The following is a 72,089-nucleotide window of genomic DNA, read 5'->3' as shown; positions in this document are numbered from 1 at the left end:
ATTTTGGTCTAGAACGACCTTTCGTTCATATCCTAAGGCTTCCGATCTCATTTCGAGTCTCTTTATGGAAATGACAAAAATTATGCTTGAGTGAGGTACCCACATTTTGTCGAGATGACCTCGAATGAAAATTTTGACAGCACCATTGATTGCTGAACATTGAAGTTAATGGGGTATCATAGTATGTTTGTGTGCATAGAATGACGAACGAAATCCAAGCACCCTGTCGGAGTATTTTTCCAACTCCAATTTCAACTAATGCAGCCTTCGCTAGTGCATCATGGATTATTCTTCACGTTCACAAACCTGGTCCTCGCAATCATGAGGAATGGTCCAGGAGACTTTCATATTCACGAACCTGGTTCTCGCGATCGCAAACCTGGTCCTAGCGTTCATGATAGTTATTTGGCTAGTCCTTTTCATTAAGGATCAACCCTTTTTTTAGCCGAACCCCTCTATTTGTTTTTATGATTTTGGGAGCTATAGAGTTCTAAATTGATCGATTCCATATGCTACGGGTTTGTATTGATCATGGTATCATGTTAGTATATTTAGGGGAGCGTGCAAGGCGATGATTTGAGGTAAATTCTACCCTAAAAGGTCTACCCTAGATTGGTTTAAGCTTTAATGGTGTTTTGAAATGTTGGGCTCATTTGGATTGTTTTGAGCATCGATTTATTCTCTATTTTGGGGTATAATCTCAATAATACATTTAGAACATTTTCATGGAGTTTTTTCTGGGATTCTCAATGCAGGCCCCATAATTCCATTTTAGACCCAATTTTGGGTCCGTCTTTGAAAAATACATTTTTAGTGTTAAAATATTCGTATTGATGAGGTGATCAATACTTTGATAGCATGGAGGTATTTGGAGTTATTTTTTGAGAAACAAACTACCGAGAAGAGGACTTAGAGCGCGCGTGTTTGACTTCGAGGTAGGCTATGGTTTCTTATTCTTTGATTGAGTTTCAATAGGTATTGTTTAGTATAATTTGCTTGTGGTTGAGATTGTATGTGACAGGTTAGACTTGGCTCCTAAACTATTGTCTCGTAGTCCCGGTATGAGCCATAAGCTAGTTTGTCTTTATGAGATTTCCCGTCTAGTTGGTAAGCTTATTAATAATGCCTTAGTTTGGCCTTGTTTAGCCTATTTTAGGTGACTTAATTGATGTTATGATGGTTGTCGGAATTGTTCCTTAGACTGGAGATGTCATTTGATCCTTAGTTATTATAGTATTTATTGTCCGAAGGTTATGAGACTTAGTATCCTTCGCTATTATAGCACCTATCTTGTAGCCTTGGTGTAGTAATTCCACCCGATTGTGAATTATTATTGGATTCCATTTCTGAATTTAGAGCTAGAATCCACTATGCTTTCTTCTTTCCATTTAGCAGGGCTATCTATGGTTGTGAATCTCTGGGTGATATTCCCTAAAGGATTTGGAGGTATTGATTGACTAGTTGATCACCTATTTTCTCATTTCCTCCTCCTTTTACTAGTTAGGATTAAATTCCCTTTTGGGCCTTGTGATTGAGTTAAAAGAGTAGAGTTGAGATTTTAGCCTTCATTTGAGGTCGGTTGTATTTGCTAGTCTTGTTTCCATACCCTAGGGGGTAAGGTGCTTATGAAGTCATTATTGTATATGATTGTGCGTGTTGTTTGGGTGCTAGTGATGGCATGCATTGCATTGGATCATTGTTTTCTCATGGATGTAGTCGACTCCGGTGGCTGCATTGGTTCTAGCATTGATTTAAGAAAGCTAGGTTGTAACCTAAACTAATTTATGCTAATTTTTGAATGAGGGTCGCACTACCTTTATTACTACTATTTTAATAGACTGGAGGCATTGAGGATGCACTTATTTTACTATACTAATTCGAGGCATTGAGGATGTGCTCATATTACTATACTAATTCGAGGCATTGATGATGCACTCATTTTATGATATTGATTCGAGGCATCAAGGATACGTGCATGTTATAGATTTATATAAGACCTAAATTAGGACCAGGAAGTATATAAGGGCATTCCCGAGCCTCATATTGCGATCCTATAGAGGTGTATGGGTCCTACTTCCTGGCTGAGACTGGAAGTAGGTGTATATATCTTGATACAAGGTGCTTATCATAAATGGTACTACTTGTTTTACTGCATTACTTTCATGCATAGATGCATTGTCTATCACCATCTAGTTGTTTATACCTATTGGTAGTATGGGATGCCGTGAGGGTTTACCTATTCTTGAGTGAACTTCCTGGGCACACAGGGGCTAGGGAGGTATTGACTTACTATTTGCAAACTTGTGGCAGTATAAAGGGTGGTCTCTTATTTGAAGGTAGTTACTGCCCTTGTTCTTATTTATCTAACTTTTGCATAGGTTTTTAGCTGATACGGTCCTTTGGGCCTTTATGTGATATCTGTGATTTGTTATTCTAGTAGGTTGTCACTTAGTTGTCCTCCTTCGTAGTGTGCCATCACATTTAGGTCTTGGGCTGGCACCACCAGGTACGTCATTGGTTTCCTTGCTTGTTTCTTATCTGCTCTCTCTTTCTTATATATTTGATGCTTCTTATTACAGGCTTCCTTATTATCCTTATTAGTTACTTGTGATATATACTCCTTTCTTACATGTTCTTTATATTTGCTTTATCTTTAGATCTTAGTCGGCCTATGCCTACTGAGTGCCACTTGTTGGTACTCATACTACACTTCTGCATACTGCAGATCATAGTATGGGTTTTCACTATTGATTTGGATATCGTGCAGAGCAACTCTTAGATTTTGGAGAATTGGTGATCTCTTGGTGTTCAGAGTTTCCTATCTCCCTCTATTTTTGCTTGGACTGGCCTTTATTTTGCATTCGGACACAGTCGGTATTACCATTATTATTATTATATTTGTATAAGCCTTGTGTTCCTTTATATTAATTTAGTAGATCGACTAATGACTGATACCAGGTCTTTGGGGTTATCTTGTAGTATTGTTATTTTTCTCTGTTCTTATCATTATTATTACTATTATTCAATTCTTTCCTTCTACTTGTGATGGTATGTTGCCTATAGTTTTGGACTATGGGGTTAGGTTTACCTACTGGTAGACCGATAGTAGGTTCTATCATGACTCAAAAAATTAGGCCGTGATAGGTAGATGAGGATCCACAAGAGTTTGTTGAGATTATCTACAAGATTTTTGAGTTAATGGGTGTTAGCCAGGTTGAAAGGGAGGAGTTGGCTATATATCAATTGAAGGGTATTTCTAGGATTTGGTTTGACCAATGGAAGAGTGAGAGGCCTAGAAAGGCTGAAGTGACTTGGGAAGAATTCAAAAGAGTGTTTCTTGATCTCTTTTTCCCATTGGAGTTAAGGGAGGCCAAGATACAAGCGTTCATCAATCTTAAGCAAGGGAATATGAGTTTGAGGGAGTATGCACTCAAGTTCACTCAATTGTCAAAATATGCTCCATTCATGGTTGATGACCCAAGAGCTCATATGGGCAAGTTCTTGTCGGGTGTGTCGAATTTGGTTTCTAAGGAATGCAAGAAAACCATGTTGATTCAAGAAATGTACATCTTTAGGCTCATGACCCATGAGAAAAAATAGAGGATCAGAAACTAAGGGGGAAAACTAGGGAGTCCAAGAGGGCAAGGAATGATGGTGGTGATTCCTCTCATGCTAGGTCCAGAAGTAGTCGGCGTCCATATTTTTCCAAAGGTATTTTGGTTAAGGTTCTTTGAATGCTACTCCCCTAAGGTTTGGAAAGGAAAGGGTGCCCAACCCTAAGTATTAAGAAGGTTCTCCAATAGGCAAAGCTACCCCCGCATGCAAGAAATGTGGAAAGAATCACAAGGGAGACTGTTGTTACACCCCACATCTTTGAATTCGGAATGTCCCTTAAGTTACTTAGAAGCTAGCATGTGAGACACTTAAGTTACGACACTATCAAACGGCTCTAAGGAAGGGAGAATGTGATACCCCATACTAGAGAAGGTTGGAGATGAAATCATAAGAGTCCGGAAGGAATTGGAGGCCAAGTAATGAGTCGTAGGACTCGATTTACCTATGTAAGCTACTAAGTTAAAAGTCATATGCACTTGAGCTAGCATATATCAAACTTACGTAGCACGGATTACATAGGTACATAAAATAAGACGAGATTACGAGCCCACGAGGAAGGGAAAAAAAGACGACACGTGGTAGCCAATGAAGAAGCGACATGTGGCAGCACCTCAAGCAAGAAGGTGACCCACCTGCTTGGGGTCAAGTAGGTGACCCACCTGCTTGGGGGGGGGGGTGGACCCCACTGCCACGTGGCAGCCCATAGTTGGCAGCATGATACGGTGGCCCAATAGGGGCTGGACACGTGTCACCTCTTGGGGTTGACACGTGTCACACCCTAAAGCCACATATATATGTTGATATATATCATATACTTCAGTTATCCATCAAAACATCAGCCAACATAGAGAAAAAAAACATGAGGGAGAGAAATAGAGTGGCAGCCATGGTTCTTGAAGTTTAAAGGTTAGTTTTCCAATTTTCTTCCGTGAATTAATTATATACGGTATACCTTAAGTACGTGGATACGTATATATGTATTTTAAGACCTTCATGGAAGTAAAACTCCAGCTTTGCAATTGGAATTTGGAAGAGAAAATAAGAGAAAACGCTAATTAACAAACCCGTTTTTGGAAGGGACAGTGGTTAGTAATATTGGTATAACTTCTTGTGTACAGATTCGTTTCGAATGATTTAATATATTTTGGAAAGGTATTTCGTGGGTATATAACTTTCATTCAGACTCCAAAATCCAGTTTTACATGTATCAGCTTGAAAAATGGTGATGAAGCGTAGAGGAGGTACTGCTCAAATTTGGTTTTGGAAATTCTACACGGACAGCTGTAAGTATTTTGGTCATATCCTTTTGTACAAAATTGATGTAGGGATGATTCGAAATTTTTTGCGACCCTAAGACACATGTATATAACTTTCATGAAGGACGTAAATCCTGTTTCCCTCCATTACCCCTTCAAAACGAAGCGACAAGGTAAAACAGTAAGCTGTCCAGATTTCACATTTTGGATAGTTTTTGGAGTTTGACAAGTTTAATGTAAGGTAAGGCCTTTAATTTTAAATTGGAGTTTATGGTATTGTTATATGGTGTATTACACCCCTTGTATTCTGCTGGAAGTTTAAGAATGTCATAGAAATGCTCGACGTTTGAAATAAACTAAATTGGAGTCGCTAGAAGTGAATTGTCATCGAAATAAAGTGTCGTTCTTGTGAGTTGCTGCTGCAGGGGTGTGGCTTGTTGTTGCAGGGCCTAAATATGTCCTAATGTGGGTTAGGGTGCTTCTGGTAGAAGCCACATGACCCCTCGTTATGTATAATTAAAGGCGTCACAAAATAAAGGCTAGACGCCCTATTTTGATATCGTATTTTTGAATAAGTCGTTTGGAGTTTATGTTGTATATTGTTGGTATGAATTGCTGCAGGTTGTTGTTGTTGGTTGGCTGTAGGTCTTAGGGACCTGATTGGAAATTTGGATAGGGCACATTACAGGGGAGGTGCTGCCGAATTTTTGTCGACGCCTTAGCGAATAACAAAACTAGTCGGGGAAACGACTAAGGAAATAGATTCCATTGATACTAAGGTGTAACCTAAGATGCTGGAAAGTTAAGAGGGGTTGATATTAATATTACTTTCATGTTGAATAGGTTCAAAGGACGGCGAAGCAAGCAAGATAAGGAATAATTCAGACAAGGTATGTAAAGCTTTCTCTTGGCATGTTTTGGTATAGACTCGTACATCTATCCTTCTTTCCTTTTGGAAAGTTTTAGCCTTAAGTGAATTATGTGTGGAATGTGGGGATAATTCCATTCCCAAAACTCTAAGTACGCCTCATAACCCCTATCCACTGCTTAGTTTTGGAATTTCTATAAGGATTGAGTATTGCCTAGTAAGGCTTCTACGTGTTAAATAGTAGTGTGTGAAAAGCTATCTCTCATTTACCTTGATACGTATTTGGTACAAAAATGAGATTATGATGCCACAATGATTCACCGAGCCCCATGATGGGCCGGGTACGAACTATGTGTATGCAGATCCCCTGAAAGAAAGTACAGACTACATAAAGCTTATTCTCTTTCTTCTTTTGGGCATGCCTTTGTCTTAGTTGTAAGTTGAATATGATCTGAGCTCTAGGGTAACTCTATTCTCGAACATCTCTTATTTACTTCTGAATATTGAACTCCTACGGTAACCGAACTATTTCCCTGGAAACTGTTATATGCTAAAGAAATAACAAATATACAGGCTCCAAGTCTTACAGACTATATGTTAACAAATGTTTCTGGTTCCATAAGCGATTTGACTTTACTTTAGTACATGTCTAGGAGCCCCGAGATTATAATTGAGATAGCCCATAATGGTATTTAGAGGACACTCGAGATGACTACACCGTTACTCGGGTCCTCAAACAAAAGCTTAACTTTCTTATTCTGTCGAGTCTCTGATAATGATTTAAATTGCATATAGTTACTCACTACTCTACTCGTGTATATTGTAACACTTCTTTCCCTAAGTCCCAGGCCAGGATATGTTCTCATGCACAGTTCACTGCATTATTCCCTGAGTCCCTCAATAGAGGGCCAGGATACGTGTATAGATATATGATGATGTGTTGTAATAAGGTGGTGATGGCACTGGGGCCATGATGGTTTTACAGAGATGATTTTACAGAGATGATTCACCGGACCCCCGAAAGGGCCGGCTATATGATATGACTCGAACATGCATGTTTTTGTAATTCACAAAGTACAGGTACAGGTTTCTGAATTGATATCTTATCCCCTGGTTCTCTATCTCAGATATGCTTCCAGTTGTATTATATTATGTTTTACATACTCAGTACATATATCGTACTGACCCCCTTTCTCGGGGGGCTGCGTTCATGCCCTCATGTACAGATGCAGGTTTTGAGAGTCCGTCAGCTTAGGATTCTATGCAGCTCAGCTGGAAGAGGCTCCATTATATCGGGGCCTAGTTTTTGATACTGTCCACGGATGTATAGAAATTGTTTTATCCATTCAGGGGTACGGCGGGGGCCCTGTCCCGCCATATGTTGTCATTTATATGTTTAGAGGTTTGCAGACATGTATATGTGGGTTGTGTGTGTCAGTTTGATTAAGCTGGGTCTATATGATATATGATATATGTTATTATGTTATGGAAGCCTTGTCGGCTTGCGTGCCCTATCATATTGTGAAACAAACGAAAAGGGCTATAGTTTATGAAAATGTTATCGCCCAGTGGGGCTCTATTACATGATATTGTCTTATTTATGATTCAATATGACCTCAGCTAATAGATATATGTACGGGGGGTCCAGGTCGGACCCCAGTCGCGGCCTATGGGGTTGGTTCGTGACAACTGTCTAGCGGATTTGAATATGTGCTATTTATGTGGCAAGCAGGGTCATCATGCGAAAAAGTGTAGGGTTAAGGATGGTCTTCCTTAAGGCCAAGTTTCTCATGGAGGCCAAGTCCAACAAGGCACTTAAGCTCAACCAAAGGGTGGTCAACCTAATGACCAATTCTATGCTCTTCATGCTAGGCAAGAGGTGGAGAAAACTTTCGATATTGTTACCGGTATGTTACAGGTCTTTCACTATGATGTTTATGCCTTACTTGATCCGGCTGTAAATTTGTCTTTTGTTATTCTTTATGCGGTCATGAGATTTGATGTTAGCCCAAAATATTATTGGAGCCTTTTTCCGTTTATATTCCCATAGGTGAGTCAGTTGTGGCTAGGAGGGTCTATAGAAATTGTCCGGTTTTGGTTTTCCATAAAGTTATGTTATGTGATCTAGTTGAGCTTGATATGACCGATTTTGATGTTATCCTTTGTATGGATTGGCTATATGCATGTTATGCTTCTATTGATTGTAGAACCCGAGTGGTTAAGTTTCAATTCCCTAATAAGCCGATCCTAGAATGGAATGGTAGTAATTCCATATTTACGGTTTAATTCATGTTGTGCCTTAAAGATCGGAAAATAATTTCCAAGGATTGTATATACTATCTTGTGAGGGTTAGGGATACAAATTCCGAAGTCCCTACTCTAGAGTCGGTCCCTATTATTAATGAGTTTTCAGATGTATTTCCCAATGATCTACCTGGTGTTCCTCTCGAAAGGAAAATTGACTTTGGCATAAACCTTCTTTCTGATACCAACCTATCTCTATTCCTCGTTACCGAATGGATCCAGCAGAACTAAAAGAGTTAAAGGATCAATTGAAAGACTTGTTAGACAAAGGTTTTATTAGACCAAGTATGTCCCCATGGGGTGCTCCCATTTTTTTTGTTTGAAAGAAAGATGGGTTGCTTCGTATATGTATTGACTACTGGAAATTGAAAAAAGTAACCATCAAGAATAAATATCCAATTCCGAGGATAGATGATTTGTTTGACCAATTATAAGGGGGAAGTTAGTTCTCTAAGATTGATCTCCATTCTGGTTATCACCAAGTAAGGGTGAGGGAGTGTGATATTTCCAAGATGGAATTTCGAACAAGCTATGGCCATTATGAATTCTTAGTTATGTTGTACGGATTGACCAATTCCCACGCGACCTTCATGGACTTAATGAATAGGGTGTTCAAGGAATATTGGGACATATTTGTAATTGTATTTATTGATGACATTTTGGTTTACTCTTGTAACGAAGAGGAATAGGCAAATCATTTGAGGATTGTGTTACAAACTTTAATGGACAAGCAATTATTTTCCAAATTTAATAAGTGCGAGTTTTGGCTAAGGGAGGTTGCATTCCTCGGTCACGTGGTGTCCGATGATAGGATTAAGGTTGATCTAAGAAAAATAAAAGCGGTGAAGAATTGGTCTAGACCATTGTTCCCTTGGGATATTAGAAGTTTCTTAGGCCTAGCTGGATATTATAGAAGGTTTGTGGAAGGGTTTTCATCGATTTTGTCACCTTTGACTAAGTGACTCAAAAGAAAGTGAAGTTCCAATGGTCGAAAGCTTGTGAGAGGAGATTCCAAGAGTTGAAATATCATTTTACTACCGCTCCTATTTTGACCTTACCGGAAGGATCTGATGGTTTTGTTGTATATTGTGATGCCTCAAGGGTTGGTTTTGGTTGTGTTTTGATGCAACATGGTAAGGTGATAGCCTATGCTTCTAGACAACTTAAGGTGCATGAAATGAATTATCTGATTCATGACTTGGAGCTAGTGGCGTGTTATACCCCATACTTTTGTACCTTGGGATGTGTTCTTAAGGTTCTTGAAATTGTCATGTGATCCCTACTGGCTACAATGTGATAAAACAATACTAAGGAAGGGAGGATGAGGCCATCTCAAATGATTGGAAATAGATTTGGAAGGATGTGAAAGGAGTTGGAGGTTAAGTAAAAAGTCATGGAAATCGACTTACTCGCGTAAGCTACCAACTTGGATGGCTTACAAAATTAAGCTACTTGAGTATACGTCGAGCTTAAGTAGCAAAGAATATATAGATTCTTAAAGTGAGATGAGACTACAAACCTACGAAAAAGAGCAAAAACTAGATTCCGAACTTATGAAAAGAAGCAAGTAGGTGATGAAACTACTTGGAGTAAGTAGGTGACACACCTACTTGGGTGGACCCCACCATGCCACGTGGTAGCATGTGGGTGGATGTATGAGGTGAGGTAGTGCCCTAGGGGCTGGACACATGTCACCCCTAGGGGCTGCCACATGTCACTCTCCAAAGGAGGGTATATAACCCTAAGTTAATGACTAAGGATTCATTCTTTCATCCTTTACACTTAGCCAAAGTTGGAGAAAAATAGAGAGAAAATGGAGAAGAGCTACGACCATGGCTCCAAAAGGTAAGCCCTTCGATTTTGTTCCATGAATTAACTATCTAATATGTTTTTCGATCACTTGGAGGTGTATATATGTATCTTATGATGACTACGGAGTCACTTCTTCATCCTTACACTTGGAGAAAAATTGGAGAGAAACTAGAGAGGAAAAGAGGAGTAGCTACGGCTTGGAGGAGAACAAGGTGATCCCTTGATGTTTTCTCTGTGAATTCATTATCTGAGGTGTTCTTTGACTAATTAATGGAGTTTAACAACGTAAACATTGATAGTTGGGCAGCAACAAAGCTCAGCGTGAGCCTACAACTTTCGGCAAGTTTCAAAAGCTAAGTTGTTAAGGTATGGCTTGATTCTCTTGTCACGTGTTTGAGTGAGTATTTAAGCATGTTGGGGGTATGTGAATATAGGTTGGAAACATGAAAATATGTACGTTACTGCTGAAAGGTATGGCAGGTCATGTAGGGGCTGTTTTGACGTATTCTAGTCGGATTAAAGTTTAACTAGTGTTGTTGTTGTTGTGTTGTCGTCCTTGGAGGTAGTTTATCTATGTTGCAGGGATGTAAATTGTTTAAAAATGGCTATATATGCTGCTGGTTTCAGATACATAGTATCCCATTTCATGTGGTTAAAGGTTTTATGAAATAAAGACTAAAAACCTTATTTTGGTATCGTGATTTTGGGCGAGTCATTGGGAACTTGTATTGTATAATATTGTAGTGATTTGGTTGTACATATCTGCTGGTTGTTGTTGTTAATATGGATGATAAGGTTAGAGGTTAAGTCAGAAATTTGGATAGGGCAAGTCATAGAGGAGACGCTGCCCGATTTCTGTTAACTTCTTAACTAACTTAACAAGGAAATGGTTCCTATGGATACTTGAATACAAATGTAGGAAATGGAGAGTCGAAGGTTATTAATATGAGTATTATCTTCATGTTAAATAGGTTCAGAGGATGACGATGCGAACGTGGTTACGAGTAACCCATAAGAGGTATGTAAAGCATATCTCTCCTTTCTTTTGGCATGTCTTCAAGTTAAGTACGGAATGATATGAGCTTGAGGGTAAATCTACTCATAAATTCCAAGCATAATTCATGGTCCTTATTTACTTCTTGATGAAAGCACTTTTACAGTAATTGAACTAGGGCTTCTCAAACCTTCCATACGTTAGGAAGTGATGAGTATATGAAGCTACCCTTTCTTTTGTTTTGGCATGTCTTAAATGTAAGTATTATGTATGTGAAATTGGGAGTTATTCCATTCTTAAAGCTCTGAGTATGAGTTAAGACTCTTGTTCACTTCCTACTGATTAGAATTCCTGTAATAAGTTGAGTCATTACCTTTCAAGTCTTCCATGTGATAAAAAGTAGTACATGTAAAGCTTTTCCTTTCCTACTTCTAGAAAGACTGGACTATATGTAATACAAGACATGGATCTGGAGGTAACTCCATTTCTAAGTTCTGTGTATAACTCATGACTCGTATTTACTAGTGAATGTTAAAGTCTCTATAAGGGTAAAAGTCTCTGATTGCATAAACTATATGGCATCACCTTGATACATTCCTCTGATACCTGAGACTTCACTTGATATGATTTCTACTGACCGTTAGAGGGTACTTAAGATGATTACTACACTGATCTTCAAGTGATGGTTCACTTGGTTACTCTGTTGAGCCTCAGATGATACTTTAGTTGCATAGAGTTACACTCTACTTTGCTCACGCATACTGTAATACATCTTTCACCGAGTCTCGGGCCGGCTATAATATATGTATACGATTATATGATATATGGATTGGGCCGTCGTTTCTCGGTATTATTATCTGATATATTGATTGGGCTATCGTTCCTTGGCATTAATATATTATATGTATGTATACGGATCAGGCCTTCATACCTCGGCATTGTTATATAAGCTACGAATTGGGACGTTGTTCTTCGGTATTATTATACGATATGTGGGTTGGGCCATCATTTCTCAGCATGTACTTGCTATATACATGAATCAGGCTGTACGTTCCACAAATCTAATAGTATATATAGGCCTATGATAATAGAATGATGTATTTGTAACACCGAGTCCTCAAGCGGGCTAGATACGATGTATGATGAGGGTATACATGACTTTATTTTATAAGATGCAGGTACAATGATTTATTAAAGGTTACACTTGTTCCCTACATCTTTATTTCAGCTGTAATCTCATTTATGCTATGTTATGCTTTATATACTCAGTACATATATCAAACTGACCCCCCTTTCTTCCGGGGGCTACATTTCATGCTCGCAGGTACAAATATTCATTTTAGGGATTCGCTAGCTTAGGATTTCCACTTAGCTATGTTGGAAGTGCTCCACTATTCTAGAGCCTAGCTTTTGGTGCTGATCTTCTAATGTATATATTTATTTATTCAGGGATACGACAGGGGCCCTGTCCCGCCATATGTTACTGTTAATATTCTTAGAGGCCTATAGACATGTGTGTGGGTTATACGTATAAGTTCTGTTCAGTTATGTCAGCATGATATATAGTAAATGTTAAGATGCTATGGCAGCCTTTTCGGCTTGCATGCCCTTTCATGATAGAATACAAATAAAAGAGGCTATATATATATGAAAATTCTATGACCCACTGGGGTTCTTATGTATAGTTTTTATATCAATTATTACATCTGATAGTTATGTTTACGGGGGTCCAGATGAGACCTTAGTCATAGACTATGAGGTTGGGTCATGACATAGTAGTTGTATCTACTTTGATGATTTGGAGACACTATCTTTATGGTGTTTATGTGAATGTGTTCACCGATCAAAATAGTTCACAATATGTGTTTAAATAAAAGTATTTGAACCTTTGGCAAATGAGATGGTTTGAATTATTGAAGGACTATGATATGAGTGTATTGTACCATCTAGGCAAAGACAAAGTGGTTGAAGATGCACTTAGTAGATTGTCCATAAATAATGTTGCTCATATTGAAGAGGCTAAGAAAGAATTGGTTAAGGACGTGCATAGATTGGCTCATCTCGGTGTTCATTTGGTTGATTCCAATGATGGCGGTATCCTTGTTGTTGGAAATCATCTCTTGTGGTGGATGTATAGGTTAGGAAAGATAATGATCCGGTGTTGGTTGAATTGAAAAAGCCGGTTGCTGAAAAAGCCATTAAGACTTTCTCTGAAGGGAGAGATTGCGTGCTTTGTTATCAAGGTCGTTTGTGTGTACCGAATGTTGATAGTCTAATAGAGTTGATTGAGACCCATAGTTCTCGATATTTGATTCATCTGAGATCCACCAAGATGTATCGTGATTTGAGAGAGGTGTATTGGTGGAATGGAAAGAAAAAGAACATAGCGGAATATATGGCAAGGTGTCCTAAATATCAAAAAAGAAGGTTGAGCACCAAAAATTAGGAGGTTTATCTCACGACATTGAGATTTCTACTTGGAAGTGGAAAGATGTGAATATGGAGTTTTTGAAGGGTTTTTCTCATACTAAGAAACAACATGATTCTATTTGGATTATTATGGATCGAATGACTAAGTCGGCTCACTTTCTATAAGTTAATACTTCATAGTGCCGAAGATTATGCTAAGTTGTATATTCGTGAGTTTTTAAGACTGAATGGTGTTCCCTTTTCCATTATATAGGATCGAGTTACTCAATTCACTTCACATTTTTGGAGGTCATTTCTAAAGGGCATTGGTACAAAATTCAAGTCAAGTGCCACTTTTCACCCTAAAACTGATAGCCAAGCCAAAATAATGATTCAAACATTAGAGGATATGTTAAGGACATATGTTATTACTTACAAATAAAGTTAGGATGAGCATATACCGTTGATCGAGTTTGCCTATAGTAATAGTTATCACTCTAGCATCCAAATGGCTCTTTTCAAGGCGCTGTATAGGAGAAGGTGTAGGTCGCTGGTAGGATGGTTTGAAGTAGGTGAGATGGAGTTGATTGGTCCCGATTTAGTGATAGGTTCTATGGAAAAGGTAGGGCTCATAAGAGAGAGGTTGAAGGAGGCTCAAAGTCATCAAAAGTCCTATTCAGATATTAGGAAAAGAGACCATGAATTCGATATGGATGATTGCATTTGTTTGAAGTTTTCACCCATAAAAAGTGTCATGCATTTTGGTAAGAAGGGAAAATTGAGTCCTAGATATGTTGGACCTTTTAAGATATTGAGACATATTGGCAAGGTGGCTTATGAGTTACATTTTCCATCTGAGTTAGCTTTGGGGTTTTCGTGCGACTCGATGAGTGAAGGGATACCTATTAGTAAAATACCATATACCTTGATTAGACCTTAGATTGAATCTTGGAGGGAATGCTTCCATCTTTGATCCTTTGTTCTTGCCCTAAGAGAAAATGTAAGAGAGAAGATACTTGTTTTTGGAAAGCTAGGAGTGAATGAGAGGTTACAGACACTAGGAATCACTTAATTTCACTTAGAATAGTCTAAAATAACGTAGTATAGGGATTAGAAGAATGAGAAAAGATCAAAATGACCCTCACTAAAAATTGTCAAAGGCCATCTACGAACATCTTTTATAGATCATAAAACAGTATACGAACTGTGAAAGGGACTTTAGAAAACAAAGGAGATTTCTGAGTTTATGAACTTTGATTCTATGAGACTCATCTTCGGTCCGTTGAACATTCTATAAGCCATTAAAAGGAGTCTCTGGAAATCAAATATTTCCTGAGTTTCTAAAGTTTCCAGACTTGGGACTTAAAGAACCTGTTTACGACCCATAACAAGGCTTATCATGTCTAACTAATTTTCCAAGTTTTTGAAGATTGTGATCTTGATCTATGAACATTAAAGAGTTGTACAGACCGTAAACCCCTCGTAATCCTCAAACATAATTTTTGAATTTCTAAAGTCTCATATAAGAATTATTTTTACAAGCCATAGTTTCATTTACGACCCCTAAAGACCTCACATAATTATAAAAAATGTTGTAAATGTGAGATTCCTAAGATGCTCAATTACTGATCTAAGCTAGGGGACTTTAAGGTGTTACAACACAACCACACTATATTAGTAGGATCATAGACTAGTTCCAGTTATAAATATGAACAAGCAATCACAACTTAGTAAACTAGATAACATACAATTATAATAAAATTATGCACATAGCTCAGACTCCTAGTCCTCACCCTGAGTTGATATGCATAATAAATATGAACAACCACATCAAAACAAGCCAACCCGGTTCACTCATGGAACTTGCACACAAATAGTTAATGTACCAGGCGTGGTGCCCATGCCAACCGTTATACTGGTGTTGTACCCATGCCAACCATATATGGATATCCATGTACCTGGCGTGGTACCCGTTAGCCACTTTTGATTGAGGTGTGATTTTCTATGAAAATCTTATTTGGATGCTTTTGATTAGGTATATCTTATGACTTTATTATGTTAAGGTTCATGTTATGTTGAAAGGAGCTGTTCTTATTATTGAATTAAGAAAGATAAACTCGATATTACTAGATTCTTACCATTTTAGAGATTACAACTATAACTATGACTATGCATTTTTTTCGTTGGGAGTTTACTTAGCACCGAGTAGACTTTGGGATAAAGGCTCACCCGTGAGAATAGTATGAGACCTTTAGTAGCAATCCCCTTGACCTATAACTACGTGCCCCTGTAGTACTTTACCTTAAGTGTCCTTAGTTAGGGAATTCACCTTAGCTCAGAGAATGTATGGTGTCCTTACCATGACAAGTATGGACCCTCTCTTTTTCAATGTGAGAGGGTTACATTGGAATCTATGTTTAGATTCCATGGTTTATGTCAGTTGATGGTATCTCACACAAAGACTTATGATTTCCACTTATGATACATTATGATAATAATTTTTTTATGATTATTGCTTTGACCATGTATCATGTTTTAAAGGATGTTTTGAGGAATTTATTTCATATTTTAGGTTAGTCATTGCATTATCATATTTTATATCTTGCATTGCAAATTATCCACACTTAGTTTATTCCATAGTACTAACTACATACTTTTGCCTTTATTATTTCATAATATAGGTTTTGACGCTCATTATCCAACTCTCAGTTAGTGTTATTTAAGATGTGACTCAAGTACTTAGTTGGTGACTACTTATGGTTTTGGGACATACCATTTAAGATTTCTTATGTTTATTTCAGACTTCACTTCAATTTTCAAATTTTCGAGTTAGCTAGGGATATATCCTAGAAACTCACTTACGTTAGTAGAGGCTTATGTCAGACATTAGATTTCACGTTATGTCTCCTATTAAGACTTTCTATGTTATGTTGAGACCATCATTTGAGATTTATCTTCCACTTTTTGAATTACTTGCTTATGTTTCTTATCTTATAATCATGCTTATGTTAATTGGCTTGTTTAGGGTCTTTCGGGATCCTATTTGCCATGTAAAATTTAGGGGTATCTTGGGTCGTGAAAAAATTGGTATTAGAGTATCAGGTTTAAGTGTCCTAGGGTGTCTAACAAGCCGTGTTAAGTAGAGTCTTGTTCATTGGTGTGAAGTGTGCCACATCTATTTATTGGAGGCTTCTAGATGTTTAAGAAACTTCACTCCTTTCATACACTTTATCATGAGACAGAGTTGAAGCTTATAAGGTTTCCTTCTAACTCATGTTTTACATGTTTCAAAATATATCTTATTAAGAAGAGAGCTTCCAGAAAAATGATCAAGATTATAACCATTTCGCACCTATTAATATGCCTTCAAGTGTTGATATTTCTAGTGCAAAGCTTCGTGATACCATCCAGCCTTTGGATCGAGCAATAACTGCTCAATTGAATCAATAGTTGGTTGTCCCTTCAAATCATAATGGTAAGAAGAGAAGAATGGAGGGCAAGAGGATCATTTTACGAAATAATAACTCTATCCGTTAGAAGATTTCTATCACACCCTGATTACACACCATAGGTGTGGCTGACACTCAAAAATCATAGTTGGTTCCCAAACGAACCCTTTGTCTTGCTAACTACTAAGAAAATGACTTATCTCACAAAAATAGTATTAAACTAGTGAGAATTTAAAATACTTTGAAAGTAAATTCATGCATTTCAAGAATGTATATCAAAATGTTGTTCAAAACATAACTCTGTAAATTAACTCAATGAACTTAGAATTCTATCTGTGTCTAGTCTATGAAGCCTCTAAACTGACTCTGTAAGGGTATTGGGACAGGCCCGCAGCTACCTAAAAATACTAATAATTTAAATACAAAATGAAAATACTAAGAGATCCTCCAATGCAAGGAGGTCTCACCAAAAAAATAGATGGAAAATAGATCCACAACGATATGCCTATTGATGATCTCTGTCACCTGTGTCTGCATCATAAAATGATGCACCGCGAATTGGCGTTAGTACATGAAATGTACGGTATGTAAAATAACTGAAAAGAAACTTAGTCAAGAATATTCAACTCATTTCAATAAATACTCAACTCAATAAAGCATGCAATGTATATGTATATATAAAAGACAATGCTTTACAAATATAAGTAAATAATGCAACTTAGTATAAAAATAATATTTTACTCCTTGGGAAATTTCTCTAACCAATAACCATCACTATGAGCATCGTGATGATTCAGTAAAATGTTATCATTGCAACAACTATCCAATACCATGAAAGGGTAAAGGATGCAACTCATCTCATGGATCCAATAATGTCCATATCAGGAACTGAAGTGAGGAGTCACTCGAATCGGCAGTATAATCTTATCTTATGCTTGCTACGTAGTTTATGGGGTTTGAGGTTTCCTATAATCTTACAAAAATTGGTGCTCAATAATGCTCTCAAAAATATATTTATTATCCTTCTATTCCAAGTTAGTGTTTGTACTCAAAATATCTCGTTTAGTCTTGTTGGACTTTTCTCATCTAACTCAACTCTTCTGTTTAAGACAATTATAATTTATCAATCTCAATAAATGCATAAAATATAACTTTAAATTCCCAAATTAGTCTCAAGATAAATATTTATATACATTATAACTAAAACTTATTTGGACTCATAATGGTCATGCTCAAAATCTAGTGAACGAAAGACTCCTCAAACTCAAACTCATGATCAAACTCTTTCTCAATGAAAAGATGAAATATATCATTCTTTTATCTAAAGTTTAATTCACAATATATAATCCATATAGATATACTAAACTAGGGTTCATGTGAAGAAAAATATGAATGACAAATTCAAAAACCAAATCATGAAAATCATCACAATATACTTATATATATCAATAACTTAATTTAACGGGATTGAAACTCAAACTTGACTGAATGAAGATGTAGGGAACGAGGATGAACTCAATTCAATGTTGTGAATAGCCTTACATACCTGGAAGATCAATGATCTAAGCAAAACTCAAAACTGTTGGTTGAAATGCTTGAACTCAAAACTACATTGGGTACTGATAAGGGACTTATTCTAGTCCCAAAACGTCATAATTTTGGTTTGGGAAAAGTGGAAAAAGACCAAACTAACCCTCATTAAAAATTAACTCTAGGTCATTACGTGCCCTTCTACGTATAGTAGATTTTTCTACGGACCATGGAAGGCCGGTCATAGAAGAGAGGGTCTAAAATTAGACATTCTATAAATTTTCTCTATGGGTCTACGACCACCCTTCTATGGGATGTAGACCCTAAGACGGGTCATAAAAGACCTATTATTGGCTCCACTAATGAATTGGGACTTGGGGACTATGGGTCCTTCTCTACGATTCATTCAAATTTGTATAGGTCGTAAACCCGGTCAAGGACCTAGGTGCACATTCTAGTAGCTACTAGAATGTGTCTAATGACTTTATGATTGGCCCTATGGGTTGTAATATTTTGCGCGGGTCGTAGAGATAGATTATAGAAGGGGTTTTGGCCACTAAAAGTTTGGCTAAGTATGAAGGGGTTCTACGAGCCCCTCCTACAACTCATAGGTCATCATATAGGTTATAGGGCCTCTCATACCTCACTGAACTAGTGACTCTTCTCACTTTTCTCTGAGTTATCAAAGTTAAAATAATACTGGATATTAAAATATCTCCCCCTTAAGGATCATTTATCCATGAATGATAACCAAGATAAGAAATTACTCAAGGCATGAATACAATGTAAGAACTCAAACTCAACACAAGAATGACTACTCAAATAGTCAAGGAGGCACTAAATTCTGAGCTATAAATAGGAATATTACCTTCAACATTGACATTAGGGTGAACAAATAGATGCGGGTATTTGACTTTTATATCCTCCTCGGCTTCCAATGTAGCCTCCTCAATGAATTGATTTTAACATAAGACTTTGACTGAAGCAACTTCTTTGGTCCTTAATTTACGAACTTGAAAATCAAGAATTTGGACAAAAATCTCCTCCTCAAACAAGCTATTTTTTACACCAGTGTTATCTATGGATACAATGAGTGAATGATCTCATATACACTTCTTAAGCACCATAGTGTGAAGAACTGGGTAAACAGCAACTAACTCTGATAGTAGCTCTAACATATAAGGTGCATTGCCTACTCTCTTAACAATTTGGTAAGGACCAATATAATAGGGATTAGGCTTTCCTTTTTTTCCTAAATCTCATAACTCCTTTGATGCGCGAAACTTTCAAATATACTCAATCATTCAGCTCAAACTCTAGGTCTTTTCTCCTAACATCATTGTAGACTTTTGATGACTTTGCATGGTTTTCAACCACTCTTGGATGATTTTCACTTTCTCCATAGATTGGAGAACACCAAGTTTGGCTCTATCAACTCAGCTTCTCAAACTTCGAACCAACCAATAGGTGATCTACATCTTCTCCTATAAAAAGCCTCAAAAGGAGCCATCTGAATACTCGAATAAAAACTATTGTTGTAAGAAAACTCAATAGGAGGTAAGTGATCGTCCCAATTACCCTTAAAGTCAATGACACAACCTCTTAATAGGTTCTTAAGATTCTGAATTGTACGCTCTGCATAACCATCTGTTTGAGGATTGAAAGCGATAGTAATATTACCTTTGAACCCAAACCTCTCTAAAATGACTTCCAAAACTGAGTAGTAAATTGAATACATCTATCTGATATGATGGAAAAGGTACCTTCATGAAGTCAGACTATATATTGAATGTACAATCTTGTATAATACTAGGCTAAATCTATAGTCTTAACGGGCAAGAAGTAGGTAGATTTGGTCATACTATCCACAATCACCCAAATTGAGTCATGTTGTTTGCTAGATCACAGTAAACCTGTAATGAAATGCTTATTGAAAATCTCCCATTTCCACTCTGGAAACTTTATGTTCTGAGCTACACATCATGGGCTTTGATGTTCAGTCTTGATTTATTGGCAATTCAGGCATTTAGAAACAATCTGCTTTATCTCTCTTCATAATATTCCACCAATGGACTTCTCTCAAGTCGTGGGATATTTTTGTGGAACAAGGATGAATTGAATATCTGGAGCTATGACCTCTACCATTATTCTATCTTAGTACACAATCAGAACACACAACCTGCCTTGATACCTTAATACTCCATCTCCCCCTTTGGCGAAGCCATCATATTCTATTTATGAAAATCTTCCTTGACTTCCATAACTAGTGAAGACTCAGCCTCATTTTGAACACTAACACCTCCCTCATCACAGTCCACAAGATAAACTCCCAACTGCAAGTCTATCCACTTCCGTAGCAAAATCTTTCTTTTCTTTCTCAACGTGGGCTTTACTTCCAATTAATAACCTACTAAGACCGTCATCAACAATATTAACTTTATATGGTGGTAAAGAATTGTCACGACCCAGTTAGAATTTGGAAGGACCCCAACCAAGCCTCTAAGACCGTCATCAATAATATTAACTTTACATGGTGGTAAAGAATTGTCACGACCCAGTTAGAATTTGGAAGGACCCCAACCAAGCCTCTTAGCCCAAAATTCATAAGCATTCATAAGGTAAATGAAATAGAGATTGAATCATAATATGAAAGCAATATCTCAAATAGACCGTAAGTCGCAAAGGAGAATAAACAACAACATATACTTGTGCTGTCTAACATGCCTTTTAAACTATATAGAGGCATGACACAATCTCCCAGCTCACCTAATAGACAATCATAGAGTACTGAAGTAAAAATTGTCAAGAGTGAAATATATGTCTTTTCCTTGAACCTGTAGGACTCACTAACAAGAAGCTACTAGTAGACTCTAGCCAAAAGTGGGAAGAGGATGAACATGATTGCTGGCCCCTATATTATGATATAATATAGGCAGAAGTATGCGTTAGTACATGGAATGCACTAAGTATGTGAGAATATACATAAACAATAAACATAGGACATAATCAATGTGAATCATGGAATGCAAGACCAATATCTTTAAAACATGGCTAAAATCATAAAAACGTCAAACATTTATCTCATTAGTCAATACATCAAAAGAATTTCATAATCATCATAAGAACTCATACTTAATTAAATCTGTGTGGGATAGGATATTTAACCGATATAAAAGACCATGCGAGCGAATACATGGAATCTGATGATTCCTATATTGAAACAAGGGAGGCTACCTTGCCAGGCAGACTTCGTAAGTAACTTATTTACTTGGTCTATGTGGATCCACTAGCTTTGCCATATTGGCATATGTAAACCTACGTAGGCAACGTAGTTTGGGACTAAAGGTTGTTACTAGGATTCCCTTGGGTAACTAACTGCGTTACCGGACAAAACCCCACTTAAGAGTCCTCTTAGTGCTTAGTCAATATCCCAATGGAACTCATAGAACTTAATCATAGACATCATAGGGAAATATAGTAACTACCTATCAATCCATCTTTACAAAACATCATACAACAGCTTAATTAGCATTATCATAGTCAAATCATAGGATTAGCTCATCTATCATTTAACTCATGCAATGTGGGTGTAGGTCCTCCATCATTACATATATTTGATCATAAACATCTTTAGGGACTTAATTTACCCTATGTTTAATTTCACATGAAACATCATAGAGTTATTATTCATAAATTTCTCTACATAAAGCATCTTTAATTCATAGCATAAAGTTTTCATAGAATATAACTTGAAAATCATGATCATGTCTCATAAATGATACTTGAAACTAGGGCTGTTCACGGTTTTGGTTAAAACCAAAACCAAACCGAAAATTTAACCAAACCGAATAAAAAAACCGACATTCAGTTTAATTTGGTTTGGTTTGGTTTTAAATTTGAATAACCGATAATATTTGGTTTGGTTATGGTTATAGTAAAAAATAACCGATTAAATAACCGAACCAAACCGATAATTATATACATAAAAATTATAATTATTTATATATATAATATTAGTTTTTCATAAATAATTAAAAATATTTTATACCTTTTAATTATTAATTTAATTTTACTATACTTATTATATCCAACAATCCAAGCCCAATACAAGCCCAACTCTCTCAACTCTCAACTCTGAAGCCCAACTATGTGAATAGCCTAGAAAGTAAAAACCCTACTCTTTCTTTTCCTTTTACATTTTCACTTCCTCTTTTCAGTTTTGCAGAGTGCAGTGTGCAGACCCTCAAGTTGCAGCCGAAGAACAAGATTGAAAGAGAAGCAAAAGCTCCCGTTGGTTTCACAAAGTCACAAATCACAATCATAGACTCAAAGTGAAGGCTCAAGAGCAAGGTTTGTAAGAAATTTTTTGAATTTTAACTCCTTGGACCAGAGAGTTACAGAAATCTTAACTTGTGCTTGTTGATAGTCTCGTTTCTCTTATCTCTTCATGGTCCAATTGTTGTTATACTTATATACAAGTCCAGTTGTGTTGTTATGTTTATCTAACCCACCACCTCTCTTTCTTCAACTCTGAAGACTCTAAATTAAAAGGAGGAATCAATTTTGAAATTTTTCGTTTGATGCTACTTGATTTTAACTTAAGTTGTTTCCTTTTATGTTTTAATTTTTTTCCTTTATTTTTTCTTGTCCGAATGTCCTAAACTTCTAAGTTCTAATATTTTTCAGATGACAGACACAGAGGTAAAAGATTTGGAGGTCGAAGATTTGGAGGTCGAAGATTTGGAGGTTCCTAAAGATAGTTCAGTAACACCAACAACATCTGTTGTAACTCAAGCACATGGTAATGCTCCTACTACTTCTTCAGTGTGTAAACCCCCTAAAAAGCAGAAAAGAACTACTCATTGTAGTCGAAGCCCTAGCCCTGGGGATAATGGTAGAAGAACATCTGAAATTTGGGATCATTACACAAAGTTTACTAATAAAATGGGGGAATTGCGGGCAAAATGCAAGTACTGCCCCAAAGACTTGGGTTGCCCTTCTAATTATGGAACTTCTAATCTTTGGGGACATTTGCTTAACAAGTGTAAGAAATATCCTTTTAAGACCATTGATAGGAAGCAGACAACACTCCATATTAAACCTATTAAAGGAAAAGGAGAAGGAGTTTTTTGAAAAAGTTATTTATAATGTTGTCGAAGTTAGAAGGGCCATTGCCGAGTTTGTTATAATAGATGAACAACCGTTTAGAGTCGTTGAGGGGGAAGGCTTTAAGAGGCTAATGACGGTTATTTTACCTAATTTTGAGTTACCTTCTCGCATTACTGTTGCTAGACAGTGTTTTAAAATCTATGACGAAGAGAAACAAAAGCTTAAAAGGTTTATTAAAGATCAACGTGTTTGTCTTACTAGCGATACATGGACGTCAATCCAAAATTTGACTTATATGGTCATTACTGCTCATTGGATTGATGATCAGTGGAATTTGCAAAAAAAAATTCTTAACTTTTTTCAAACTCCAGATCATAAGGGTGCGACAATTGCAAAAGGAATTGAAGCTTGTTTGTTAGATTGGGAGATCGAGAACATATTCACGGTGACACTAGATAATGCATCAGCTAATGATGCTGCAATCAGGTACTTGAAAGGGAGAATTAATGATTGGAATGATGTCATCTTGGGAAATGATTTTTTACACGTTCGGTGTAATGCTCATATCTTGAATTTGATTGTAAAAGAAGGATTGAGTGAACAAAATGAGTCCATTTCTCGGGTAAGGCGTGCTGTGAAATATGTTAAGTCTTCTCCTGCAAGATCTGCTTCCTTTAAGTCATATGTTGAGAAGGTAAAACTAGACACCCATGGTTTATTGAGTTTAGATGTTGAGACGAGATGGAACTCTACATACTTGATGTTAAATACAGCTGTACAATTTGAAAAAGCCTTGTCAAGAATGTATATTGATGATCATAAGTACTTTAACTATTGTCTTGAATTGAGTGGAACAGCAGGGCATCCATCTTCGGAAGATTGGAAGAATGTGAAAGTCTTTCTTAAGTTTCTTGAGATTTTCTATAAAACCACTTTGAAGTTTTCGAGTACTTTGCATGTTACTTCAAATTGTTTCTTCCATGAGCTTTTTAATCTTCAAAGCATAATTGTCCAGTATTCGAATTGTAGCGATTCAATTTTGACTGATATGGCTAGGAAGATGAAAACTAAGTTTGATAAATATTGGGGTGATTTTGATGATATGAACATGTTGTTATTTGTTGCCGTTGTGTTGGATCCTCGCTACAAAATGAAGTATGTGCAGTTCCTTTTTAACAATTTTTATGATCCTGCGGAGGGAAATGAAAAGTCTACTAAAGTGGTGAATACTTTAACTCGCTTGTATAATCATTACAAGAATTCTATTTTAGGGCATTGTAGTGAAAATATTGGAGATCAAACTAGTGTGATGAGTCAAATTGGTGCAATCAATAGTTCTGATGTGTGGCAATCATAGTGGGAGAAATTTCTTGAAGATGAGAATGATGTTGATAATAAGTCTGATCTTGATAAGTATTTGATGGATGATATGGAGAAGATTAAGGATTTCAATATCTTGAGTTGGTGGAAATCTTCATCTGAAAGATATCCTATTGTTTCTAGGATTGCAAGAGATGTGCTTGCTATTCCTACATCTACTGTTGCCTCGGAATCAACTTTTAGCACCGGTGGTCGGATACTTGATTGTTATCGAAGTTCTCTATCGACAAAGACGGCTGAAGCTCTTGTTTGTTGTCAACAATGGTTGCGGTCAACTTCTAAAGAATGCAAGCTTGAAGACCTTTTGGAAGAAATTCAAAAACTTGAGATCGTTGAAAAAGGTAATTTTACGTAATTAACTATGTTGTTTGTTGCTACACTTTAAATTGAGAACTGGTTACTGGTTTTGAGCCCAAAAATATTAAATTGTATGTTGTTTGTTGCTGGAAACTGACCTGCTGCTGCAGTGCTGCTGAACTGTGGTACTGCTGCAGTGCTGCTGAACTGTGGTGCTGCTGCAGTGCTGCTGAACTGTGGTGCTGCTGCAGTTTCAAGCTATAATCTCCATATCCTAATTTCCTGTTCAGTCTGTTGTTTGTTGCTGGAAACTGACCTGCTGCTGCAGTGCTGCTGAACTGTGGTGCTGCTGTAGTTTCAAGCTATAATCTCCATGTCCTAATTTCCTGTTCAGTCTGTTTATCCTTATTTGGATAAGTTTTGCTTAGTTATGCCACAATGATGGAACATTCTAATTTGCTAAAACAAAGAAAAAAAATAGTTGGGTATATTTTGGATGAAGGCAGAGATGTGTGTTGGATTACTGTCTCTCCTGCAAAATTTTATGCATGTGATTATTTATAGAGTCTGTGAGAATAACTGTCCAGGTGTGCTTGTTGCTGATGTTGTGAATGAATAACAATCACTGTCCAGGTGTGCTTGTTGCGGATGTTGTGAATGAATAACAATCACTGTCCAGGTGTGCTTGTTGCTGATGTTGTGAATGAATAAAGAGTTCTTGCTGCAGACTTTTGCCTGTGTAAATTTGAATTACTCTAGAAGAATAGTCTGTGATCATATACATATGAATCTCAAGCATTTTGGTTCTGATGTTTGAAATGCAATTGATTGATCAGAGTATTAGCCAACTTATGAAATGAGAACGCAATCCAAGAGTGTGCAATATTTTTTCAGTTTCTTTGCTTTAGTTATTGTGTATTTGTGTTATTTGTTGTTGCTACTTGCTCTCTTCTTACTTATTTTCAGCATAACTTCTCCTGTACTGTATTTGTATGTCTTTAGACATTTAATGCCTAATATCCTGATTTCTTTTGCAGATTCTCCGGGCACTGTTTTGAGCATTGATTAGTTTGAAGCTTAAGCTAAGGAAGATGTACTTTTGATTATATTATGGTCTATGGATTCTCTAATATCTAGTTAGTTTAGTTTAAATATGTAATTTTTTTATTTATGGACAAAGTTGTTTGTATTTTGGAACCCCTATTTGACTTGCTCTTATAAATATAAACTACGTTGCAAGTTTGGTGGACCTAATTTGCCATCAACATGTCTTTCCGATAATAAACCGAACCAAACCGAACCAAACCAACAATAACCAAACCGTGGTTATTATTTTACTTGGTTTGGTTATGGTTTTAGACATTTAAAAACCGACTAAGTTGGTTTGGTTATGGTTTTAATCAATAACCGACCCAAACCGAACCATGAACACCCCTACTTGAAACTAGCATATATCATGGGTCATTAAAATTCAACTTAAAATCATGTAATAGGATGTGAATTATGCATAATTAGACTAATAACATTAAAATGTATCATAATTGAGAAAACCTAATGAAAATATGCAATTAGGGCTTTTTATTGAGGAATTCATATGGAGTTTTAGAAGAATTATTTTGGGATTCCATGGTTTAAAGGTACCCATGGATTAAGCCCTACATACCTTGAGTGAATTCAAGCTTGAAATTGAGAAAGGAGACTTGTTCTTGAAGAAACCCTAGCCAAAAACCTTGATGAAGAAGATGAACTTTGAAAGAACCTTGAGAAAAAAGTCTGAAAGTTGGTTGGGAGTTAACGAGGAAAAAGAAAAGACTTAGGAGTATTTAGGACAATTAAATAATGAATCTATATCCAAAAACATCCAAATACATTAACTAGGTATAGGAAAAACACTAAAATAACCCTCATTAAAACTGAGTTCGTAATCCAAAATGGGCCATCACCACAAACCATGAAGGGTAATACAGTACATGGTTCCCTCTGTGAAGTTGGACTTGAGATTTTCTAAAAAAGAATCTTGGGGAGCCTACTCACCATGAGACCCACCACGGCCCGCGAAGGGCACTATGGTCCGTGGTAGTTGCATTGAACTTCAAAGTTTTGGAGTTGCAGGGAGGTTTCAAGACTTTCTTTATGGAGACCATGATGGTACGTGAAGGTGAATATAGTTTGTGAAAGGCTATCATGGTTCAGGACCTCCAGAGTGGTCTACAGGGTCGACCACCATGGTCCGTGAAGGGCTACACGACCTATGGTTTTTCGATCGTGGTCCTAGCCTTGGAATAGTTCTAAGGGACTTGGGGAAGGGTCACCACAGAGGGCACCACTACTCGTGGTTCTCACCACGGACCTTGATGGCCCACGTGGTCATCACCTAGTGCCAAATTCTGTGATTTTTGAGGAATTCATCTTTTGATCCTCTTTTTTCCAACTTTATAAATTCCAGGGTCTTACAATATGTCCCCTTTGTGAACTTTCATCCTCGAATGGGACTCAAGCTAGCATGAATGGAATAGGAAAGGAACATAACAACACAACAGGAATGCAAAACATCTCAATAATGCATAAAACATGAAATCTTTAATCTCAAGCTAAAACATAACTTTAAAACTCATTTCATAAACATGAATGTATATGAACCCATGAAATAACTGAAATGTATGATTTGAGCTAGTCAGTTCATGAAGGATCTAAATAAATCAACTAGGCACAGTAGGAAAGATATGAGGATATTGAGACATCATATCACCTTTGGCCTCCCATGTAGCATCCTCAACCTTTTTATTCATCCATAACACTTTAACTGAAGTTATTTCTTTGTTTCTCAAATTTCTAACTTGTCGGTCCAAGATCTCAACTGGAACCTCTTCATAAGAAAGACTCTCTTTGACCTCAATGCTTCCCAATGGCACAATGGAGCTAGTATCACAACCAAACTTCATTAATAATGACACATGGAACACTGAGTAGGACTTTTGTCTACTTTGGGCCATTTTCAATATTTCTCTAATGAGTCTAACCTTACTCAAATGCCAACTCGGCTCCTATCAAAGCAATATCACATACCTCAAACCACTTGATAGGGGATCTACACCGCCTACCGTACAAAACTTCAAATGAAGCCATCTCAATGCTAGAGTGATAATTGTTATTATAAGCAAACTCTATTAACGACAAATGGTCATCCTAATTTCATTTAAAATCAATCACGAATTCTCTGAACATATCCTCTAATGTCTGAATGATACATTTTTCCTGACCATTAGTTTGGGGGTGAAAATTCATACGAAGTTTTACTTGGGTACCAAGACCCTTTTGAAAAGATCTCTAAAATTGAGATGTGAATTGAGTGCCTAGTTCAGAAATTATAGACAATGAAACACTATGAAGATTTACCAACTATCGAATATATAATATAGTATAGCCATCAGCTGAATATGAAGTCTTAACTAGGAGGAAATGAGCCAACTTAGTCATTCGATCAACAATCACCCAAATAGAGTCATGTCGCCTACGAGTACGGGGAAAACCTACAATAAAGTCCATATTCAAGGATTCCCACTTCCAAGTAGAAATCTCAATGTCTTGAGCCAAACCTCCCGGTTTTTGATGCTCAACTTTTACTTATTGACAATTAAGACCGTTAGCCACAAATTCTGCAATATCCCTCTTCATACCATTCCATCAACACTCTTCTCTCAAATCTCGATACATCTTTGTGGAATTGGGATGAATAAAATACTGTGAACCATGAGCTTTGAAAAATATCATTTCTTTTAATCCATCAACATTCGACACACACAATCGGCCTTGATATCTCAAAACACCATCTCCCCCTTGAGGGAAAGCCTCAATCACCTTTTCGGCAATCGCTTTCTTCAATTCAACTAAAGTGGGATCACCATCTTGCTTTGCCTTTACATCTTCCACAAGAGAATATTGGTAATCATTTTGCACAATAACACCACCATACTTGGAATAGACCAATTGAACTCCCAAAAAGTCTAATCTATGCATATCCTAAACTAGCTCTTTCGTTAGATCCTCTATGTGAACAACACTATTCATGGACAATCTAATAAGAGCATCGGCAACCATATTTTCCTTACCCAGATGGTATAGCACACACATGTCATAATCCTTTAACAGTTCAAGCCATCTCCTTTGTCGAAGGTTCAAGTCTTTTTGAGTGAATACATATTGCAAACTCTTGTGATCGGTGGAAATATCTACATGGACAACATAACGATAGTTTTTTCATAATTTCAAAGCAAATACCACTGCCGCCAATGACAAGTCATGAGTTAGGTAATTCTTCTCATGCACTTTGAGTTGCCTTGAAGCATAAGCTATGACTTTACTATTTTGCATTAACACACAACTAAGACTAACTCATGAGGCATCACAATACACAACAAACCCATCGTACCCTTCCGATAAAGTCAACACCAGATTAGAGGGAAGCCTATCTTTCAACTCTTGGAAATTTTTCTCACATGCCTCATACCATTGGAAGTTCACCTTCTTTTTAGTCAAAGAAGTCAAGGGCGATGAAATGGAATAAAAACCTTCCATAAAGTGTCTATAATAACTGTCTAAACCCAAGAAACTCCGAATATCAGAAGTAATCAATAGTCTAGGCCAATTCTTAACTGCCTCAGTCTTCTTTGGATCAACTATAATTCCTTTTCCAGAAACAACGTGACCAAGGAAAGAAATTGATCTTAGTTAAAAATAACATTTGCTAAACTTTGTATTCAACTGACGTCCTTGAGAATATGTAACACAATCCTCAAATGATTGGCATACTCTTCCTTACTCCACGAGTAAATTAAAATATCATAAATAAAAGACGATCACAAACATATCCAAATATTGCTTGAAAACCCTATTCATTAAATCCATAAAAGCTGTAGGGGGATTCGTTAGTCCAAAAGACATAACCAAAAATTCAAAGTGACCATACCGAGTTTGAAAAGTCATCTTTGGAATGTCACATTTGCTCACTCGGAGTTGATGATAACCCAAATGGAGATCAATATTTGAAAAATAGCTTAATCCTTGAAGTCGATCAAGCAAGTCATCAATCCTTGGAATGAGATACTTATTCTTAATTGTGACTTTGTTCAACTTCTGATAATTAATACACATACAAAGAGAAAAATCCTTCTTTCTAACAAAAAGAATCGGAGCACCCCATGGAGAGATACTCGATCTAATGAAAACCTTGTCTAGCAAGTCCTTTAACTGATCATTTAACTTTTTCAATTCTACCGGAGCCATTTTGGTAAGGAGTAATAGAGATAGGCTAAGTATTGGGAAGGAGATTAATACCAAAGTCTATTTCCCTTTTGGGAAAAACTCGTGGAAGATTATCGGGGAAAACTTCTGTAAACTCATTTACAACTGAAACTGACTGAAGAGTAAGAGTTTCAGAATTAGTATCCCTAACCCAGACTAGATGATAGATAAAACCTTTGGAAATCCTTTTTCGAGCTTTAAGGCATGAGATGAATTTACCCTTAAACACAGAATTACTACCTTTCCATTCTAGGACTGGCTTATTTGAAAACTGAAACTTAACCATACAGGTTCTACAACATATAGAGGCATAACATGCATAAAGCCAATCCATACCCAAAATAACATCAAAATTGGTTATATCAAGCTCTACAAGATCAGTGATGGTAATTTTGTGAAAAACTAAAACTGATAAGTTTTTATAGACTTTTGTAGCCACAACTGAATCACCAACAAAAGTATAGACGGAAAACGACTCTAACAAGATCTCAGGACAAACAGTGAATCTCATTGCAAGATAAGGAGTAATAAATGATATAGTAGCACACGGATATAATAATTTATAAACATCAAAGTTAAAGACTCTCAACATACCAGTCACAACATCAGGGGAATCCTCTAACTCCTGACAAGTCTGTAGGGCATAAAATCTGTTTCGATGCTAACCGCCACCTGAAGTAGTAACATGCTGATCTGGACGACTAGTACCTTAAATCTGACCATAGGTCCTAGCACCACCTCTACACTCTCTAGCATGATGATCAGGCTTTCCACACTTGAAACACACATCCAAACCTGCTAAGCACTCTCCCCTAGGGTTTTCCCCATACTTCTTGCATTGAGGAATGACTTTTCCCCTTGCCAGAGTGTTTGAAGAACCTTTTACTTGAGACTTTTAGCCTTGTTGGAAATGTCTGTTTCCACCACCTGACTTGTTGTGAGAAAACCCACCTTCATACCAAGCCCTTTTGTACTCCCTTACATTTATCTCCTTAAACTTTTCTCTTTCGATTTGCTCGGGATAGGTCATGAGCCAAGAGATATCCATCTCTTTGATAAGCATGATGGTCTGGCATTCTTTCATAACTAAGTCCGACACTCCCAAAATAAACATACACATTTGGGAACGAGAGTCGGCTACCAAGGAAGAAGCGTATTTGGACAACTTAGTATATTTGAGGTCATATTCCCTCACACTCATGCTTCCTTGCTTGAGGTTGATAAATTCCAATACCTTCACCTCTTTTAGCTCAAGTGGGAAAAAGTGATCATGAAAAGCAACCTTAAACTCTTCCCAACCCATGGGACCCTCTTTAACCCTTTCCACTCTCCATTGATTATACGAAACTTATGAGACACCTTTAAGTTGATAGGCCGCCAACTCTGCCTTTTCTTCTGAAGACACTCCCATGATACTCACAATCATTTAAAATTCATCCACAAAGTCTTGGGGATCCTCATCAACCTTGGATCCATGAACTCAAAAGGGTTCATCCAAGTGAATTCTATTACCCTTGAAGCCGGAGTAGTCATATTTTAGGAGATACCTTATCTCTATTCACTTGAGTAGTCATAAATTGGGATAACATCTGAAAAGCCACTCGAAACTCCATATTTGACACTTGATCATTCTTGGGGTCATTTGGAATATGTTTCTCCTTATCAAAAATATTCCTTCGAATGAGGTATCATTGTGGAGGCATGATTCAAAAATCTCAAAGAGAAAGTAGAGGAGAAAACCCTAGAGTGATGTGTATGAAATTTAGGAGTAATTATATTCTTAAAACTCCAAGTATGGTCCATAAGTCTTATTCACTTCTCGATGGTAGAACTCCTATACTAGTTGAGTTATTGCCTCTCAAGGCTTCTATGTGATGGAAAGTAGTAAGTACATAAACTATCCTCTCTTCTTGTTTGGCATATCTTAAAAGTAAGTGATATGTATACAAGCTGGTATAATCTCATTCTTAAGTTCCAAATAGGATTCTTGTCTCTTACTCATTTTCTGATGTCAATGCTGTTATGGTAGTTTAGCTACTACCCTCGAGCCTTTTGTACGTAAAGCAAGAATTGGCATATGGAAGTCCACATGCTCATAGATGCTATAGTGACTCATTTCCTTAATTTGATAAGCTCCTATTCCTAAGGACTCTATGACGACCAATGCCTCTGATTTCATAAGCCGTTTGGCATTACTTGACAAATGCCTATGATTCCTGAGACTCTAGTTGATACGACCCTTAATGACACTTAGAGGGCACTTGGGATAAGTACCATGCTTAACCTCAAAGGATAGTCCAGTATATTCGTTTTATTGAGTCTCAAATGATAATATAATGATTATGACACCGAGTCCCATAAAGGGCCGGGTACTGTATATGATGATTATGACACTGAGTCCCATAAAGGGATGGGTACGGTATATGATGATATGATGACACCGAGTCCCATAAAGGGTTGGGTATGATATATGATAATGTGATGACACTGAGTCCCATAAAGGGCCGGGTACGGTATATGTATGCAATGATATTATATGATATGTGGATCGGACTGAAAATCTCTTTTTTTTATTGACCTCCTCTCCAACCAGTAGTTCCTTGACATTACTATATGATACATTAATCAAACCGAATGTTTCTCAGTATTATAATAAGATTTGCGGATTGGGCTGTACATTCCTCGGCATGTACTTACTATATACATGGATCGGGCTGTATGTTCCACAGCACTAATAATATATATGTGCTTATGATGACAGAATGATGTAGACGGTACACCAAGTTCCCTAACAGGCTGGGCACAGTATGTGATGGTAATATGTATGACTTTCTTTTATACGATCCGAGTACGATAAATGTTTAAATGTTATACTTGCCCCCTGCATCCCTACGCCAACTGTAATTTCCTTATGATGTCTATGCTTTACATACTCAGTATATATGTCGTACTCACCTCCCTTTCTCGGAGGGGGGGGGGGGGGTGAGGGGGGCTGCATTCATGCCCGCAGGTACAAATACACACTTTAGAGATCCGTCAGCGTAGGAGTTCCACTCAGCAGTTCAGAAACGCTCCATTATGCCGGAGCCTAGTTTTGGTATTAACCCTCGATGTATATATTTATTGATTCATGGGTACATCGGGGGACCTATCCCACCTTATGTTACTCTTCTTCCTTTTAGAGGTCTGTGGACATGTATATGGGTTGTGTATGGATTGTATATGCATATACATACCGTGGTGCCTATGATAAGCCTCGTCGGCTTATATGTTATCCTGCCTGTTGATGTGCTACAACTTAAACAGGGGACAATTTTACTTACAAATAGCAGGGATATATGCGAGTACCCAGTTCGGGCACCCATCATGGCCTACAGGGTTGGGTCGTGACATAATGTTTGCTCGAGGACGAGCAAAAGTTTAAGTGTGAGGTAGTGATGTGAGGCCAAATATACATATTTTTAGACATTATCTATCTCATATTTAGTATTTTTATTTATCCTTTTTGAGGATAAATTTATGAATTATGCTAAATATTGTATTTTATTTGTAGGATTAGTCTGTCGCGAAAATAAAAAAAAGGCGTCAAAACGAATTAAAAAATAAAATCAAGTAGATAGGATCGTAGAAAAATTATAGTATAATATTATTATTTGTATATATGAACTTACAAAGTGCAATTTGAAAGGGAAACTGCCACTTGGCAGTGTCTTAACATGGAAAGTTTAAGTCGGCTACAACAAACGACAGTTGACGCGGATCCAATTTGTTTTGGATTTTGAATTTCGAGTTTCCTTATTTTTTTTGGACTCAATTATTTTATTTGGAGTTTTTTCTACACCTATAAATATTTTATAAAATCAGATTTTACATAAATTTTGAACTAGGATTCTTTTGTTCTTCTTTTCTTCTGTTCTTGGACATTAGTAACTAAATACCCTTGTTTAGGTGCTGCGGCTATAAATGATTGTTGAACTAAAATTTATGGATGAAGTTGGTTATCTTATAAATTACTCATGTATTCTTGAATTACTATTTTAATCTTTAGCTACCATTAGAATAAATATTTATGTACATTTGAACTCAAGAGAGGAATAGAGGGATAGAACGTGGAATACAAAGAGCATGATATTTTCTTGTGTATCACTTGAATTAATTTGTATTTTGAATAGTACATATGTGTCATTCTTGATTACGAAACAGAATAAAAACTAAATGCTTAACAATTAATTCTATCTATCCCTACTCAACGATGTAGTTAGATGGTCAACTGAGGTAGTGATTAGAGGTCGAGATATCATGATTATAATATCAGTCCTGTAAATTAATAATTTGATAACCTTTTGAAATCCATGAAAGAGATGTGAAGCATGAACTCTTAGTACGCTGTAGCCCTGGGATTGTTTCAATCATCGTAAGTTAATCTCATTATTTAATTCTTGCAATTTTTAGTATATAAATATAAATCATACCCTTTAGGTGCACTTAAATAAATAGTTGGGCTTAGTATAATTTAGTAAAATAGTTAATCGACAACTTTCTATGGGTTCAACATTTGGATCCTCAAAAGAGAAACTTCATTACTCGCACGACCGCGTATATATGCATGTGCATTTAAATGCAATATCTAATAATACCAAGTTTGTCGTAGAATACTTAAATCATAAGAATAACTCCTTTTAACATATCATGATTTCATAACATACTCATAAGAGACACTTATCTAAAGAATCTAGATCATGATAATTTTTCATTGCAAAATCACACTTCAAACAAAAGTGATCATGAAAATCTTTCATAATGAGAATACTTCAATCTGAAGCAACTTTGTTTTCAAAGAAAAATCTTGTTGCTACTTCATTAAAAAATATCCTTAAACAATAGCTTCTTCAATTTATGATGCATGCTTAACGTCTCAAAACTTGATTTCAAAATCAACGTATTCATATTGTATGAGTTCATGTAAAAATCTTTGAAAACATGTAATTAAGAGCAAATCATGCATAATAATATCAATCGAAATAAATATAATATTATTGATTGAACCCATATCATAATCATAAAAGATGAAATCATAAAGAGAACTTGAAGGTTCTTTGGGACTCCATGGATAAATAGAAATCCATAGATGAAATTCCCACATACCTTGATGATTCTTAGATTTGGAACTGAAAGAGGAGACTTGAAGACCAAAGAACCCTAATTTACCTTGAGAGATTCCTTGGAGAAGCAGACTTGAGAGATTTTTGGTTTTTTAGTGAATGAGAGAGAATGGGAATAATTTGATGGGTAAAATCAGATATAGGACCTAGGAATAGGCTTAAAATGGCATAGTATAGGTATTAAATTGATAGAAAAAGACTGAAAAACCATGGAAAAGTAATTGTTGAGCTGGTTCTACGGATGCATCCTACGACTTGTAGAACCTCTTACGAACCATCGATGGTCTTCGTTGAAATCAGGAAAAAAATCGAACTCTTTAAAGTTTGGTCTATGGCCTCCCTCTATGGGGCATAGACAGTCCTATGGTGCATAGACCCTTCCGTTCTCTTGAGCCCTAAAATCCAACTCTGAATCTCTTTCTACAACCAGTCCTCCAATCCATCGACCTCTCTATGGCTCATCAAACTCAACCATACATCTTCTCACAATTCCACCAAGGGAATACCCCACGACCAACTCCTATGGGTTGTAGGTCAATCGACAAAACATCCTGTTGATTCGTGGGAAACTTTCAGAGACTTGACAATTTCATCTATCCAATTCAACTTCTATGACAACGATGTACGAATTGTAGGAACTTGTACAGTCCATTGGTGGATGCGTAGAACCTACATCAACAATTTTTTATAACTTCTCTTTCCAATCAAACTTTTCAAATACTGATGTGTTACATTTTAATAACCTCGGTGAATTTTATTCCAACAATTGAAAGAAAATAATGAAAATAGTCGGGTTCTTGCACCCAGAGAAAAACATCAATCATTTATGGCTCCTTCATTGGTGGATGAACCCTAGCAGCTTTCTCCCTCCACTTAATAGCATATTCACAAAAACTTTTAGCATTTTTTTTCTCATGTTGGCAAGTGAGTTATGATCTGGCACTATGTCAATGTTATATTAAAATTATTGAATGAAACATCGAGTCAAGTAATCTCATTTATGCTAGTTAGAAATATCCTAATCTATAAACCCTTCTGAGGCGATTTTCTTCATGCTTTTCCAAATATTAGCCATGAGCAAGTTTTCTTTACTTCTAAACCCTCTTAGTTTACTACAATATCTCGTTAGAAAAGCTATAGGATCCCATGACCATCATATTTTTCAAATTATTGGAGTTTTAAAATAAATGTGTAAATGAACGTGGGTAAACATGCAAAAATCACTAAATAAGATATTTTTGTGACCTCCCAATCCTTGCCTATCTCCCACACTCTATCCAAACATTTCATTTTTCTTATTATTTCCTCCAGTTCCTCTCTCTTAGTAGTATTTTAAACCTCTACAAGGGAATAATCATGATGGACTTTGAACTAAGGATCATTGTTGGATTTCTTTATCAATGTTGGTTGAGGAACTATATTACTTTACTCAGTGAATGAAAAGTGGATTACATATTAGGGGTGTATATAGAGGGCGCACTGTAGATATTCCCTCGATATAGGATACATAAGTAAATGGGCCAAAACCAGGTGGATAAAGTGGGTTACTTGCTGAGACTTGAATGGGAGTCTGCATAGTTATACTCAAAAATCTAGCGATTGAAGATGGTTGATTTTGTCCATTTATCCGGGCTTGATACATTTCCGCCATTTGTTGTCCCACCATCCCCACTTCCTCTTCTAATGTTAATTCATATTGAGATAACTCATTTCAGACTTCCTCAGTATCGGACTTTTTTCCATCCTTGCAAGTCACTGTTCCTTTTCCATTCGACCTTGTATTGTCTGAGTGGAATGTCAAGTTAACCACAAACCAACCAACCATCTTTTAAGTTAATTGCGTGCATAAACAAAAAAACCTTGTTATAGTTAGATATTCTTCATTTATAACCTCACATTGCAAGTCCTGCATATAGATGCCTTTTTATTCATAAAATGTGATTCAAAAATCTTAGATGTATTCTTGACTCACTCAAGTGTACCCATTTCTTTATTTATTTAGTTTTAAAAAAATTGGAAATTTATTGATCAAACCCATTTGGGGTTGCCTACATACCATGCTTAAGAAAATGAATAAAATCTTAGTGTAGTTCAAAGAGTTTCAAAATAAGATAACAACACTTATGAAATAAAATCATTTATAAAGAAATTTTTGTAGGGAATAATATTTCTGATCTTGAATTTCATATCAAAATGAAATAAAAAATAGACAAAGAAAATTATTTTTTTAGGGTGGAATTAATTTTTTTTTTACATTTCCTTTAATAAAGATAAAGTTCCTTTTTAAAGGAAAACCACCAAACCCGATGAGGATTGCTTATATATCATCGAGTGAGAATATAACGACCTGAACCATCATTATTCAAAACACACCCCGTGTGAAAGCCCAAAAATCATAAAATGCATTGCCTAATTAAAAACTTGGGTACACAACTATTTATTTAAATTTGAATTTGATTAAGCCTCACTGCAACATTTCTCAAAATTCTCACAAGTGCCTTAAAAATTCCTAGGGAATAGGCCACTCACATAATGCATTATCCTTAATCTTTTTGGAAAATTTGAGTCTAAAATATCGATCAAAGGGTCAAAACCTGTGGGAAAATGGTCTCAGGGGATTTTTAGGATCCGTTTATCGAAAGACAGATTTTCAAAAAAACTGTGCAAAACAGTAAAGTGCCCCATTCAATGCAATTTTTCCCGAGTCAAAATCTGGCCAAAATCTCATTCGCTCAAATTTCGCCAATCAGTTAACACCTCCGCATAGCGGACTTGGGCGATGGTTTTTCTCCGAATTCTATTTTTAAGTAAGGGAACTTTAGACTCTTCCCTAATTGTTAGTTAATGAACCTAGACATTTTTAGGACCTAATTCAGCTCTATAAATTGACCTAAACCTCTAATTCTATTCATTCTTCTACAATTCACCTACTCAAATATTTCTCTCTCTACAAAAGACTCTCAAGGACTCCATTGAAGACTTCAAATAAATTTACTCAAGCTCTCCATTAAAACTCTCAAGTTCTTCTAAATTATTTGATTTTGTCACTTAAGGTATGCAGGTATTGATTCATGGATTCGTTCATCCATGAAGACCAATCAATTTTCAAGTTTTCTATCAAATTAAAGTATGGTATTTTATGGGTATTATGATATCTACTCCAATTGAATGAATGATGATTCGAATTATGATTATGAGTCTATTTTGATATAAATTGATGGTTATTGCATTGAATTGAAGAGTTTTTCCATGATTTCTCCTATATTGATCTCTAGGGTTCATGATGTAAATTATGGGTATTTTCAATTATACTTCCTAATGATATCATCTATATGAATTATGTATGAGATGATAGAAACTATATGATCATGTATGTTTCCAAGTAAATTTCATAATTTTCAAGTCAATTGATTATGTATTTGAGTTTTACTCTAAGTTCAAGGTATGAATTTCATACAAGTTATGAAGTAAGGTGACTTAGGGACCTATGTGGTGACCTAGGACCTAACTATATGAATCATGCAAATATGATTGTAATGATGAAAGGAAAATTCTCACATTACAAGTATGTTATGAAAATGAGCTACTCTATGATTTCGAACCTATGATCATGACTATGATATATATAATTATGATTTCTATGCTATGTATGTACTCTGTGGAATTTAACTTAGCACTGAGTGGACTTGAGGTGAGGGCCCTACCAAAATCCCTAGTTGCAACCTCATGTCTCTTAAACTATATGCCACCATAGGTTGCCTTCATGGCTTAGCTATTGGATCCACCTGTAGCATATGTATGACCTGCCTAGTAGGATGAAGTCTACCTTGGAAAGTAGATTCCTCTTTTTCTTTATTGTATGGGAAGACAACGAGATTTCATGTTATAGCTCATATGGTCTTATTATCGGTTATGGTTCTCATCCCATATATGTATGACTTTATATGTATTTTCATGATCTAAATTATGATTTTATAATGCTTTGGTCACTATGATTTTCTCATGACCTTACTTATCTCATCTTATTATGTGTTTTACTTGACCATTGCATCCTATGATTTATATTGCATGTCATGCCCTCATACTTAGTACATTCCAACATACTAATGCATACATTTTGCCTACATTGTCTCATATTGTGGAGGTTGAGATTGAAGATTATATTCATCCACATGGCTAGTTAAGCTTTCCTATCCGGTGGTGTTTGTGGTGAGTCCTTCTTTATTGAGGACTAGTCATCAAGTTGGTTATTGTTTTCAAAGACTTTGTTATATTTTATATTGAGGGTGAGCTCGAGACATGTCTTAGCCCCTACCCATTCTCATGAATAGACCCATCTAGTTGGAAAAATATTTTTGCTAATGGTTTAGACTCTCTTATGATTTTTCCTCTTTTATTTTACTTTATGTATGCTTATGATATGTACGAGAGGCTTGGTTGGATCCCTTCAGAGTTTTATCGCCATGTAATAACTTGACCCTAGGTAGGGTCGTGACTCTGTCTATGGCGATATCTCTATAGCGTCTGCATGGGCGATATAGCGGGCCTAACAAAATTAGACCCTAGATAAAATGATGTGTTTTATTTTTTCTCCAAATTTTCATAAAGAAAATAGACTACGGTTGCTCCAAAAATTCTTTTAAGTCCCTCTCATCTTAGAAACCATGAAGAGAAGAGATTTCAGCACAAGGAACGTTAAAACCCAAGTATTCTCGGTCTACATTGCCATAATTCTCCTTTACAGAGCCAGAGGTTTGTGTTTGAGTTCTTCAATAGTAGCTTGGTGTCTAGGTAGGCTAGGTTTTATTAATTAAATAGTTAGACCAATTTTCTATTTAATAATATTCTTGTAGATTGACAGAGATTTCAATTATAGGCCTTCGAGTACGGAGTCTAGATGGTTGAATATGTTGTTAGTTGGAGTTTATGCTGATGATGGACTTGATTAGTTATTGTTGACATTATTATTTTTCTGGGTGTGATCTTGGGAAAGGAGTTTGTGGTTAATCAGATTATTATCACAAAATATTTGGGAAGGAATCCTTTGGGTAGGTGTTGGTTATTTGTTTTCCAAGTTATGTAATGTGTGCCTATTAAGTGTAACATAGTATTAATTGTGCAATGCATTTGGGGGAAACTAAAAAGCTAATTTGAAATGACATCATGGTTATAATCTCATGGAATAAACCCGTGTATTTACTCATGGTTTCAAGTATGGTTGTTCATTGTGATTGTGATTGTGCATGTTGTTTATAACTGATTATTGTCTCATGTACCACGGCAGTATGAAATACTAATTGTTTTCTTAGGTAACTTGTTTGGTATGTACTAACAATGGTTGGTTTGGGTACCGCACCGGTACACTAACAGTTTGTGTAGGCGTTTCGTAGGAAAAATAGGTTTACATGTTGGTTCTATGAGATGATCAGGTTTCTTTATTATGTTATATTTATAATATATTGGTCCCTAAGTGACCAGGTTGGTGTATTTTAATGATGGAATGGTTCTTATGTTGATCGAGATTACATGTTAAACACCGTAGATTATATATTGGATGATCCTTGGGTGTTCAATTTACATCAAAGGTGAGTTGGACTCAAGTATGGGTTTATATGTGATCATGTGGGATATGTTCATGTGTTTGGTTAGTTTATTATTTGGTTTACATGTACAGGTTGTCTGTTAAAGTGGTCTAGGATATATCTGATGAATATAGGATTGGGAATTCTTAGGATGGCATAACAGGTAGACTTGGGAAACCTTAGGGTAGTGTAAAAGGTAGGCTTGGAAGCCTTAGAGTGGAAAAAGGATCGAATGTTTAACAGTAGAGTTGGTAGTAGAATGAGGTAGGAAGAAAGGATCAAAATGTACTAGGTTATATGTATTATACCTCAAATGGTAACCTAGTACATTTTGATCCTTCAAATTGCATGTTTTCTTTGATTTGACTACTTATATTAGCTGGTGGATTTTGTCGATCCTTGATGCCTACCAATACATGTTGTTTGTACTGATACTACTCTTGCTATGCAACATGGCATAGTCTGATTATAGGGTCAGTGATATTTCTTAGGTGAAGATAATAGTAATTTTTTGGCAGCTTGTACTCCTCTTTTCCTTGTTGAGTTAGCTATGACTATTTTCTTTAATTTGTACTCTCTTAGTAGCTTTTATACCCCGTTTAGACTAGTTTCTTGAGAGGATTTTTCAGTTAATTATAAAAAGATGTTCCTTATACATTAGGTTTCATAGTTAATTCAAATTTTTGAAGAGATTTCTGATGTTTTATTAATTTCCACATTGCACATTTTTAAATTGAGTGGTAAGGGTTCTTCTAGCTAGGTGTTACAGTAGGTACCCTCACATCTCGATGGGTTATATTGTGAAAATTTGATATCAGAGTCCAGGTTATCGATCTCTCAGTACAATAGCATATGCCAAATAGAGTTCTGAGGATTGATGTATTGACGTCCATATTTAATCTTCAGGGGTGCTACGAGGCATTCTAAGAAGTTATCTCACTTCTCCACCCCTTTCATATGGTCTATTGCTTGTCGTATGGGTTGAGTCCAATTGGTATCTCAATAAAGTAAAATGAATGTCATTATTGCGGTTGAAGGGACACAACCAATGAAAGTTAGAACCAAGAAGGTTTCCATTGGTATCTGGTTTTAAGGGTCATATGAATGCATGAACCTATAGTTAGTGATCATCCATGATGTGAATTGAATGTAATGAACCTGATTAATTTTTGATAAAGTTTGATGACTGATATTATGTACTTTGCGTTGCTTGAATAACAACCAACGTGTTAAGTGCAATTGCTTGGATTTCTGTGAGATTGTGGATAAGGAAAAGTCACAACTTGATTATGTGTGATGATTGAATGATAAATTTTTATGTGTTTAGATGATAATATTTTGGGTGTAGTCTAGTCCTAAAATGTTGTGATCATATGGGGTAAGTTCTTATTATGTATATTGGGTATGATCTTGGGGTTATGTTCAAGGCCGTGATGCAAATCCTGTATTATACATGTCTGGAAGGATCTTGGGACTATCTTAGATGTATTTTTGTTTTCTAAGAGTGGATATGATTATGGGAATGAGTGAGTATTGCATAATTTCAAAACTTTTGGGCAGAGCTCATTGGGGCTTCTATAACAGGACTGGGCCACTCAACGCTCCCATAATAGTGGGAATATTTTTAGTATAGTGGCATCCGCTATAGATGTATGGCAGTCACTATAGCAGATAGGGCAAGACAGAAACTAAAGCCCTATTTTCCCATGTCTTTGTCTCCATCCTCAAATGTTAAAATATATTAATTCCTGTTCTTACCAAGGCAAAAACTATAGAAAGACATCCAAAAACAACAATAGCATACAATCGATGATTAAGTAGTTAAAATAAGCATCTGTGTGCTATCCAAAACAAAGGAAAGCAGAAAAAGATGTCTTCATGCCCAAACGGGGCAAAATCGAATAAGATTAATGATATGTCCCAATTCTTGAGAAATTACTTTTCAATGAAAAATAACTATTTTACCCTTCCTTGTAATAGTGTTTTCATACTTTGTAAATAGAGATGGTTGGCATGGTTTTTGATCACTTGGCCTGGTTTCTGACGTGATAAGATGGGATTTTGGCGATTTGACACCTTGAGCGAGAAGCTTCATTATTAGGATTGACTTTGGTCAATATATTGAAATCCAAGCATTGGATGGGAATTTTATTAGTTCCCTTCCATATGGAATGTCGAGTTTGGTCTAGTTGAGTATTAGCTTAGAGCTCGGGGACCTTAGTCTTTATTTTAGAAAAATAGGCTAAAAGTTAAATTTTAGGCCATAACGGGGTCCGGGAGGTAATTTCTTCATAATGACCTTTTTACAGAAATCTGACTATTTTGTTGTGTTTGAAATGCTGAATTCAGTGTAGTAGCATAATAATTTGTTTTTATCGTACTCTAATGAATTTCGAGGGTCCGATCAAAGACTTAAAATTTTCCTTATTTCAATTTCTGGTTTTCTGGTGTAGGGTCTGCTTTAGTGAATATAGGGTCGCAAAAGAGACCTCCATTTTAGCGAGGTACCCATTGCTTTAGTGAAGAGGACTAATTAAGCGGGGTTCACAAAAGCGAACCATAGGCGTGAAAGTGAACTCCGCTAAAGCGACCCCTGTGTCGCTGAAGCGACACTTGAGAGATTTTTGGCTGGGTTTTGGGCTATTTCTCCATTTTCACTCCTTTAAATCTTTGGGGGATGCAATTTTGAGTCAATCTTTTGAGGGAAATTATTTGGGTATGCCTATTTCATCAATCTTTATCAATTCCTACAAATTTTATCTTCCTAAATCAGTGAAAAATCAAGATTTCAAGTGGGGTTTTGGGAATTTTTCTTCCCAATTTTAAGTTTGAAGATTCAATAATTTCTAACTCATTTCTTGGCCAATTTTTCTGGGTTTTTCAAACATAAACTCCCCTTGATGAGTAGATCATATTTTTAAAATAAAATTGCAGATTCACCCTTTCTTATTTTAAAGCGGTTTTTGGATGATTTTGACTCCGATTTTAAAACTTAAAAATATGGGTATAATTAAACTCCATTTGATGATATATTATAATTCTTGATAGTGGATAATCATTTCAAAGGCAATATTCATGGGTTGGGCTCCATTTAGAGCGTTCGTGCAAAGTTTTTAGATTTCGAGGTAGGTTTAGCTATCCTTTTTTTGAGATTGGGGTAGGGTGATTAGTCATTCATATTCTATACACTTTGATATGGGTTTGTAGAAGGATTTGAGACTGTTATTTCTATTGTGATGTCTGTTTGGGGATATATTTGTGTTGTGTAGCCCACATTGGAGACTTATTTGCTATCTTATTTGCTTTGAGAGCATGTGATTGATGATTTGTCTATAAGAGATGTGTGATAAGACAATTTGACTTGTAATGGCTGACTAAAGGGTTGAGGTGGGGGCTTTGAGTATACTCGAGTACTGAAATATTTTTGAAAGAGGGTGAACACTTATTTCGATGTATTTCCTTTCCATTACTATCAATTGAGGGTGTATATCATGTTTATATTGAGTTTTGAAAATTTTGAACCTTATATTGCATGTTGCTTTGAATATTTCCTCCATGCCATGTGTGTTTTGATGCATTCATCCTCATTCATCATAGCATTGATCTTGCAAAGTTGAGAACTGTGGAAATTCTTTTTGAGGAAGAAAATGTGACACCTTTAAATATCCTTGACCACGAGCTAGGTGGAAAGTTGATAAGATATCAAGGTTGTGATTTGGTATATGGACTGTGAGTCTCCCATGGATCCTTGTTTGGAATCCTTAGTTCAATAGTTGTATAGGACTGACTGTGCAAATGCCTTGATTATACTGTAACACCACATCATTGCATTGCATTGATATTTGTACTACTTGATGTAATGACCCTCCAGATTATTTTGCTTATACTACTTTCTTTTTATTGTTTAGAGTGTTCCTATAGTGATTTATTTCATTTATGACCTTCTGCTACCTGTAGCTTGGTTACTTGGTCGTTCTTTAGGATTTGGTGCAGGTCTCCATGTTAGAAGGCCTTTATAACTTGAAAAGTGATTTTAGAGTTAATATATAGGTAAACGACCTCAAAATAGATTTTTGACTCGAGTTTTGGGGGTTTTGGTGAGAGTTTAAACCATTTTTATCATTTTAGCTTCTAAAACTGGCCAGCGGTTGACTTTGTTCAACATTCTTGGAAAATACACTCAAATGAAAATTCTAATAGTGTGGTTAGCAATGAAATGTCAAGTTTGGTCTAGAATGACCTTTCATTTGACTCCTGAGCTTGTAGACTCATTCCGAGCCGCTCTATGGAATTTGGTTAAAAATGACACTGGGAATATGATCCACATTTAGTCGTAACGAGCTTGTATGGAAATTTTGACGGTGTCATTGAGTTCAGAACATTGAATGTGGTATGGTAGCATAGTTTGTTTGTGCATACGGGGTTCTGGACGAATCCTGAACACCCTGTTGGAGTTTTTGAACTTGGAGAATATCAGCTAAAAAGCTGATATCTAGTGCTCATCAGCCATTGCATATATTTTCAAAGGGTGATTTCTCCTTCATTCTAGACTCCAAATTGGTGTTTCAAAGGTCTAAGTTCAAGCAAATTTTGTGTAAAATCCATTGGTGAGCTCGGAATCTTAATTAGAAGTTTTTTGTGAGGTAAATTTCCGACTTTAGCTATTGTCTCTTGTCATTTGCCTAATGGAATTGTGGTAAACTTTGGGAAATTGTTTCTTGATCATTTTAGGTCCATTTTTTGTGATTCAAGAGTCTATTTTGTGGGGGTTTTGCGTGAGGATCATTGTGGTATGATTAGTGTTGGCTGTTGAGGCTTCGTTTTGGTAATATTTCCGTCTTAAGCTGTTGTCATGTGCCCTTTTTAGATTAGATTTTTGGTGAATTTTTAGATTTGATATATTGAGCATTTTGGGTCCATTTTTAGTGATTCTTTAGGCTAAATTGCAGGGTTTTCCACTAGGACCATCGAGCTGTGCTTGGTTTTAGTTGTGAAAACTTTGTTCCTGGTATTGTCTGGTAAATCATTGCTACCATAGTTAGTTTATTTATCTAAATTTGGATTTATTTAGTTGTGAAGACTTGGTTTATTTCTTTCCCATTCCTCAAATTGCATATCAATTAGTCATATAAACTTGGGGGGCTATTTTAGATAAGTTTTTAGGGTCAATTCTGAAATTACAGATGCGGGCCGCATATTGCCTATTTTAGGCCTCGAAATTGATTTGTCTTTAAAAATAGTGATTTTGGTGTCTAAGCGACTATAATCATGATGTGATTCAGTTTTTATGAATGTGACACTGCGATGTATGTTATCCTTAATGTAGGTTAGTAGAGACTTGCTTTAGATGCCCGGACATCGTTTTGATGGGCTTAGATCCCTATCGAATGGCATAGCAGACTAGAGTTCGGTAGTTTGGCCTATGCTAGGCAGTAACTATGCTCTCATGAACAAACTTATCAATAATTTCCTAAGTTTTCAACTTTGGAGATTCGTCGATGTTCCTAGACCTTGTGTTTGGATTTTTTTAGGTCCATTGAAGCCCAAGTGTATATAATTAGTTTGTGATTTATAAAAAGAGATCTATGGATGTTATACTTTATATATTTGTCATCTAGACCTCCTAAGGAAAGAGAGATTTATGGCTCTACCTATTTATTATTTATTACAGATCTTTAGGGTACAGGCGCTGCCTCTATTAAGTTGGCCATTTATGGTGAGCGTCAGAGTTACAGGCCTTGCCTCTACCATATTGCTAAATTGGACGAGTATCCAGGGTTATAGGCCAGACCTCAGTCCCTAAGGAATTTACTCCTGGAGAACCCTAGCTCCTACCCTCTTTAGCCTATTTATTCTGTGTGCTCGGCGGGCTTAAGAGGGTTCGCCCAGGTTTTACTTTAAATTGCACATGTATGTCCCGACGTGACTTATAGGAGCCTAGTTGGGTGTACTTAATGTAGATCCCTTAGTGTATTTTATCCTATCTTTATTAATGGTACTTTTCCTTACCTTAGACATTATATTATGGCTTATATTGAGTTTATTCCTCTTTTTCTTATTGCTTTCACCTTCCTTTCTTAGTCAGTCTATGATGCCTACTGGGTACCTTATATCTGATACTCATACTACACTCTGCATCTACTTTTGTGATGCAGGTCCGAGTACTAGCTTCATCCTTGATACATCAATCCTGTTACAACCAAATCTGGAGACTAGGGTGAGTACATGTCATTTTGAGATCATTTATGTCTCTTTCAACTTGGATGGCCCAACTTTTTGTACTTTTGAGACTAGTCAGTGTTGTATATATATATTCTTTGGTCTAATTTTAGGACTTGTACTCTCTTTATTTGTGTAGCACCTCAATATTTATTATGTTTCTCTTAGTTCTGTTTAGTATTTTCCCCTATATCCACTACTTGTAGTTTTGGGTTAAGGGTTTGGCTTATCTATTGGGGGTTATGGTAGGTGCCATCATAGCTTGTGAGATCGGGTTGTGATAAGTTTGTATTAGAGTCCTAGGTTCATCGATCTCTATTGTACAGAGCTTAACATCTAGTAGAGTCTTGTGGATTAGTCCGGAGAATCTGTAACCCATCCTTAGGAGGCTATATGATGTCATTAGGAATATTCTCTATGTTTTATTATTTTGTACAGTTGTGTGTCTTAGTAGTTTCATGAAATCGCATTTGTTCCACTCTCCCATACACACTATACTACCGATGGTGATGACCCACCAAGACCAGACAGACATAGAGGTCGGCCCAGTGGCACAGACAAAGGAGAAATACAAATTCCTGATCCATATATAGCTCCCAAGTATGTAAACAGGTTTCTCCTATTCCTTCATAGTTGGAGAGGCCACTATGAGCAGCACAGCCTCCAGCAGCACCAGTTATGACCCTAACTTTATAGGCGGCGATTTGTCAGCTCCTTACAGCTATTAGAGTTATGCCATAGGCACCATCCCCAGCTGTTGATATGCCAATACAGCAGGACTAGCTTGTGTCGCCAAAACATAAGGTTAGGGGTATTTTAGAGGCTGTCACCCCAATGTTTTCTAGAGCCATTGGCGAGTATGCCATGGAGTTTCTGACTACTTGGCAGGAACAACTTCACTCCTTTGGCCTTATAGAGTCTAGAGGGGCCGACTTTACCGCTCACCAGTTCTGTAGGCTAAAAAGGCAATATTGGTTCTCCTGCTTATATACCATCCCAGCTGGGTCACCACTGTTGAAATGGGCTTAGTTTTTTGGGTCCTTCTTGACTAGTTAAATCCCTAAAAGCTTTACGGACTTACTCCGAGATCAATTTACATTGTTGGAGCTAGGTCAGATAAACGTTGCTGAGTATGAGGCCAGATTCCACAAGCTATACCGACATGCCACTATGATTCTACTTACCGATAAGGATCGAGTATGGTGTTTTGGGCATAGATTGAGGCCCTACTTGAGGTTGGGGATGGAGCACTTTGTTTCTGCGGGCATCTCTTTGTTGGATGCAGTGGACCATGGCTATACTATAGATATTATTCATCGCTAGGCCCAAGAGGGTATTGATAAGCTATCCATGCGCCAAGGCAGCTTCAGTGGGTCCCAGACTAGAGGCCAAAACAGTTAAAGGATAGGCCACGCTAGTGGTTATAGCATGATAGATACCAGCAGGGTTGGTCTAGCCAGCCAATTCAGGTAGTTCTTCTAGCATCTTTGGGTAGTCAACCCTATTTAGGGGTTTCCACCGCAAGTCACGGCTCAAAGGGATCAGGTATGCTTCCTTCCTATTGCCAATGGATTATTATAGGGCATGCAACTTTAGATTATTTTAATTGTGGTTCACCAGAGCAGTGGTCTAGAGAGTGCCCCAATTGAGATAGACTGTTGGCAGAAGTACCACCTTTATTTAGAGGTAGAGATTAGGTTCAAGGATAAGGAGGTGGAGATCAACAACAGGGTTGTGGCACTGGCCAACAGGGTATTTAGAGAGGTCCTTGGGGGGGAGGTTAGGTGGTAGTTCAAATGGATATGATGGAGGCCAATAGGGCCTTTTTTATGCTGCTTCAGCAAGGGTTGAGGCTAAGGCATCAGATGATGTCATCATTGGTATTATCCTTATATGACAGTAGACTTCTTCATCTTTATTTGATTCAGGTTCCACATATTTTTATGTGTCTAAATATTCTGCTCCTTGTCTAGGTATTGTTTATGAGCCACTTGAGATGTCGTTATATGTTTTGACCCCAGTATAGGATTCTTTCATAGTAGATTAGGTATATAGAACTTGTGTAGTGACTATTTAGGGGTATGAGACTCAGTCTTACCTTATTCTATTAGATATGTTGGACTTAGATGTTATACTGGCATGGATTGGCTTTCCCCTCAGTATGCAGATTTGGACTATTATGCCAAGGTCTTTATATTAGCCATGCCTAGAATTCCCTCGGTCTTGTGGCAGGGTGCTTATAGCCACTCACCAATGGGGATTATATCCTTTATGCGGACTCGGCAGCTAGTTTCTTCCAACAACTTGGCTTAGCTTGTTTATGTCCAAGATGTGTCAAGAGATGCCCCTTATGTTGATTCATTTCTTGAGGTCTGGGAGTTTATTGAGGTCTTTCCTACAGACCTACCTAGCCTACTCTTGAGAGGTATATTGACTTTTCCATAGACTTGGAGCCAGGCACTAAGCCCATTTCTATTCCACCATACTATATGGCTTCCGTAAAGCTCTAGGAGCTCAGTACTAAGCTTAAGGATCTCCTAGGTAATGGCTTTATTCATCCGAGTGTGTCATCATAGGGTTCTTCTGTCCTATTTGTTAAGAATAAGGATGGGACTATATGGATGAGTGTTGACTATAAGCAGCTAAACAAGGTAACAGTAAAGAACTGTTACCCTATGCCTTACATTTCCAAGTGGAGGTTCTTTCTAAGGGCGTAAAGAATAGCACGCAAAAGACAGCCTGGAAAGACAAAGACAGGATTTCAACATAAAAAGCGGTGGATGAGAGGTAATGGCTGGGGAAGGGGGCAAGTACCTCCGAGCTAGAACTATCTGGGGGGGAAAGCCATCCCGCACCAATCCGTGATGATCTGTTCGACCGACTTTACGATGTTATCATTTTTTCTAAGATTTATTTAAGTTTCGACTACTACTAGTTGAGGATTTGAGCTACCGATATTCCCAAGACTGCTTTTCATAATCGTTATGGCCACTATGAGTTCCTAGCAATGTCTTTTGGGATTACTAATACCCAACAGCCTTTATGGACCTTATGACTCAAGTATTCAGGCCTTATCTTGATTCCTTCTTTATCGTATTCATTGATGACATCTTAGTATACTCACGAAGTAGAGAGGACCATGCGCAACACTTGAGGGTAGTTATCCAAACTTTAAAAGATCAACGACTTTATGCCAAGTTCTCAAAGTGAGAGTTTTGGTTGAAGTCTATGACCTTTTTGGGACACGTAGTTCAAAAGAGGGTATCATGGTAGATTTGGCAAATATTGAGTCTATCTATGGTTGGACTAGGCGTACATCTATTTTAGAGATTTGGAGTTTCATTGGATTGGATGGTTATTACAGACACTTTATCGAGGCTTTCTCCACAAATATAGCGTGATTGACCATGATAGGATATCCCTTTTATATGGTCTGCAGAGTGCGAGTCGAGATTTCGAAAGCTCAAGAAGTTTCTTACCACCATTGCTATCCTGACTTTTCTAGTGTAGAGTGAGAGCTTTTCAGTATATTGTGATACTTTTGGTGTTGGTCTTGGGTGTGCTATGATGCAGCGTAGCCAAGTTATTTCTTATGCTTCTAGAAAGTTAAAGTACATGAGTGCAACTACCTCACTCATGATCTATAGTCGGTGGCGGTAGTTTTTGCACTCGAGATATGAATGCAGTACTTATACGAGGTCTATTATGAGATATATATAGATCACCATAGCCTATAGTACATTATGAGCCAGAGGAACCTTAATTTTAGACAACATCATTGGATTGAGCTCTTATTTAATTATGACATTTCTATAATTTATAATCCGAGCAAGGAGAATGTAGTGGAAGACACCTTGAGCCGAAAGAAGAGGAGTATGGGTAATTTGGTTTACTTTCCTGCTATAAAACTGCCCCTAAGCTTCGACATCCAGCCTTTGGCTAATAAGATGGCTAGTTGGATATCTCAGATTCTGGATAGATTTTGTCTTTTGTGGGTGCTTGGTCATCTCTATTGGTATATGGGTCATCGTTGATCGATTGACCAAGTCAGCATACTTCTTTCCAATGAAGTCTATATTTAGTGTAGAGCATCTATCAAGGGTCTATATTTAGGAGGTGGTCCGTCTTCATGGGGTAACAATGTTTATTATATCAGATAGGGGGTCTCAGTTTACTTCAAGTTTCTAGAGAGCTTTTCAAAGAGAGTTGGGCACCCGGATTGATCTAAGCTCTTCATTTCATCTGTAGACCGGCGGACAGTCAGAGCATACTATACAGGTCTTAGAGGATATGTTATGTACCTGTGTATTAAAAATTAGCAGTCATTACGATCAGTTCTTGTCCCTAGTAGAGATTGTGTATAACAACATCTACCACTCTAGCATTCAGATGGCCCCTATTTGAGGCCTTATATTGTAGGCATTGTCACACTCTGGTTGGATGTTTGAGTCCTCAGAGCCTAGACCGTATAACAAATATTTACTCTATGAGGACTTAGACAGGGTTCAGGTGATTCAGGATAGGTTGAGGATAGCTCAGAGTAGACACCAGATTTATGTTGATGGTAGGCATCGTTCTTTATATTTTGAGGTGGGAGATCGAGTGTTCTTACGGGTGTCTCCCTTGAAGGGCGTGACAAGATACGGAACGAAAAGTAAGATTAGCCCCATATATATTGGGCCTTTTGAGATCCTAAGGAAAGTTGGTGAGGTTGCTTATGAGTTGGCTCTACCCTTCCACCCCAATATTTTCGACTATACATCCAGTGTTCCATTTTTCTAAGTTGCGTTAGTCCATCCCTATGGGTAAGGTCAAGAGGTGACACCTTCTGATCAAGGAGACTACTTGTGAGACAAACAGGGGATACAGGAGCAACTCCCCATTTATTTGATCCTCCAGGTATATCCTTGTCCTTACTTTTGCAGACAAAAGTTCGTTTAGTAGTAGATGTTGTAATGACCCTCCAGGTAATTTTTCCTTATACTACTTTTGTTTCGTTGTTTAGAGCATTTCTATAGCGACACCAGGTCATTTATGACCCGCTAGCGCCTATAGCTCAGTTTCTTGGTCGTTCGTTTGGATTTTATCCTAGTTTCCATGTTGGAAGGTCTTTATAACTTGAAAAGTAATTTTTGAATTAAAGTGTAGGAAAATAGCCTTGAAACATATTTCTGACAATTCTATCAACTTCAAAATGGCTAAATTAGGCTAGAAGTATGGTTGACTCGAGTCTCGGGGTTTTTGGTGCGAGTTTAAACCATTTTTAGCATTTTACCTTTGAAAACTATCCAATAGTTGACTTTGGTCAACATTCATGGAAAATGTGCTTGGATTAAAATTCTGACAATGTGGTTAGCTCCTAAATGTCGAGTTTGGTCTAGAATGACCTTTTATTCAACTCCTGAGGCTTTTGGACTCATTTCGAGTCGCTTAGTGGAATTCAGTTAAAAATGGCATTGGGAGTGGGACCCACATTCATTCGTAACTACCTCGTATGAAAATTTCAACTGTACCATTGAGTTAGAAACTATAAAATATTGTGGGATAGCATAGTCCATTTGTGCGTACGAGATTCCAAACGAATCCCGAATACCCTATCAAAGTTTTTGAACTTGGAGAATATCAGCTAAAAAGCTAATATTTGGTGCCCATCAACCATTGCATGTATTTTCAAAAGGCGATTTCTCCCTTATTCTAGACTCAAAATTGATGATTCAAAGGCCTAAGTTTAAGAAAATATTGTGGAGAATCCATTGGTAAGATCGAAATCTTGATTAGAAGCTTTGTGTTAGGTAAAATTCGCAACTTTAGCTACTATCTCATTATTTTTGGAATGGAATTGTGGTGAAATTTGAGAAATTGTTTCTTGATCAATTTTGGAATAGATTTTTTTGTGAATTTTGAGATTTGATATCTTGAATATTTTAGCTCCATTTTCAGTGATTCTTGACCTTAAAATTTAGGGTTTTTTGTAAGGAACATCTGGATGTGCTTGATTTTATCTATGAAGACGTTATTTCTTATGTTTTCTAGTAAATCGTTGTTTCTATAAATAGTTTTTTAGCTATTTTGGGGGTTTTTGTTGCGTGATCGTTTATAGCTTTCCCGTGCCCCATATTGTGTATCAATTAGTCATATGAATTTCGGGTGCTTTTATGGATAGGTTTTGGGGATAATTCTAAAATTCTATACGCTGGTCCTATATTTTCTGTTTTAGGCCATAAAATTGGTCTGTCTTATAAAATTGTGATTTTAGTGTCAAAATGACCATAATGACATCGTGTTTCTATTTTTGATAGCATTGCAGAGTTCAGAGACCGTCTGAAAAGTAAAAGCACAGGAAAAGTGATTTGGAGCAGGCGAGATCGACCTATAGGTAGGCTACGACTTTTCTTTCTTTAGATTTAGATGGATTGTGTGAAAAATGTTGAAATTGTTTGAATGTTGGCATTGGGTAGATTATTTACATGACTTAGGGTAGAAATCATGTCTTAGGTCCTATTTTAAGTATTTCAGGTATTGAAAGCTTGTGACTTTGGTAGTTTTTTGGTGGTTCTATTACCGATTTTGGTCTCATATTATTGGTACTAGAATGTATGTTGGCCTTAGTATAGGTTAGTGAAAACTTTCTTTAGATGCCCCGGTATCGCTTTGATGGGCTTAGATCCCTATAAAATGGTGTAACAGACTAGAGTCTGGTTGTTGGGCCTTAGCTAGGCAGTAACTGTGCTCCCATGTACAATATTTTCAATAATTTCCTAAGTTTGCGACTTTCTTTAGATTTAGATGGATTGTGTGAAAAATGTTGAAATTGTTTGAATGTTGGCATTGGGTAGATTATTTACATGACTTAGGGTAGAAATCATGTCTTAGGTCCTATTTTAAGTATTTCAGGTATTGAAAGCTTGTGACTTTGGTAGTTTTTTGGTGGTTCTATTACCGATTTTGGTCTCATATTATTGGTACTAGAATGTATGTTGGCCTTAGTATAGGTTAGTGAAAACTTGCTTTAGATGCCCCGGTATCGCTTTGATGGGCTTAGATCCCTATAAAATGGTGTAACAGACTAGAGTCTGGTTGTTGGGCCTTAGCTAGGCAGTAACTGTGCTCCCATGTACAATATTTTCAATAATTTCCTAAGTTTGCGACTTTCGAGATTCATTGTGTTCCTACACCTTTTGTTCATCTTGTTTTGGTTCTGGTTGAAGCCCAACTGTATATGATGAGTTGGTGATTTATGAAAGGAGATCTATGGATGTTATAGTTTATATATTTGTAGTCTAAACTTGCTAAGGAAAAAGAGCTTTGGTTGATTTACTAGGCATCTACTAGAAAATAATTTGGATCGGTATCCAAATTAGATACATGCATGGAGCATCGGAGTACAAGTCCTACCTCTACGGACTCACTACTTATATAGAACATCGAGGTATATGCCGTTTCTCTACTAATTAATTACTTATAAAAGAGCTTCGGGTGCAAGCCCTGCTTTATTAAGTTGGCCATTTATGGTGAGTATCGGGGTTACAGGCCCTGCCTCTACCACACGGTCAAATCGTACGAGTATCCAAGGTTACAAGACCGACCTCATTCCCTAGGGCATTCACTCCTAGAGAACTCTAACTCCTACCCTCTTTAGCATAGTCATTTTTTGTGCTCAATGGCTTATGGGGGTTTGCTTGGGTTTTACTTTAAATTATGTACGTGTGTCCTGATGGGGCTTATAGAAGCCCGGTTGGGTGTACTTAGTGTAGATCCCTTAATTTATTTGAGCCTATCTTTATTACTGATATTTTTCCTTACCTCAGACATTATATTATGCCTTCTGTTAAATTTATTCCTCCTTTTCATATTGCTTTCACCTTCCTTGCTCAGTCGGCCTATGATGCCTACTGACTACCTTATATTTGGTACTCATACTATACTCTGCATCTACTTTCATGATGTAGGTCCGAGTACTAGCTACCTCCATTGATAGTTCAAGCTTATTGTAGCTAAATTTAGAGAAAAGGGTGAGCACTTGTCATTTTGAGATCATTTCTATCTCCTTCAGCTTAGACGACCCGCCTTTCTGTACTTTTGAGATTAGCGGGGTGTTGTGTATATATATAAATTTTTTTGTCCACCTTTGGGAGTTGTACTCATTTTATTTTTATATCAACTCTGGACTAGTGACTTTCAGGTTCTGGGAGGGATTTAGTATTTTGTATTTTGTATATATTTTATCTAGTTTCTCCTTATTTCAATATTTATTATGTTTCTCTTAGTTCTGTTTAGTATTTCCCCCTTATACCCATTACTTACAGTTCTAGGTTATGAATTTGGCTTACCTACCGTGGTGTTATGGTAGGTGCCATCACGACTTGGAAGATAAAGTCGTGACACTTGATTTATCTCCTTAGTTGTGATATTGAATTGTTTTTATGTGTTAACTTTAATCCTGTTGTTCCATATAAATTTGGCGGCACCGATGCTAAAGTGAGACTTTTTTTGTATGTAGGTGGAAGTGTTTCTTAGTTTATTTCATAGATTTGATTAACTCCTTATGCTTAGTCAGTCAAACCTACTGTGTAAATGTGGATTGTACTCACCCCCACTTTTGTATCCCTTTTTGATCAAATACTAGTCAGGGTACCTCACATGGTAGTCGATCGTTCTAGTGATTCTACAATCATATTAGTGGTGAGATCTCGGGATTTGGATCGCTACTAGTTTTATCTTTTATTTTTCAAACTTTAGTACTACTTAAAGACTTCTGATGTATTTAAGATTTGGACTTTATATTAGATGAACTTTATACTTATGACACCAGGTTTTGGGATAATTTATTCATTGTCTTTCTTTTCATTTATTTTGTGGCCTAACTTCCCCTTTGGGAGCCTCTTATGAGTTTTACTTTAAGGATTACACATCAGATTGGGCATTAGGATGTCTTCCATCATGACATCATATTTTGGGTCATGACAAATTGGTATTAGAATGCTATGTTACTAGTATCACAAGTTAAAGAGGAGGGTATCTAGTAGAGTTTTGTGGATCGATACATAGATGTTGGTACTTATTTTCAAGAGGCTAGAAGATACTTATTAGGAGAAATTCCTTCTTTTGATTACTTTCATGCGACTTATTCATATGAAGTGTTTTTTACCTCTAATCTATTTCTTCTTCATAGATGGTGAGGACTAGAGCTAGAGTAGGGCTGTTCACGGTTTTGGTTAAAACCAAAACCAAACCGAAAATTTAACCAAACCGAATAAAAAAACCGACATTCAGTTTAATTTGGTTTGGTTTGGTTTTAAATTTGAATAACCGATAATATTTGGTTTGGTTATGGTTATAGTAAAAAATAACCGATTAAATAACCGAACCAAACCGATAATTATATACATAAAAATTATAATTATTTATATATATAATATTAGTTTTTCATAAATAATTAAAAATATTTTATACCTTTTAATTATTAATTTAATTTTACTATACTTATTATATCCAACAATCCAAGCCCAATACAAGCCCAATTCTCTCAACTCTCAACTCTGAAGCCCAACTATGTGAATAGCCTAGAAAGTAAAAACCCTACTCTTTCTTTTCCTTTTACATTTTCACTTCCTCTTTTCAGTTTTGCAGAGTGCAGTGTGCAGACCCTCAAGTTGCAGCCGAAGAACAAGATTGAAAGAGAAGCAAAAGCTCCCATTGGTTTCACAAAGTCACAAATCACAATCATAGACTCAAAGTGAAGGCTCAAGAGCAAGGTTTGTAAGAAATTTTTTGAATTTTAACTCCTTGGACCAGAGAGTTACAGAAATCTCAACTTGTGCTTGTTGATAGTCTCGTTTCTCTTATCTCTTCATGGTCCAATTGTTGTTATACTTATATACAAGTCCAGTTGTGTTGTTATGTTTATCTAACCCACCACCTCTCTTTCTTCCATCTTTCTGCCTCATCTGAACTCTGAAGACTCTAAATTAAAAGGAGGAATCAATTTTGAAATTTTTCGTTTGATGCTACTTGATTTTAACTTAAGTTGTTTCCTTTTATGTTTTAATTTTTTTCCTTTATTTTTTCTTGTCCGAATGTCCTAAACTTCTAAGTTCTAATATTTTTCAGATGACAGACACAGAGGTAAAAGATTTGGAGGTCGAAGATTTGGAGGTCGAAGATTTGGAGGTTCCTAAAGATAGTTCAGTAACACCAACAACATCTGTTGTAACTCAAGCACATGGTAATGCTCCTACTACTTCTTCAGTGTGTAAACCCCCTAAAAAGCAGAAAAGAACTACTCATTGTAGTCGAAGCCCTAGCCCTGGGGATAATGGTAGAAGAACATCTGAAATTTGGGATCATTACACAAAGTTTACTAATAAAATGGGGGAATTGCGGGCAAAATGCAAGTACTGCCCCAAAGACTTGGGTTGCCCTTCTAATTATGGAACTTCTAATCTTTGGGGACATTTGCTTAACAAGTGTAAGAAATATCCTTTTAATACCATTGATAGGAAGTAGACAACACTCCATATTAAACCTATTAAAGGAAAGGGAGAAGGAGTTTTTGAAAAAGTTGTTTATAATGTTGTCGAAGTTAGAAGGGCCATTGCCGAGTTTGTTATAATAGATGAACAACCGTTTAGAGTCGTTGAGGGGGAAGGCTTTAAGAGGCTAATGACGGTTATTTTACCTAATTTTGAGTTACCTTCTCGCATTACTGTTGCTAGACAGTGTTTTAAAATCTATGACGAAGAGAAACAAAAGCTTAAAAGGTTTATTAAAGATCAACGTGTTTGTCTTACTAGCGACACATGGACGTCAATCCAAAATTTGACTTATATGGTCATTACTGCTCATTGGATTGATGATCAGTGGAATTTGCAAAAAAAAAATTCTTAACTTTTTTCAAACTCCAGATCATAAGGGTGCGACAATTGCAAAAGGAATTGAAGCTTGTTTGTTAGATTGGGAGATCGAGAACATATTCACGGTGACACTAGATAATGCATCAGCTAATGATGCTGCAATCAGGTACTTGAAAGGGAGAATTAATGATTGGAATGATGTCATCTTGGGAAATGATTTTTTACACGTTCGGTGTAATGCTCATATCTTGAATTTGATTGTAAAAGAAGGATTGAGTGAACAAAATGAGTCCATTTCTCGGGTAAGGCGTGTTGTGAAATATGTTAAGTCTTCTCCTGCAAGATCTGCTTCCTTTAAGTCATATGTTGAGAAGGTAAAACTAGACACCCATGGTTTATTGAGTTTAGATGTTGAGACGAGATGGAACTCTACATACTTGATGTTAAATACAGCTGTACAATTTGAAAAAGCCTTGTCAAGAATGTATATTGATGATCATAAGTACTTTAACTATTGTCTTGAATTGAGTGGAACAGCAGGGCATCCATCTTCGGAAGATTGGAAGAATGTGAAAGTCTTTCTTAAGTTTCTTGAGATTTTCTATAAAACCACTTTGAAGTTTTCGAGTACTTTGCATGTTACTTCAAATTGTTTCTTCCATGAGCTTTTTAATCTTCAAAGCATAATTGTCCAATATTCGAATTGTAGCGATTCAATTTTGACTGATATGGCTAGGAAGATGAAAACTAAGTTTGATAAATATTGGGGTGATTTTGATGATATGAACATGTTGTTATTTGTTGCCGTTGTGTTGGATCCTCGCTACAAAATGAAGTATGTGCAGTTCCTTTTTAACAATTTTTATGATCCTGCGGAGGGAAATGAAAAGTCTACTAAAGTGGTGAATACTTTAACTCGCTTGTATAATCATTACAAGAATTCTATTTTAGGGCATTGTAGTGAAAATATTGGAGATCAAACTAGTGTGATGAGTCAAATTGGTGCAATCAATAGTTCTGATGTGTGGCAATCACAGTGGGAGAAATTTCTTGAAGATGAGAATGATGTTGATAATAAGTCTGATCTTGATAAGTATTTGATGGATGATATGGAGAAGATTAAGGATTTCAATATCTTGAGTTGGTGGAAATCTTCATCTGAAAGATATCCTATTGTCTCTAGGATTGCAAGAGATGTGCTTGCTATTCTTACATCTACTGTTGCCTCGGAATCAACTTTTAGCACCGGTGGTCGGATACTTGATTGTTATCGAAGTTCTCTATCGACAAAGACGGCTGAAGCTCTTGTTTGTTGTCAACAATGGTTGCGGTCAACTTCTAAAGAATGCAAGCTTGAAGACCTTTTGGAAGAAATTCAAAAACTTGAGATCGTTGAAAAAGGTAATTTTACGTAATTAACTATGTTTTTTGTTGCTACACTTTAAATTGAGAGCTGGTTACTGGTTTTGAGCCCAAAAATATTAAATTGTATGTTGTTTGTTGCTGGAAACTGACCTACTGCTGCAGTGCTGCTGAACTGTGGTGCTGCTGTAGTTTCAAGCTATAATCTCCATGTCCTAATTTCCTGTTCAGTCTGTTTATCCTTATTTGGATAAGTTTTGCTTAGTTATGCCACAATGATGGAACATTCTAATTTGCTAAAACAAAGAAAAAAAATAGTTGGGTATATTTTGGATGAAGGCAGAGATGTGTGTTGGATTACTGTCTCTCCTGCAAAATTTTATGCATGTGATTATTTATAGAGTCTGTGAGAATAACTGTCCAGGTGTGCTTGTTGCTGATGTTGTGAATGAATAACAATCACTGTCCAGGTGTGCTTGTTGCGGATGTTGTGAATGAATAACAATCACTGTCCAGGTGTGCTTGTTGCTGATGTTGTGAATGAATAAAGAGTTCTTGCTGCAGACTTTTGCCTGTGTAAATTTGAATTACTCTAGAAGAATAGTCTGTGATCATATACATATGAATCTCAAGCATTTTGGTTCTGATGTTTGAAATGCAATTGATTGATCAGAGTATTAGCCAACTTATGAAATGAGAACGCAATCCAAGAGTGTGCAATATTTTTTCAGTTTCTTTGCTTTAGTTATTGTGTATTTGTGTTATTTGTTGTTGCTACTTGCTCTCTTCTTACTTATTTTCAGCATAACTTCTCCTGTACTGTATTTGTATGTCTTTAGACATTTAATGCCTAATATCCTGATTTCTTTTGCAGATTCTCCGGGCACTGTTTTGAGCATTGATTAGTTTGGAGCTTAAGCTAAGGAAGATGTACTTTTGATTATATTATGGTCTATGGATTCTCTAATATCTAGTTAGTTTAGTTTAAATATGTAATTTTTTTATTTATGGACAAAGTTGTTTGTATTTTGGAACCCCTATTTGACTTGCTCTTATAAATATAAACTACGTTGCAAGTTTGGTGGACCTAATTTGCCATCAACATGTCTTTCCGATAATAAACCGAAAAACCGAACCAAACCGACAATAACCAAACCGTGGTTATTATTTTACTTGGTTTGGTTATGGTTTTAGACATTTAAAAACCGACTAAGTTGGTTTGGTTATGGTTTTAATCAATAACCGACCCAAACCGAATCATGAACACCCCTAAGCTAGAGTCAGCGAGGGTAAGGCGGCACCTGCTGCTCAAGACACAGTTTGGGGGCAAGGCAGAGGACGTGGTGTAGTTAGGGGCTAAGGCCAAGAGATATGAGCAATACTTTCTCATGGATGTGCTAGAGATCCATCACTTGGCCTATGTATGAGCATGAGGATGATTTTGAGAAGAAGACTGAGGAATAGAGGCCAGCCCAGCCTCCTGCGGTTCCCGATAGTACTTTGATGCTTCAGGAGTTGCTATTTTGATTATTGGCTTGATAGGATGGTTCTCCTACTCCTTATGTTCTTCCATGTATTGTCTAGATTAGATGGGTCTCCTATGCCAGTTTCTACTAGTGTTGCCTTATTAGCATCTAAGAAGAAGTGTTTTAAGAGGTTTGTTCGATTGGCACCTCTCTGATTTGATGGTACAGTCGGAGAGAAGGCCTATGACTTTTAGCCTGAGAGTTAGGACAGATTGTTCAACCTGCATATTTTAGAGGCACCTAGAGTAGATTACACTTCATATCAGTTTGCAAGAGCTAAGGTCTCCAGACAAGGACTCATGGGGGACTTGCAGTCCATATACCAAATCACATTCTCAATATCTCATCAACTTGTCACCTAGCTCGTGGTAAAGGATTTAAAAATGTGTCACATTTTCTTTCCAAAAACAAATTCCACAGTTCTCAACTTTCCAAGATTAATGATATGATGTATGAGGATGAATGTATCAAAACACACATGTCATAGAGGAAATATTCAACTCAACATGTAATATAAGGTTCAAAGCTCTCAAAACTCAATCTAAACATGATATACACCCTCAATAAAATGTAATGGGAAGAAAATGCATCCAAATAAGTGTTCACCCTCTTTCGAAAATGTTTCAGTACTCAAGTATTTTCAAAACCCCCAACTCAATCCCTCAGGCGGGCATTACAAGTCAAGTAGTCTCCTCACACCTCTCTTATAGGAAAATCATAAAGCATATGCTCTCAAAGCAAATAAGATAGCAAATAAGGCCCTATACGGGCTACACAGCACAAGTAATCCCCCACACGGGCATCACAATGAAAATAAAAGTCCCAAATAATGCTACAACTCTTTCTCAAAGTCTATAACATATGAATGACTAATTACACAATCTCAGTCTCAAAGAAAGATAACCAAATTTATCTCCAATGCCAAATATTTTGCACAAGCGCTCTAACTGGGGCTCAACCCATGAATATCAACTCTGAAATAATTACACCACTAAAAGGAATGACAAGATTTCATCAAAAGGAGTCTAATCATATCCATATTATCTAGTTTTAAAATCGAGGTCAAAATCATCCAAAAACTATTTAAAAATCGGAAAGGGAAAATTTGAAATTTTACTTTAAAAGCATATTCTACTCATCAGCGGGAGTTTGTGGTTGAAAACCCCATAAAAATTGGTCAAAAATGAGTTAGAAATCATTGAATCTTCAAAATTGAAATAGGGAAGAAAAACTCCCAAAACCCCATCTGAAAGCTTGATTTTGCAATGATTTAGGAAGATAAAATTGGTAGAAATTGATAATGATTGATGAAATAGGCTTACCAAAATAATTTCCCTCAAAATATTGACTCAAAATTGCATCCCCTAAATCTTAAAAATTGGGACATTACATCATCCACCACTAAAACATACGTTCATCCTCGAACAAAATGTAATATAAAGTGCCTGCAGGGGCAAAAAACTGAGGATATCTACGACGCATGTCAGAATTTACTTTCCATAACAAGGAGATGCCTCCTCTGCACCTTTACTGAATTGATATGCTTTGATCTTAGTTGTCTAGTTTGTTTATCCAAGATAGCAACAAGCTCCTCCTAAAATGAAAAATCCTGATCCAAAGAAACAGAGTCCTATTGAATAACATGAGAATAATCATGACAGTACCACTTGAGCATAGAAACATGGAACACATGATGATTAGATGGAAAGCTTGGATGCAAGGCTAATCTATAGGCTACCTCCCCATACTTCTCCAAAATCTCAAAAGTGCCAATAAACATTATACTAAGCTTCTTTTCCTCCCAAATCTCATCACACCCTTGGTGAGCGACACCTTGAGCAACACTTGCTAATCAATAACAAATGACGCATCATGAACACGCCTATTTTCATAACTATTCTGCCTTTGGGAAGTCACAAGGCCCTGATGAATCAACTTTACTCTATCCATGCATCTCTCAACAAATTGGTACTCCAAGGTCATACCCCAAAGGAATATATCCATCCCATAAGAGATATATGCCTCCTCTCATATAAGGCCTCAAATAGCGCCATATGAATGCTAGAATGGTAACTGTTATTATATGCAAATTTTGATAGAGAAAGAGACTAATCCTAGTGATTAACAAAGTCTATGACACAAACTGGGAGTATGTCCCCAAACACCTGAATAGTCCTCCACAAAGGCCAAAATGTTATGAGGTATAGAAATATCAAGTCATACCAACTGTCTAGCCAATGACTGGACATCCAAAGCCAAAGGCCTGTCATCCGCCTTAAGGAAGGTCATACTACCTATGTTAGGTGCTTTCTGACTCAAGGCACCCACTACCATGTTAGCCTTGCGCAGATAATACAGATTTGTGATGTCATAGTCTTTATATAACTCCAACCAACTATTCTGCCTTTTGTTCCAATTTGGTTGAGAGAAGATATACCTAAGGCTATGATGATCGATAAAGACCTCACAATGCACACCTTATAGATAGTGCCTCCATAAGAAATAACACCACAACTTTTAACTCCAAGTAGTGAGTAGGGTAGTCTTCTCATGTATCTTTAGGTATAGAGAAGCATAAGCTATAACTCTCCCTTTCTTCATTAATACACCACCTAAATCGACTTTTAAATAATCACTAAACACAATCAATGCTACACACACATCGAGTAATACTAGAATAGGTGCTGAAGTTAATAACACCTTGATCTTTAGAAGATCGCCTCACACTCATTAGACCATTGAAATGCTATAGTATTTTGAGTTAGCCTAGTCAAAAGGGCTACAATAGAAGAGAAACTCTGAACAAACCACCGATAATAGCATGACAACATAATACAGCTCTGAATCTTGGTTACCGAAGTAGGCCTAACTCAATCTCGAACCACTGGAACTCTGGCTGGATCAATCATAATACAACTCTGAATCTTGGTTATCAAAGTAGGCCTAACTCACATTTGGAGAATTTGGCATACAACTTCTCCTCTCTCAATATCTGAAGTACGACCCTCAAGTGACTAGCATATTCAGCCTCATTCTTAGAGTAAACCAAGATATCATTGATAAACACAATCACAAATAAGTCCAAATAAGGCCAAAATACACATTTATAAACTCCATAAAAGCAGCTGGGGCATTAGTCAACCTAAAAGACATAACCACAAACTCATAATTCCCATAATGAGTTCTAAAAGCACTCTTCGGTATATCATATTTACAAACTCTCAACTAATGGTAATCCAACCTCAAGTCGATCTTAGAGACCATCGATACACCCTGAAGCTAATCAAATAAATCATCAATATGAGGATAAGGATACTTTTTCTTGATTGTGACTTTGTTCAATTATTGATAGTCAATAACATACTCATAGTACCATCCTTCTTATTCACAAGTAAGACCGGTGCAGCCCACGGCGATACACTAGGCCAAAAAAGCCCTTTTTAAACAAATCTTACAATTGTTTGTTCAACTCCTTTAATTCAGTCGAGCCATCCTATAAGGAGAAAAAGAGATGGGCTTGGAGCTCGGTTCTAAATCAATCACAAAATTGATATCACTATGTCTAATATCCTGATTTCTTTTGCAGATTCTCCGGGCACTGTTTTGAGCATTGATTAGTTTGAAGCTTCAGCTAAGGAAGATGTACTTTTGATTATATTATGGTCTATGGATTCTCTAATATCTAGTTAGTTTAGTTTAAATATGTAATTTTTTTATTTATGGACAAAGTTGTTTGTATTTTGGAACCCCTATTTGACTTGCTCTTATAAATATAAACTACGTTGCAAGTTTGGTGGACCTAATTTGCCATCAACATGTCTTTCCGATAATAAACCGAACCAAACCGAACCAAACCAACAATAACCAAACCGTGGTTATTATTTTACTTGGTTTGGTTATGGTTTTAGACATTTAAAAACCGACTAAGTTGGTTTGGTTATGGTTTTAATCAATAACCGACCCAAACCGAACCATGAACACCCCTAAGCTAGAGTCAGCGAGGGTAAGGCGGCACCTGCTGCTCAAGATACAGTTTGGGGGCAAGGCAGAGGACGTGGTATAGTTAGGGGCTAAGGCCAAGAGATATGAGCAATACTTTCTCATGGATGTGCTAGAGATCCATCACTTGGCCTATGTATGAGCATGAGGATGATTTTGAGAAGAAGACTGAGGAATAGAGGCCAGCCCAGCCTCCTGCGGTTCCCGATAGTACTTTGATGCTTCAGGAGTTGCTATTTTGATTATTGGCTTGATAGGATGGTTCTCCTACTCCTTATGTTCTTCCATGTATTGTCTAGATTAGATGGGTCTCCTATGCCAGTTTCTACTAGTATTGCCTTATTAGCATCTAAGAAGAAGTGTTTTAAGAGGTTTGTTCGATTGGCACCTCTCTGATTTGATGGTACAGTCGGAGAGAAGGCCTATGACTTTTAGCCTGAGAGTTAGGACAGATTGTTCAACCTGCATATTTTAGAGGCACCTAGAGTAGATTACACTTCATATCAGTTTGCTGGAGCGACCAAGGAGTGGTGGAGGTCGGTTCTTGCTCATAGACCTGCTGGTTCTCCTATGATGAGTTAAGAACAGTTTACTGAGGTTTTCCTTCAGATATTTGTGCTTTCCAGACTCCGTGATCAGCGTAGGGATATGTTCAATAGATTGGAGTAGGGTTCCCTATCAGTAAATAATTACGAGACTCACTTTCATATGTTGCCTTGTTATGCTATATAAAGTATTCCTACCGAGTTTGAGAGGATTCGCAAGATGGTGAAGGGATCTTTCGGTTATCTTTAGGAGGCTACAACCACTTTTGTGCTATATGGAGGTACCTTTGAGAGCATTATTGATCATGCTGGGATGATAGAGAGTATCCGACATGCTAGACATGGAAGATCCATGGGGTTCCATTGGCAAGGTTAGTTCTGTCATCATTTCTCTAGAGGGACGAAGTATTCGGGTCTAGGAACCCATGGTTACAAGCGAAGGTCAATTCAGACAGCTATTCAGGGCACACATGGTACAAATGGATCTAGATTAGGTTAGACTGGCTATAGTGGTTCTTCGGTCTCCAGACGGCATGTTGACACTTCTAGTTATCCTCAACATGGTTCGGCTCCTGGAGGATGTTATGTTTGTAATGAGTTTGGGCATAAGTCCCAAGATTACCCTAGATGTGCTCATTCTATTGTAATGACCGAGACATCAGTTGTTCATTCTACACTCTCTTAAGTTGTTCGAGGTGCTTCACAGAGTGCTAGAGGTAGCACCAGGGTGACTAGCATAGAGCTTGAGATGGCACTTGTAGTGGTTTGTAGGGTAGGGGTAACTTTTATTTATGCTATGTTATACCAGGTAGGTTTGAGACAGAGGCCTCTGATGCAGTTAATATAGGTATTGTTTTGGTTTGCCATCATTCTTCTTCAGTATTATTTGAACTAGGGCCTACCTATCCTTATATATTGACCTATTTTGATGTGGGTAGTGATTATGTATCTGAACCCCTTATTGTGCCTATTACTTTTTGTACTTCTATAGGTGAGTCTTTAGTGGTGGATTAGGTATACCGGGAGTGCATGGTGATATTTTTGGGTAGAGATGCCTGAGAGACATGATTTTATTAGACATGCTTAAATTTAATATGATATTGGGTATGGAGTAATTATCTCCTTATTATGCTAGATTAGATTGTTATGCCAAGACCGTGATCTTAGCCTAACTTGGTTTGCCTTTCTTGGTGTGGAAGGGTAATTTGAGTTCGTATCCTAAGGGGGTGATATCTTATATTCGTACTTGTCATATGCTAGATAAAGGTTTCTTATCTTACTTGTATCATGTACATGATATCACAAAGGAGTCATCTACTTTAGAGACCACGAGGATGGTGAGGGAGTTTATGGATATATTTCCTATAGACTTGCCGAGTATTCCTCCATATAGTGATATCAATTTTGAGATTGATTTAGAACCGAGCTCCAAGCCCATCTCTTTTTCTCCTTATAGGATGGCTCGACTGAATTGAAGGAGTTGAACAAACAATTGTAAGATTTGTTTAAAAAGGGCTTTTTTGGCCTAGTGTATCGCCGTGGGCTGCACCGGTCTTACTTGTGAATAAGAAGGATGGTACTATGAGTATGTTATTGACTATCAACAATTGAACAAAGTCACAATCAAGAAAAAGTATCCTTATCCTCATATTGATGATTTATTTGATTAGCTTCAGGGTGTATCGATGGTCTCTAAGATCGACTTGAGGTTGGATTACCATTAGTTGAGAGTTTGTAAATATGATATACCGAAGAGTGCTTTTAGAACTCATTATGGGAATTATGAGTTTGTGGTTATGTCTTTTAGGTTGACTAATGCCCCAGCTGCTTTTATGGAGTTTATGAATGTGTATTTTGGCCTTATTTGGACTTATTTGTGATTGTGTTTATCAATGATATCTTGGTTTACTCCAAGAATGAGGCTGAATATACTAGTCACTTGAGGGTCGTACTTCAGATATTGAGAGAGAAGAAGTTGTATGCCAAATTCTCCAAATGTGAGTTAGGCCTACTTTGATAACCAAGATTCAGAGTTGTATTATGATTGATCCAGCCAGAGTTCCAGTGGTTCGTGATTGAGTTAGGCCTACTTCGGTAACCAAGATTCAGAGCTGTATTATGTTGGAATGCTATTATCGGTGGTTTGTTCAGAGTTTCTCTTCTATTGTAGCCCTTTTGACTAGGCTAACTCAAAATACTATAGCATTTCAATGGTCTAATGAGTGTGAGGCGATCTTCTAAAGATCAAGGTGTTATAAACTTCAGCACCTATTCTAGTATTACTCGAGGTGTGTGTAGCATTGATTGTGTTTAGTGATTATTTAAAAGTCGATTTAGGTGGTGTATTGATGAAGAAAGGGAGAGTTATAGCTTATGCTTCTCTATACCTAAAGATACATGAGAAGACTACCCTACTCACTACTTGGAGTTAAAAGTTGTGGTGTTATTTCTTATGGAGGCACTATCTATAAGGTGTGCATTGTGAGGTCTTTATCGATCATCATAGCCTTAGGTATATCTTCTCTCAACCAAATTGGAACAAAAGGCAGAATAGTTGGTTGGAGTTATATAAAGACTATGACATCACAAATCTGTATTATCTGCGCAAGGCTAACATGGTAGTGGGTGCCTTGAGTCAGAAAGCACCTAACATAGGTAGTATGACCTTCCTTAAGGCGGATGACAGGCCTTTGGCTTTGGATGTCCAGTCATTGGCTAGACAGTTGGTATGACTTGATATTTCTATACCTCATAACATTTTGGCCTTTGTGGAGGACTATTCAGGTGTTTGGGGACATACTCCCAGTTTGTGTCATAGACTTTGTTAATCACTAGGATTAGTCTCTTTCTCTATCAAAATTTGCATATAATAACAGTTACCATTCTAGCATTCATATGGCGCTATTTGAGGCCTTATATGAGAGGAGGCATATATCTCTTATGGGATGGATATATTCCTTTGGGGTATGACCTTGGAGTACCAATTTGTTGAGAGATGCCATGGATAGAGTAAAGTTGATTCATCAGGGCCTTGTGACTTCCCAAAGGCAGAATAGTTATGAAAATAGGCGTGTTCATGATGCGTCATTTGTTATTGATTAGCAAGTGTTGCTCAAGGTGTCGCTCACCAAGGGTGTGATGAGATTTGGGAGGAAAAGAAGCTTAGTATAATGTTTATTGGCACTTTTGAGATTTTGGAGAAGTATGGGGAGGTAGCCTATAGATTAGCCTTGCATCCAAGCTTTCCATCTAATCATCATGTGTTCCATGTTTCTATGCTCAAGTGGTACTGTCATGATTATTCTCATGTTATTCAATAGGACTCTGTTTCTTTGGATCAGGATTTTTCATTTTAGGAGGAGCTTGTTGCTATCTTGGATAAACAAACTAGACAATTAAGATCAAAGCATATCAATTCAGTAAAGGTGCAGAGGAGGCATCTCCTTGTTATGGAAAGTAAATTCTGACATGCGTCGTAGATATCCTCAGTTTTTTGCCCTTGCAGGCACTTTATATTACATTTTGTTCGAGGATGAACGTATGTTTTAGTGGTGGATGATGTAATGTCCCAATTTTTAAGATTTAGGGGATGCAATTTTGAGTCAATATTTCGAGGGAAATCATTTTGGTAAGCCTATTTCATCAATCATTATCAATTTCTACCAATTTTATCTTCCTAAATCATTGCAAAATCAAGCTTTCAGATGGGGTTTTGGGAGTTTTTCTTCCCTATTTGAATTTTGAAGATTCAATGATTTCTAACTCATTTTTGACCAATTTTTATGGGGTTTTCAACCACAAACTCCCGCTGATGAGTAGAATATGCTTTTAAAATAAAATTTCAAATTTTCCCTTTCCGATTTTTAAATAGTTTTTGGATGATTTTGACCTCGATTTTAAAACTAGATAATATGGATATGATTAGACTCCTTTTGATGAAATCTTGTCATTCCTTTTAGTGGTGTAATTATTTCAGAGTTGATATTCATGGGTTGAGCCCCAGTTAGAGCGCTTGTGCAAAATATTTGGCATTGGAGATAAATTTGGTTATCTTTCTTTGAGACTGAGATTGTGTAATTAGTCATTCATATGTTATAGAGTTTGAGAAAGAGTTGTAGCATTATTTGGGACTTTTATTTTCATTGTGATGCCCGTGTGGGGGATTACTTATGCTGTGTAGCCCGTATAGGGCCTTATTTGCTATCTTATTTGCTTTGAGAGCATATGCTTTATGATTTTCCTATAAGAGAGGTGTGAGGAGACTACTTGACTTGTAATGCCCGCCTGAGGGATTGAGTTGGGGGTTTTGAAAATACTTGAGTACTGAAACATTTTCGAAAGAGGGTGAACACTTATTTGGATGCATTTTCTTCCCATTACATTCTATTGAGGGTGTATATCATGTTTAGATTGAGTTTTGAGAGCTTTGAACCTTATATTACATGTTGAGTTGAATATTTCCTCTATGACATGTGTGTTTTGATACATTCATCCTCATACATCATATCATTAATCTTGGAAAGTTGAGAACTGTGGAATTTGTTTTTAGAAAGAAAATGTGACACATTTTTAAATCCTTTACCACGAGCTAGGTGACAAGTTGATGAGATATTGAGAATGTGATTTGGTATATGGACTGCAAGTCCCCCATGAGTCCTTGTCTGGAGACCTTAGCTCGACAGGTACATATGACAGGTTGTGCGATAGCCTTTATCCTACCGTACCACCACATCATTGCATCATCATAGTGCATTGCATTGCATTTCTATTTGTACTACTTGATTTATCTATTTAGTTGTGATATTGAACTATCTTTACTTGTTTACTTTAATCACGTAGTCCTTGTTTTATTTCATAGGTTTGATTAATTACTTATACTCTGTCGGTTAAACCAACACTCACCCCTACTTCTATGTCCCTTTTGATGCAGATACTAGTCAAGGTACCTCATGTGGCAGCTGATCTTTCTAGCAGATTGTACACACTCAGATTAGAGGTGAGATCTCCAGATCCAGATCGACACTAGTTTTATCTTTTATTTTTTAGTCTTTAGTACTACTCAGAGACTTATTGTGTTTTTTTTTCTAGATTTAGATTTTGTATTAGATGCTCTTTATACTTATGACACCACATTTTGGGATAATTTCTTTATTGTCTTTCTTTGTATTTATTTAGTGGCATGACTACTGCAACACCCCAGAATTGTTTTCGCAAAGACTCGAACAGTTCTTCACGTGTGTATAGACTCGAACCGTATGACTTGTAATTTTATATATGAGTTAGGATTAATTCCTAAATATTTGAAGTGTGTTAGATGTGTTTAGGGGTCATAAGGGATCTCTAACACCAAATCGAATCTAAAGATTTCCAATCGATTAAGTTTTCGGATGAGTTAGTATAAAGGTCAACTTCAAATGACCATATCTCCTAGAATATAATGAACTTGATGGAACACGACCTACCAAATTAACGCTCCACCAAGATTGCAATTTTTGGAGTTCGAAGTCAAAAGTTATGACTATTTTACTACAGACTAGTACTGCAGGAATTTTAGGCCTGGCGACCACTGCAGAAAATTTAGGCTTGGCGCTCCAGTGGAGCGACACGCCACTATAGCACCAGAAAATAGCCTCAGTAGTTTGGTCCTTGGCACGATGAACCACTATTAGATGTGCAGGGTTTTAAGCCTATTTTGGCTTGGCACTGCAGTGGCGCGACGCACCACTATAGCACCAGCAAGACTTTTGCCCAGTTTTCCAGATTTTGAAGAGGGGAAACTTGGACATTTTCATTAAACATATATACACTAACATAGGATGTTTTAGGCTCATTTGTTTCAGCCTCCTCACCTCCAAAGAAACCCTAACCTTCACCCTCTTCTCTAAAATCATCTCCAATAAGATTTGCCCTCAAAAATTCAAGGATTCAAGCTTCCCATTGAAGACCAAACAACAAGGTTTCTTCAAAATATACTCTAAGGTATGTAAGGCTAATCTAAAATATGGATTTAGTTCTTCCATATGCCCATAGATGTGTTGGATAGAACTTGTGAAGGATTTGAACCTTCTATGAAAGTTTTTCTTGAAATTTCCTAAACTATAGAATATTACTAAAATATATTAATGATGTTCTTGAGTTGACTTTGTTGAGAGATGGATTCATGTATTCATTCACATGAACCCAAGATGAGATTTCTTTTGGTCATAATTTGTCTTGAGTTTGAGATGGATGGTTTGTATATGTGTATTGATTGGAATGAAAAGAATTAAACGGAATAGTTATGATGTGATGATGATATTTGATGATGATGCGATGATGATGTTTGACGATGATGTAAATGAAGAGGTTATGCTGATGAGGATGTAGTGTGATAAAGTAGATTGGAGTCTAATGTGATTATGTGATATGTGATTTGCATAAATTGATTTGATTGGAGTCTTATGAGCATTTTGAATATAAATAATCTTTTGAGAAAGAGTTTTAAATAAATGATTGTGAGCATTTTTGCATAAACTAT

Source organism: Solanum dulcamara, chromosome 3 (assembly GCF_947179165.1).
Source record: "Solanum dulcamara chromosome 3, daSolDulc1.2, whole genome shotgun sequence".
Taxonomy (NCBI): Eukaryota; Viridiplantae; Streptophyta; class Magnoliopsida; order Solanales; family Solanaceae; genus Solanum; species Solanum dulcamara.
The sequence above is the reverse complement of the archived record's forward strand: the minus strand, read 5'-3'. Positions refer to the sequence as shown.